Source organism: Schistocerca serialis, chromosome 7 (genome assembly GCF_023864345.2).
Source record: "Schistocerca serialis cubense isolate TAMUIC-IGC-003099 chromosome 7, iqSchSeri2.2, whole genome shotgun sequence".
NCBI lineage: Eukaryota > Metazoa > Arthropoda > Insecta > Orthoptera > Acrididae > Schistocerca > Schistocerca serialis.
In genome coordinates, this window is record NC_064644.1 from 459,978,768 (window position 1) to 460,050,856 (window position 72,089).

Here is a 72,089-nt window from a genome sequence, read left to right on the forward strand (position 1 = left end):
AGAAGTCAAGTGAAAATCATTTAAACAAATCTATACGTCGTTACACTACACCGCTCGGTCCTTCTAGTGCTAAGGCATGCTTCAGATAGGAGATGTGGGCAAGTTCGGCGTCGTTTGGAGACGTGTCATGGACTACATCCAACATTGAGGTTCGCTGACTATTACCTACCCTTCACGGAATTTGAAATAAGTATAGGCCTGACATATACGGCCCGTAAGTGAATTCACTACCACGTACTATTGGTGTTCAAAAGCTAAGTTTCACAACGGATAACGCATACGTCACAATGAAAGGTACGCAAAGTGAGCCACTCATCCCTCTTATTCTACTTACTGCCCTTGCCATGTTGATAATGGCGGCCATTGTGGTACAGAATGGTGGGAGTGGATACAAGGTACGGTCTGCAAATCAAAATGGACCTCCATCTCCTTCGAACACTTTCAACATTTATTGGTAGGCTTATTGCACTTAACTCTGGACCTCCATCTCCTTCGAACACTTTCAACATTTATTGGTATAGGATCCACTTAGCAACTAATAAATACACTAAACCCTTCGTTGCCAAATTTACCTTTATTGTAATTTTGCCTGAGTATAGTCCCATAAGCCTAAAAACAACATTTTCACCTACGCCTTGGTAGCTGGTCGAAGGAGATCAGCACGAGTGTATGGGAGGGAATCCATTCAGTATGTATTTACCAGAAACACCTACAAGTAACCAGAATTTAATGCCAAACTTATGTGGCTTGCTTAAAATATATTGTGTGAATGGGCATCTTGTTTAAGACGGCAAAAGTTGTTCATCGACTGAAAGATAAGGTTCCGCTTTATAGCATGACGCACTGTTTTCTATGAAAGCATTCCAAGTATCTGAGACAAGAGCAAATTTGTCAGCCTTGAGGCGTTCAGATCTAGTGGACTTGGTGTCAAACCTCATATACTTCATTATTTCGATAACTGTTTCGTACCATAGTTTGTTGAAAAACGGAGAACCCCGTACTGTTGACCATAGACTTTTGAGAGGAAAATTCTTTGCCCCATACACTCCTCTTGCATACATTATGGTGACAAAAGCATCCAGTTGTTCAGTGTCTACAGTCCAGGAATCGTCTTGTGTTCGACGACGAGCCTCAGCTTCAGTACAGTGCTTGTTGTGGCGCATTATGGAAGCACTGAAAATTAACCGCCAAGCAGTAAGAAGTTTCCCACTTTGAATTTCCCTGAGCTCTCCCGCAAAATGTTATGATTGTAGAAGACCTGAAAACATATGAAAAAAGAACAGTATTTTTAAAACTTGTAACGTACTGATATTATATGAGTGTATCTGTTCTTGTAATTTTACAAACTAAAACTCTACACAAAGGGCAGAAATATTGCTGACCTGCATTAGAACCCACTGGTACAATTTTACACGCAGTCCCATCTTTTGTTGTTTCTTTTTCTTCAGTTGGTTGCCCAGTACCAGTTTTTGACTGACTTACGGGGGAAGCAAATGTTGTCCGGGTTGTTGATCTTACAGAGCTAGAATTTAGAACATCAGAAGGCATGCTGGATGTAGAAGCTTCATTTTCCCCCTAAATTTAGCGGAAAACTGTCCTGGGCTGTGTTTACATCATCACATTCATTGCACGAATCACATTATTCATCTGCACACACTGGAACTACTGCACTTTCTTCATTATCCTGATCGCTGTCGGAAAACTCAAATTCTTCACCTGAACTTTCATCTTCCATTTTTCTCAGTTCTGCTAGTATTTCAGCGTCTGTTAGCCGCTTCTTGTATTCGTAGCTCATGACTGCAGGAACGACTCTCTGATACCGTCACAACAGACAATAACTGAAATCCTTGCGTCAACTAACCAACGATCAGCGCTGGATTGAATGACATTGTTGTCGCATATTTGAACAACAAAGGGACAACAGTTGATGTGATTTCATACGCAGTACTTCAAAGAAGCAGCATCTAAATACAGAGAAATGTTGGAGGGGCCAAATTGGCCCCGCCGTCCTTCTAGGTGGTAAGCTTCATATGTCACAACCTAATAAAAATAGGACACTCCAAAACGCGGTTGTTAATATTTCATATGACTGATGAAAATTCACAAAATATCAAGTCAGTCGAACTTACGATTAGCTCAGAAAACACGTGAAAAGATCGAAAAGGGGTCAATTTGGCCGCTGTAGTGGGACGCGAAATTGAAGCGTCACCCCTCCACCAGTGTCAGCCCAGTTTGCAGGTGAATATAGGTTTAATTTAGTTTTTGTTTATGTATTTTTTGTAATATTTGTAATGGTTGTGAACTGTCTAAAGTTTGTATATATTTTTTATGTTTCATGTACGGAGAGGGCGGCACAACGAACGGAGACAGCATCTTCGTTGCCGGGACCAGAGAGAAAATTGCTGGCCACTATACGTCGCGGGTCGACAGCTAAAGAGCAACAGAAGATCATGAAACCGAGTTGTTGCGTCGTGCTTCTAAAAATTGAAAAATTATGATTTTTTAATGTTTTGTACAACAATGACGTCACAGAAAGTAAGTGTTCAGTCCTATCTTGTCTAGGCTCAGGTTCACGTCTATATGTATGAAGATAATAAAGTAGTGTATACTACTATACGTGTTCCGAGAATTTATTTATGAAGAATTATGTGAATGAATTAATAATCTATTTGACAAGATCATTAATTTTGACAACGTTCATCGCGAGTTTGAGTCTTGAAAGTTTATGCAATGTGGTTCTAATATTTATTAAATCTGATAACTTGCGTTAATATAACTTCTGAGAAGAAACAAAACGACATCTAAATTTAGAAAAAGTTTGCGCAAACCAATAGGACTGATGACGCAATTCTGGCATACGAATCAAATGGTGATGTTTTAATTACAGTTTCGTTCAAGAACCATTCAGAGACAAATTTTAAAAAGAGTTTAAATAATTTTGAAGTGTGTTGTAACTGACGTAGGTGACGAAGTCTGCACATGGTCAGAAGTCAAGTGAAAATCATTTAAACAAATCTATACGTCGTTACACTACACCGCTCGGTCCTTCTAGTGCTAAGGCATGCTTCAGATAGGAGATGTGGGCAAGTTCGGCGTCGTTTGGAGACGTGTCATGGACTACATCCAACATTGAGGTTCGCTGACTATTACCTACCCTTCACGGAATTTGAAATAAGTATAGGCCTGACATATACGGCCCGTAAGTGAATTCACTACCACGTACTATTGGTGTTCAAAAGCTAAGTTTCACAACGGATAACGCATACGTCACAATGAAAGGTACGCAAAGTGAGCCACTCATCCCTCTTATTCTACTTACTGCCCTTGCCATGTTGATAATGGCGGCCATTGTGGTACAGAATGGTGGGAGTGGATACAAGGTACGGTCTGCAAATCAAAATGGACCTCCATCTCCTTCGAACACTTTCAACATTTATTGGTAGGCTTATTGCACTTAACTCTGGACCTCCATCTCCTTCGAACACTTTCAACATTTATTGGTATAGGATCCACTTAGCAACTAATAAATACACTAAACCCTTCGTTGCCAAATTTACCTTTATTGTAATTTTAATTAACGTGGAAGCCATGAAAGCACCAAACATGGAGGCAAAATGTACGCATCTAAAGGCTACTTAAAAAATAAATAAAATCACTTAAATTTGTTTCCACAAGAGGAGAATACAACGTTCCAATTCGGACCTCGCTAACACTTACATTTTACTGACATAAATTATAACAAGATAAATAATCATACGTGTGGCGAGAACAAATGAATAACACCATCAATCTTTCCAGATGAGAATACCACTATATGCATGAAGGTTCGCGTCCTGACAAGGGAGATACTTAACTTCAACATATAAGGTGATTACAGTACGCGCTAATTCCACTCGACAAACGTAGTAACAATATAAGCGAGACGAATGTATGGAAGAAGAATAGCCCGGTGTGCCGCAGTAAAAAGTACCACTATCGACCCCGTCAGGACGCGACCCCCGTGAACACGTCAGTTTCAGCTGCCTGCAACATACACAGAGTCATTTGTAGCTTCTTAAAAACAATTAACAAGAAAAGGCACAATGCGTAACACACTAATAAAATATAAACGACTACTTCATAGAACTAGCTCCTCTTAAGACAAAGGAAACAGCAGAATATTAATAACATGTAAAACACTTCTAAAACAAACTAAGGTACCACGTAATAGAATATCGTTTTGAGCTCATAGAATACTCAGTTTGACTTGCCTGTTTATAGGTCTTACAACTCAACAGTGTCAGCTTAAGCAAACCCGCGAATACAAAACTCGAAATATGACAGGAATAATGGTTGAAGTCACTGACAAGGGTAGGCTGCCACACAGAGGAGACAGTAGTAATTTACAGCGGCACACAACCAACCTTACATCTCCAATTTAGTATAATCAGAATGAACAATGTTGTGTATAACAATTACTTATAGTTCCATGACCACCTCCTAATAACACTTATTACCCAAGGTAGGTGCTGGTATCGAAAGGCACCTTCAGTTATACAGAGTTCGAGTGTATTCACTTATTGGAAGGGTTTCAACTTTACATCCCTTCCCACATAGCTCTCTGTTTACACACTTCTATAACTTCTGCAACTAATAAAGGGCATATAAATGCACATATAACTGACACAGATTTAAGCAGAATAAAACAGTACCTTAGTATGGCGCAAATGGCTTCGTTTGCTTTACACGTGGGATATCTTCATCATTCAGAAATTCAGAAATATATTCAACAACGTGTGAGAGCAAGACGTCGTCCTGGTATCAGCTATTTATTTCACATAATTTCCTACACAGGCACAAGGCAGAAGAAGCGTTTTCACATGCAACAGCGGCGACCATCACACATTTCCTCCGTCACGCCATAGACGCATCTCAGTTTCAATGGTCAGTAACAAGAACCTATACATGCCCTCGCAGCAGAAAAGCCCCAAAACACAACAGTGCACCACCGCGATACCAAACCCGAGGTCCCATCGAGTCACTGCCGGGATCTCTCGCTGACCCTGCCCATAGCGTACAGGCGTCCCACCACAGGCCTCACGGTAAACGTCAACAAGCCATCTCCGACCCCGTGAATCCACTCCGCTGCCTCTTTTCTCGCTCTCTCAACCACCCGACCACCGGACTGAATCGCGGAAGGCAAAGATGCTGACCCAATAATCGATGGCAGCGATGCCATTCTAAGTTCGAGAACACTGGCGCCAGCCGCGCCACGACTCATGTATTTACTCACAGAGGCCACTTTTCACGGGAAACAAATAATTCTCTCGAAAGTCTCTTCGAGTTTGTTGCCAAATACTAAAATAAAGTCTGATTTTAGTATCAGACAGCAAAACCCAACAGACTTTCAAGACTTATTACGTCAGTAAAGCCTATGGAATGACAGATAACTCTCTCATTTTTCGTCTACTAAAACTACTGGCCTCCTACTTACACTGGTCAGCCAAAGCATTATGACCACCGTTCACCGCGACGTTGGATGTCGCCGGGTGACGCTGTGGCCACGTGACGGTGCCATGAAAAGTATGTAATCGCAGCAGAGACATACAGGATCAACCTAGAGAGGTTATGGGCTGATAATGGGAAAATGCTCTGAGATAAGACTTTATCGAAGAAGAGATTATTATAATGCAAAGCCTGTGAACGAGTACCTCGAAAACGGCTAAGCTGGTCGATTGTTCACACGCTAATTTCGTGAGCACCTGTCTAAAGAGGCAGAAGGACAGTGAAAGCACCACTAGTCGCTAAATGGTTGGACGCCCGCGTCTTTTCATAGAACGTGGGGTTCGGAGGCTTGTCTGCTCTGTAAAGAAGGATAGATGGTAATTTCTGACATCTCTGCCGAAAGAGCACACTGCTGGCGCACGCACAAATGTTTCAAAGCACACCGTTCATCGTACACTGTTGAACATGGAGGGCGGTAGTATAACCCTACGTGTTCACACGTGTTATATCATCATTTACTATAGCAGTAGGTACAGGACCATCGAAATTCGACCGTCGATCAATGGAAACGTGCCAGCTCTTCGGATGAATTATATTTTTGCTACATAAGGTAGCTGGTCACCTCCAGAAATGCCATCAACGAGGTGAACGGCGTTTCGAAACATGCAGCGCACGGCGGATGCAGGCTGGTGGGAGCAGTATTATGCTATGAGAGACATTCTCTTGCGCTTCCATAGAACCTATGGTAGTGATCGAAGACACGCTGACAACTGCGAAACCCCTACACTCCTTCACGCTTGATGTCTTCCCAGAGAGGATGGCATATTTCAGCGGTATAGCTGTCTCTGTCTCGCAGCCAGAACCGCGCTGAAATGGTTTGAGGAGCATCATAGTGAACTCACGTTGATGTCTCGACTATAAAATTCGCCTGATGTAAATCCAATGGAACCCCTCGGGGTCGCTGTCGGGTGCCACCACAGCCTACGCAGATCAGTGGCCCGTTATTTACTCGAATTACATGACCTGTGTAGACATCTAACGCCACATACCTCAACAAACATAGCAACAAACTTTCGGATCCGTGATATTCAGAATCAATTACGTATATCATTCCAAAGAAAGACAAACAAGCTATTAAGCAGGTGGTCATAATGTTTTGGCTACTTAGTGTATATCGTAATCTATTGACAATTGTTTTACCAAATCCCACTCTTGGCGGGAAACAATACATTTATTCACTTTAACCATAAGACAGTATTTTTCTGCACTAGGAAATTGCAAAGGACGTGCCCTCAATTAAACATTCGTCCATACTCAAATACTACCTCGCTAATTTCTTCCACATCCCCGAAGGTCTGAAGAAGAAAGGAATGTGGGCACTGGTATTATTCAAGCACAGTATCTCCAGATTTCGCGGTTTACACAGGCCATTACTCAAACAGCGAAAGTAACACTACTTTCTCATAGTCCCTAACAGGGCATTTCCTTCCTCGTGCACATACCCAGTTCTAGTCTGAATAAAATTAAATAAACTGTTCACCGACATATTTACCCTCCAAAATAAAAATTGATGGGCTAGTTAATGAAGCTATACGCTCAGTAATACGAGTTACGACTACACACGCCAATCTCAAATGAAGTTGGATGAAGCACGCTCTTTCCATAATTACTGTCTGTGCACCCACCAGTGACGAGATCCGTCACAGACAACGAGTATTCAACGTACTCACCACGTATTAGTGCATGCCCAAACAAACGATTTCACACGTGCCTAAACTCAGCTTAATCCTACACTGCACATGCAAATAATATCGAGTTAAGACTAGCACACGCAGAAATCATTAGCAAGCCTGGCTTCAAAGTATGCCCTATGTACACTCCTGGAAATTGAAATAAGAACACCGTGAATTCATTGTCCCAGGAAGGGGAAACTTTATTGACACATTCCTGGGGTCAGATACATCACATGATCACACTGACAGAACCACAGGCACATAGACACAGGCAACAGAGCATGCACAATGTCGGCACTAGTACAGTGTATATCCACCTTTCGCAGCAATGCAGGCTGCTATTCTCCCATGGAGACGATCGTAGAGATGCTGGATGTAGTCCTGTGGAACGGCTTGCCATGCCATTTCCACCTGGCGCCTCAGTTGGACCAGCGTTCGTGCTGGACGTGCAGACCGCGTGAGACGACGCTTCATCCAGTCCCAAACATGCTCAATGGGGGACAGATCCGGAGATCTTGCTGGCCAGGGTAGTTGACTTACACCTTCTAGAGCACGTTGGGTGGCACGGGATACATGCGGACGTGCATTGTCCTGTTGGAACAGCAAGTTCCCTTGCCGGTCTAGGAATGGTAGAACGATGGGTTCGATGACGGTTTGGATGTACCGTGCACTATTCAGTGTCCCCTCGACGATCACCAGTGGTGTACGGCCAGTGTAGGAGATCGCTCCCCACACCATGATGCCGGGTGTTGGCCCTGTGTGCCTCGGTCGTATGCAGTCCTGATTGTGGTGCTCACCTGCACGGCGCCAAACACGCATACGACCATCATTGGCACCAAGGCAGAAGCGACTCTCATCGCTGAAGACGACACGTCTCCATTCGTCCCTCCATTCACGCCTGTCGCGACACCACTGGAGGCGGGCTGCACGATGTTGGGGCGTGAGCGGAAGACGGCCTAACGGTGTGCGGGACCGTAGCCCAGCTTCATGGAGACGGTTACGAATGGTCCTCGCCGATACCCCAGGAGCAACAGTGTCCCTAATTTGCTGGGAAGTGGCGGTGCGGTCCCCTACGGCACTGCGTAGGATCCTACGGTCTTGGCGTGCATCCGTGCGTCGCTGCGGTCCGGTCCCAGGTCGACGGGCACGTGCACCTTCCGCCGACCACTGGCGACAACATCGATGTACTGTGGAGACCTCACGCCCCACGTGTTGAGCAATTCGGCGGTACGTCCACCCGGCCTCCCGCATGCCCACTATACGCCCTCGCTCAAAGTCCGTCAACTGCACATACGGTTCACGTCCACGCTGTCGCGGCATGCTACCAGTGTTAAAGACTGCGATGGAGCTCCGTATGCCACGGCAAACTGGCTGACACTGACGGCGGCGGTGCACAAATGCTGCGCAGCTAGCGCCATTCGACGGCCAACACCGCGGTTCCTGGTGTGTCCGCTGTGCCGTGAGTGTGATCATTGCTTGTACAGCCCTCTCGCAGTGTCCGGAGCAAGTATGGTGGGTCTGACACACCGGTGTCAATGTGTTCTTTTTTCCATTTCCAGGAGTGTATAAGATAAAGGCGCTTGGTTGATTAAGTCGTGGCTACTCCATTCTCCTATGCATGTAAATTTACAAAAAAATCACTATTTACTGGCAATATTTCCTAAAGAGAAATGGAGTAGTATGTAATTCAACCTAAAGATTCCATATACAATATCCTCGTCGTCAGTAAAATTTGCGGAGCAGTTGCTAACATCAACCATCCATCTGCAGCGCCAGCTCCGAGTGCCTAACACGCCAACACCAGTGACTCGACCCGCTTCTGGTAAGTGGTGGGGCGGGGGGGAAGGGGGGGAGGGAGAACTTTCTACCACGCATCGCCTCCACAACTGCAGAACTGTACGCCTTTGACCCCTCATTCCTGCTTTGCTATCCTTGAAAGATAACTCAAGTTGGAAACAGGCAACATCTATGAAAGCTTCCTCTATCACCTGAGTAGACGACACACTCCAAGTCACTCAACGCCCAAACCTACCATCAGAAGTAAACAAAAATGAAAAACATAAATAATATCACTGAGATAATGAGGACACTTGAGGATTAGTGAGGGACGTGCACCAAAAAATATAATAACACGGTTTGCCTGTCCCTTCTCCATGGCATACTGGTACCACTGTACCGAAATACAATGAAATTATGTGTTCAAATCACGAGCTGCTGCTGTATCGAAGGTGGACACCAGTGAAAGGGGAGAAGTGGTATCCACAGTCCATAGCCTCCCACAGCTTTGCGCATCTCATTCTCTGCCTTGTCACCATCCATCTGCTGCTTACTTCTAACTCTCTAACTACCAGATCCTCCCCCCTCTACTCATCCCCACCATCCCTTTCTCCTATCCATCCTCCCTCTCTTCTCAGTCCATCTCCTCTCCTCGTCTCTCTCTGTCTAGCTCCCACTTCCCCTTTCTCTGTCCATCTCCTCTGGCACCTGTATCTGCGCATATTTTCCTCCCCCTCCCTCTATCCATCTGCTTCCTTCCTCCCCCTTCTCCGTCTGTCCATCACCTTATCCCCCTTCTCTCTGGCCACGTTCTACACTCTACTGCTCTGTACATCACCCCATTCTCGCCCCCCACCCCCACCCCAGTGGGAAGTTAGTAGTTTTTACCCCAGCAGCACTTCTTTCCAAATAGTAAGTTTCGTGAGCACCAAGTTTCTTTGAATTCGATCCGGAGGTTTAAGAGGAGTTGCTGATCAAACGCAAATGTGATATATACTGCGCACATGTAAGTCTAATTATCTGGTGTTTCACACTGTTCCACTACATAGTAATGCCTGATGCAGAATATTCATTGCACGAATGCTGAAACGTTAGTAAGTGATAAACTATTTCTGATTCATGATTTTTTGGTAGATGTCAGTGACAAAAAGCTTTGTAAAGCTTTGAAATTATGTGAAGTTCCTGAAAGACGCTACGTGCTCACAATTTCAAATACTGGATGAATATATTCTGGGTATTTGCATTTAGTGCGTTATGCTTCTTTTTCAATCCCCACACTCATCCCTTATGAGGTCTCCTTTCCAGATAGCAGGTGATATGTGTACTAAGTTTGGTTGAACTCGATCTGGTCGTTTAGGAGGAGATGTTGAATATATATATATATATATATATATATATATATATATATATATATATATATATATATATATATATATATATATATATGAGAGAGAGAAGTTTACACACATGTGTAAAGGATACAGAGATTCCGACGAACACCACTTGTAAATAAGGTCACTCCTTACAAACAACTGTTTCCAATCTAACGAACTTCGGTACTTCAGTCCATAACAACATTCTTAATTAGCTTTGACAGGTTGTTTCACTCAACAGGTAGTAATTGTGAATGGAAAATATAATACTGCTGAGGATTATATGCACATTAATACGTCATACGTTTAAAGCATGGGGAGTAATAGATAGATGACTTTGAATACTCGTATTTTGGAATGTTTGTAGACTACAGTAGTGCTAACTCCACAAAACCACGTTTTGTGTACTAAATACTGGCACAAGTGTCTTAGTTCCCATAGCTATTGTAGCCTGATCTGTTGTGGAAATGGGCAAAACTATTCCTTCCAGAGATCAGATCAGAACTGCCCATTCACTGGAACGAATTACAGTAGCTCTTTTTCATGACTCACCACATCCCATGTTGTATTTTTAAAGTTTTGGAATTAATGCATGAGTGACTTTAAATTCTGTGTATTTTGGAATGTTTGAAGAACATAATGGTGCTAACGTTACTCCATAAAACCACATTTTATGTACTAAAAACTAGCATGAAGCTCTTATTTATATGAGATACTGTAGCCTTGTCTAATGTGGATGTGGTGAAAAATTGTCCTCTCCAGAGATCAGATCATAACTGCACATTCACTAGGTATGAATTAGCTCTTATTCATGACTCACGATTCCCTATGTAGTATTTTTCAAACATTGGAAATAGCAGATTGATGGCTTTAAATTCTGTGTATTTCATGAATATAATAGCGCTAACTCTGCTCCATCAGATCACATTTTATATACTAAGAACTGTTGGCACAAGCGGCATATTTACATGAGCTATTGCAGTCTTGTCCGTTGTACACATGGGAAAAACTGTCCTTTAAAGAGACCAAATCACAACTGCTCACTCATTTGAAGAATTAGCTCTTTTTCACGATTTACCACTACCTATATCATATTTTAAGGCACTGGGAGTAATAGATGGATGGCTTTAAATTCTTTGTGTTCTGGAACATTTGAAAAATATAATAGTGCTAACTTTACACCATAAAACCGTATTTTATGTACTAAAAACTTGCACAAATGACTTACTTACTTGAGCTTTTAGAGCCTAGTCTATTGTGCAGATGAACAAAACTGTCCTTTCCAGACATCAGATCAGAACTGCTGCCTCACTGGAATGAATTATCTTATTTCCCTAACTCGCTACTTCCCATGTCATACGTTTAAAGCATTGGTAGTAAATGACGGATGGCTTTTTAAGTTCATTGTATTTTGGAACGTTTGGAAAGTTTAATAGTGCGAAGTCTACCTCATGAAACCACATTTTATGTACTAAAAACTGGCACACCCATATACATACTCTGAACGCTAAAGAAACTGATACACCTGCCTAATATCGTGCAGGGCCACCGCGAGCATTCAGAAGTGCCGCAACACGACGTGGTATGGACTCAAATAATGTCTGAAGCAGTGCTGGGGTGAACAGGCTGCATCGATCCCGCAGGGCTGCCCACAAATCCGTGAGTATGACAAGGTGGAGACCTCTTCTGAACAGACGTTGGAAAGCATTCCTAATATACTCAATAATGTTAATGTCTGGGGAATTTGTTGGCCAGAGGAAGTGTTAGAAGAATGATCCTGGAGCCACTCTGTAGCAATTCTGGATGTGTAGGGCGTCGCATTGTCCTGCTGGAATTGTCCATGTCCGTTGGAATGCAGAATGGACATGAATGGATGTAGGTGACCAGACAGGATGTATACTTACATGTCACCTGTCAGAGTCGTATCTAGACGTATCAGGAACCCCATATCACTCCAACTGCGCACATCCCACGCCATTACAGAGCCTTCACCAGCTTGACTTGCAGGATCCATGGATTGATGAGGTTGTCTCCATTCCCATAGATGTCCATCTGCCTGATACAATTTGACATGAGAGTCGTCCAACCAAGCAACATATTTCCCGTCACCAACAGTCCAATGTCACTGTTGGCGGCCCCAGGCTAGGCGTGAAGCTTTGTGTCACGCAGTCATGTAGGGTACATTAGTGGCCTTTGTGGCCGCAGTGATGTTTAATATTCGGCGCTTAACGGATTCCTGATATTCATGGTACACTCGTGAAATCTTCTTACTGGAAAATCCCTATTTGATCGTTATTGTGGAGATTGTGTGTCCCATCGCTCATGCACCGACTATAACACCACGTTCAATCTCACTTAAATCTTGATAACGTGCCATTGCAGCACCAGTAACCGATCTAACAATTGCGCCAGACACTTGCTTTCTCATATAGGCGTTGCTGCTGACTCCAACACAGTATTCTGCCTGCTTACTGAAAGCGCATGCCTATGCCCCCCCCTTTTTTTTTTTTTTTGGCGCTTTAGTGGATAAGAGCTTCGTCTAGTTTATTGTGGAGATGGGTAAAACAGTGCTTTCCACAGACCAGATCAGAGCTGCTCACGCAGTGCAACGAATTAGCTCTTTTTCATGACTCACCACTCTGTGCACATCATATTTTGTAAAGCATTGGAAGTAATAGATGAATGACTTTAAATTCATTGTATTTTGAAACGTTTGAAGAATATAATAGTGCTACCTCTTCTAGATAAAATCATGTTTTTGTACTAAACGGTGGCACAAGTGTCTTACTTAAATGAGTTATTTTAGTCTGGTCTATTATGGAGATGTGGAGAACTGTCATTCAGAGCCATCCACTCACTGTAATGAATTAGCTCTTTTTCATGACCTACCACTATCTACTCACTCACAAAAATAAAGAAAAGAAGGCACCTTGCCGTTTTAATCTGGGTTACTATACCTGTAGTTTTTTCTCATTTTGTCTGATTTTAAAAATCTAGAAAAAGAAGTAATAAGAATATATTTTGTCCCTAGCAGTTTTGAGACTTAAGAGGTCTATATTACATCTGCTGTAAAATTTCAAAATGCTACAACAAAATCCTAAATATTTTAAATAAATTGCAAAAATTTTTTAAGTAAGAATGTGTTTGTTATCTTTTCAAGCTGTTATTGGAGACAAAACGCAATAAAAAGAATTATGATGTAAGTGTAATAAATTCAAGTATCAACAGTCAACATTTCACTCAGTATGACAATATATGTACCAACGAAGGAAATTTTTCACTCTTATTATTTATCAATAGAATGTGGCCTATTTTACTCTGCTGGAATCAGTTTCTTTTACCACTGCATATTTTTTGAAACATACACCAATAAGGCTAGGATACATAACACATTCAGAAGGAATGGATGTACCATCGGGTACAGGAATTTTTTGGATTCCCATCAGTTTAAGGTATCACTGCTGCTAGGCAAATGTGACTGAGAAAAAATATTGGTCTAGTTCAGCAGCCACCACATGTCCAGCGTCATGACTTCCTAGGATTTGAGGACATACTCTGGGCAACAATTTATATTTTATCCACAACAGCTAAGACATGTTATCTTTTTGCGTCTTTGAAGGAAACAGAAGCCACAGTTTTCAAGGACCTGAAACCAATTCACAGCAAAATGATAGAAAATGATCAGAAAACAGAAAGCGTAAACCCATTCAGCATCTAAAGTAATACTATCTCGTCTGTGACAGAAATAGACATAAAAAATATAAACTTTCAATTACACTAATTGGACAATTTATAGAGCTCTCGAAAGTAAAATAAGAAAATAAAATCTACCAAAGTTCTACAAAACGATTTCAGTACCAGCTATGACAGTTATCAGTGTGTCATGGACTGTAGGTAACAGAAATGAACGAAGGAAACAGTTATTGGAGATAAAATTCCTGATAAAAGTTGCTGGATGGACACTAACTGACAGGAGGCTGAATTCTGACATCTGAGAAGGACTGCGAGTGTAAAGCTTAAAATATCAGATTACGGAAAACAGGAACAATTGAAAGGGGTATGCCACAAGAATCGAAGATGACAGAATATCAGAATGATAAATTATTACCCAGTGGACTGAAAATCTTTGGGAATTTTGAGGTAAATGTGGAACAATCAATAATTTCAAGCAACAGGGCATAACAAGCCAATGCCTAATACATACAGAAAGAAGAAGACAGCTTACATTAAAAGTATTACAATTTTGTAAGTAAATGTGATGTGTTAAGTTGGAAAATCGCCTATAAACTGTTGTCCAATGTAAGAGGTGTCTGGAAGGTGTTGATCTTATCAGATTAAATAAATAGATAAAAGTAGTTACGTAGATACAGTATACACTATTATTACAATAAATAAAGGAATCCAGTACAGCTTAACATGGCTGGAGAAGCACTAACAAGGGGAGGCCGCCAATTGTGAAATTCAGATTCGATTCATACTGCGCATAATAAAAGCTCATGGCCAGAGATGTAATGTGGCAAAGCACCAAGATGCACTTCTCAGCCGTTGTCGAGAAAATCGACAGTTAAAAGAAACCGTTGCGGTGAAATACTGTCTACGATTAACAATTTTCCACAGCGTCGTGGCGCAGCGGTAAGCGCTCGGGTTCGTAATCCGAAGGTCGCCGGCTCGAATCTCGCACCATGCAACATTTTTTTTTTTAGTATTTGTTTTTTGTAATTCAGATATATATATATATATATATATATATATATATATATATATATATCCCGCCAATCAGTTGCAACAATTATGCATATAATAAGTTGTTGAAAGTCGTTTGTCGTGAAAAACTGGCGACTTCGAACATCATTATGTTTTCCGCAAACAAAGTTGTATTTCACAAATGTTATTAATTGTCTTCATCATGTTAACCACGTATAGTTAACGGAAGACGTAGAAACGATATTCCGAAACGAATACGTATAACGTAAGTCAAACGTTCGAATTAAAAATGAGACACCACGAACACAAATTCGCTGTGGCAGGTATGAAATATAAACTCCGTTACTCGCTCGTTACACTTAAACGACAGATGTTGAATGGGCCGAAACGAGCCGCCGCATAACAGCGTAGTTGCCTGCTAACTTCGAAAGAAGGTAGATGCGGTCCCTAGCGCAACTTATAACATCGTCGAAAATCACTGCGGACGGGAGAATTTTGGTACACCCTGTTAAAAAAACGGAAAAATGGAGGCGGTACAATTGGAGAGCGATCCGCCTTCACCAACATGCATAAGCAATTCATTAATAGTTTTATATATATATATATATATATATATATATATATATATATATATATTTGAATTACAAAAAACTAATAATAAAAAAAATTGCATGGCGCGAGATTCGATCCGGCGACCTTCAGATTACGAACCCGAGCGCTTACCGCTGCGCCACGGCGCTGTAGAAAACTACTAATCGTAGAGAGTATTTCACGGCAACGGTTTCTTTTAACTGTCGATTTTCTCGACAACGGCTGAGAAGTGCATCTTGGTGCTTTGCCACATTACACCTCTGGCCTTGAGCTTTTATTATGCGCAGTATGAATCGAACCTGAATTTCACAATTGGCGGCCTCCCCTTGTAAGTCAAGAAAGCGAACTGTGAGCTAAATGAGCGAGTGACCCAAGAGCTCAGAGAGCAGAATGACTCCTGAGTCGTCTTTAGGTCTGTTATGTGTGTCATGGGGAACAGAGAGACCCCTGAGTCACTTTGTGGTCTGTTCCATATGAGCTGTGGGGAACAATGAGCCAGTACGCTGATGAGCCATGTATCTGGAGAACTGGTGGGACTGACAGCTGGGGAGAGCCACTTAACTGGTCAGCTTGTGAGCTGTTGGGAGAAGAATGGTTTCTGAATCACTTGTGGTCATGAATGAAACATTCACTCATTTTATGGAAATGTAAGTAAGTTGCCTGATAACACAGGCCAACTATGGAAAAACTTTTTTGCTGAAAATAACTTATTCTTATGTTTTTATCGTAGGAAATCCAAGTATGATACTTAAAAAACTGAATCACTCACTATTTCTTCACATTTTACAGTTAAATTTATTAAACTAAGCGATTTTTTAAAGAATTTAACAGCTTTTATATAGTTAAAATAATTTAAAAAGGAGGTGTAATGAATGTAGATGACGTTGGTAGCACTGCTGAAAAACATTTGCTGGCAAAAAAAGGTAGATTCTATTTTTGTGTTAACAGATGGTGGTTTGTTTACTGTCAACTTTACCTCACTTTCCCGCTTCCTGTACATGTGCTCAGTATAATGTCTAATCGTGGTTGTAAAAACTCTGCTGACAGTTTTTGTTATACTTGTGGTGAATATTTGATTAAAAAACACGAAAGACACATTACAGACTTTGTGAAAAGGTTTGTTTATCATACTTTGGATCTAATCTTGGTGATCAAGATAAATCTTGCGCGCCACATAAGGTATGTAATGAGTGTGTGTCGAAGATCTGAGAAAAAGGTTCAAAAAGGAGAAAAAATCCTTAGATTTGCTGTTCCTATGATATCGAGGGAGCCAAGAAATCATTCTCATGATTGCTACTTTTGCAGTGTTGATTTGCAGTGTTGACATTACTGGTCGTAATTCGAAAAACAAAAAGGTAATAAGCTACCCTAAACATCCGTCCACCATCCGACAAGTAGGGCATGGTGTAGATTTGCCGGTTCCTGAACCACCAGATGATTCAAATTATATTCCAACAGAAGTATTTTCTGATGTTCACCCTGATGTAGATGAACCAGATGATGATAAATTCCGTTGTAATACAGAAAGTCTAGAGATCTAATTGTTTACTCAGACCGAGCTTACCGATTTGGTTAGGGATCTGGGCTTAATATAAAAAGGTGAATTTTTTTATTGTTCCTTTCTAACTTCTTTTTAAGGTATTATCCATCCTGCTCAGCTGATATTTAGAGTTATTGCCATCTATGGCATAATTACAATGGTGTGGGCAAATCTCAAAGCCTTTATTTCTTCTCTGTGAACTTTAATTCCCTTCCAAGATTTCTCCTTCATTTCTTTTACCACTTGGTAAATATACAGCTTGAATAACATCGATGATAGGCAACAACACTGTATCATTGGTTTCTCAATTCTGTTTCATATCTGACTCTTACAACTGGAGTCTGGTTTAGGTACGAGCCGTGAATACCCTTTCGCTTCCTGTATTTTACCTGTGTTACCATCAGAATTCCATGCATTCCAATCAAAATTATCAAAAGCTTTCTCTAAATGTACAAAAGCTATAAACACAAGATTCTCGTAAGGCTAGTCATAAGGTCAGTTTTGTTTCACATTTTCCAAAATTTCTCTATCTAGGTTTGACTTTTAAAAGTTTTCCAATTCTTTTGTGACTAATTCGTGCGAGTATTTTGCAAACATAGCTTATTAAACTGACAGTTGGGTAATATTCACACCTATCATCAACTGCCTATTTTGGATTTGGAATTTTAAGTACCTTGTACAACAAGTGGAATAGTTTGATCTCTATTGCCACCACCCTCCCCCGAAGGGTACCAACAGTTCTGAGGGAATGTCGTCTACTCTCGGAGTTTTCTTCGATGTAAGCAATTCAGTGGTTTGTTAAACTCTTCTCGCAGTATCATGTCTTCCATCTTTATTTTCGATATTTTCCCTTTCAACACTGTCTCCATTTCCTTTCTGTTTATTGTAACCGTACACCCGATTCGACCTGTGACCGATTCGCCTTTGTATTTTAAATGTCCGAATTGCTGTAATCGAACCGTTTCTTAACGTTACGCAGCAGGGAAAGGTATACTTTTTAACTACGAACGTGACAATATTTAGGTGTATTACCCGCTAATATTGCTTAAAACGTAATTAATGATGCGCAGGATAATTTTCGTATCTCTCCAGAAACGAATATATGATGTTGGCCGCGCTACCGAAAGTGCTCCCGGTTGGCGGTTGAATTTTCTAGCTGCCGGGACTGCCTGACAAAAAAGAACTTTAGCCCCTCCCGTGCCAACTACGTGCCGCTTCTCAGAAAAATACAGTATTTAGCCCAATAGAGCATTTTCATCAAAACTGCGACGTATCACACTGTTTGTACTAACATTAACAACAATTTCTAACAAAAATGTTTACACCTGTTACCTGACACAATACTTTTATTAGCGAGGCACCTATTTATGACTTAAACGTCGCTCCAGTGTGATGTGTAGACAATGGGACTCGATTTTCAGGATTGGTGCCCCACACAAGTTATTACAAACACAGCACTTTATAGGCCTACTTTGTTTCGTTCTTATCTACACCACCGCAGCAAACAACTTACTGAAGTGTAGCCGCACGTTATTACAAATCCGCTGAAATAAAAACTATATCTAAGAATATTGTTTTGGTAACCAGTCTGAACGAGTCATTTAAATACTTTCTTTCTGTTTATGTTTCTTGAATATGCCGGAAGTAAATTTACGTTATTGACTTTTGTGGCAACAATTTTACTTGGGTATAATATGGAGACAGAATGAGATAATCATATGAAGCTTAATGGCTGCCCTCTTTACTTTGAACAATTACGTAAAGCTACTAATCTGCTAAAATAAATTTAAAGGTAAGAAATCTAATAAAATTGAATTTTTACAGTGACATATCAAAGCGACCACACTAATTACCTCTTCACGTATACAGATGTTAAAGTTTCTTTACATGATTGCTGTTATCATCCTCGTAAGAGGTGCCTATTACCAGCTCATCCTTCTCTCTTTCCACAGGAAGGTCACAGCAGTCATGTAAAGAAACTGAAATATTTGTATATACTTACGTTAAATGCTTTGGTAATGCCACTATAGCGTGATGATGAGGTACCACCTCGAAACAAGTGGCTAAATAAATAATTTGGTAGTCAACAAATTTTGTGACTGGTAGCGGTATTTGAAAACATTTTCATATTATAGTTGTCTTTTAATCATTTCTTTTTAGACATGCATCCTAATTAATGCACGTAAAAGTATTCTTAGCACTGAAATACGTGAGGCATCATATTTCATCACGCAGCGCGCCTTGCCTGAAAGAATTCTTTGAAGTGGGATTATTGTGACATTTAAAGGACGACTTGCCACAATGGCCATCTCCTTGACCAGATTTGGATATCATTGACACCCTTCCATTAAAAAATTCTCGATGTTCTGGTTGCAAAACTTTTCTAGTCCAACGCAAGGATTGTAGCAGTAATAGACGAATATAATGAGAATTTTCTAGAATGTCTTTTCACGTACCGAGAAAAACCATAACCAAGATGCGTTCAGTTGAACGGGGAGGCTGCAGAAAAATGAACTAGAGACCACAACCTTTAACTGTCCGACAGGGTAATTCTTGCATTACCTTCGTATACTTTTCGTGTAGTGGGCACGTTGCCGGCACCGTGAAAACGGATGCAGTAGATGTTCAGATATTTGTCTGAAAAGCTTCTTATAGTATTGCCTGTAAGAGTCTCAAAAAGAAATTCAGTGGAACACATATTCTTTCTGTACGTTAAACATTTTGCATCAGACGTGTTACGGTAGCCAGTTTTGTAGTGTGCCATTACGCTTCCTTAAAGATTTCAGCATAAAGCCTTTCGTCCCGTTTTTATTTGCTAATAAAAATTTTCGCTCCTTCGAAACTCGTTACAGCATCCATTAAAAGATTTGCGAGACCGTGGCAAAGTATTGGTAAACATCTCCTCGTTTACGGCAGAGCGCTTCTAAAAACTTAAGAAGAGAATCTTTGCCGTACACGCCGTAGTTGAGCCTCACTGCTGTCCTAAGAAGAAACTCCCTTCGCCCGTTTCAACAATTCATTGCGTTACCTATTAGAGATGACGATCCGAGATGTTGCTACGAAGACTGCGCATTTTTCGACATCTGGTAGCAAACTAGACGTTGTTATCCGTTAAAATGTGCGTCGTGAAGAATCACATATTTATTCTTTTTCACTAACTACAAAGAAAAGACAACCAGTGAAAAGAAAATAAGTTGTAAAAAATTCTGAAACTGATTGCTTCTTAAAATCATGTTTCTGCAGTGAGTTAAGCGCAAAACAAAACCATTTGCTAGTGTCACATTAACTCTATCCACGGTCTTAGAAAAGGGGCCAGATAGCTGCATGCACCTAGAAAAATCAAAGAAAAAACTGAAAACAGCATATTCTTTCGGTGTTCAACTATGCAACAAATTATTGTAGGAAATGAAGGAGGGAAGAAAATCTAAGATGATAAAAATTGGCAACAAAAGCATACCTCTTACGTAAAGGCTGCTTAACACAAAGTAGAAGATGGAGGAAAATATTATCGCTGCTAAAAATTTTAAAAAGCGAATAGCATTTCTGACCATAATATACTATCAAAGTATAATGAATGACACGGGAAAACTGTATGCCCAAGAATTTCTCCCCATATGGAGGTTGCAGCTCTACAAGTAACGGTGACGATGGCCTTTCAGCTATCCTAGAAAAGTGGTACCACATTCAAATAACTTACGGGTTTGCTGCCGTGTGACGTCGTCGAACACCGCCGATATTTCGACAGGAGCACACCATACCATTCTCAAGGCACAAATGCGAGGAAGAAGGAATGTGCAAACAAATTTAATACCTCGGTTTACAGAGGAGAAACAAGGAAGACACCACACACAGAACAAGTGTCAACACAAACAAAGATAACCAACATCAGAAATATCGATAGTTATTATTAATCAACAGGTGAGGTAGCACTAATTCTGTCCCTCTGTTTTTTTATGAGAGACAGAGCCGGATTCCAAGCAACATTTAAACAAAATCCACCATCTCTGTTAATAAGGTTGCTTGATAGTCTGATTTCAACAGCTTCCTTAATAACACTATCCCAATAGCTGGACGTGCAAGCTAGAATCTCCGTGTTGTTGTATTCCATAGGATGGCCGGTGTCAAGGCAACGTTCTGCAATAGCGGATTCGCTCGACTGTCGTAAGAGTGTGTGACGCTTATGTTCAATACACCGGGCTTCCACAGTCCTGATTGTTGTTGTTGTTGTGGTCTTCAGTCCTGAAACTGGTTTGATGCAGCTCTCCATGCTACTCTATCCTGTGCAAGCTTTTTCATCTCCCAGTACCTACTGCAACCTACATCCTTCTGAATCTGTTTAGTGTATTCATCTCTTGGTCTCCCTCCACGCTGCCCTCGAATACTAAATTGGTGATTCCTTGATGCCTCAGAACATGTCCTACCAACCGATCCCTTCTTCTGGTCAAGTTGTGCCACAAACTTCTCTTCTCCCCAATCCTATTCAATACTTCCTCATTCGTTATGTGATCTACCCATCTAATCTTCAGCATTCTTCTGTAGCACCACATTTCGAAAGCTTCTGTTCTCTTCTTGTCCAAACTATTTATCGTCCATGTTTCACTTCCATACATGGCAACACTCCATACAAATACTTTCAGAAATGACTTCCTGACACTTAAATCTATACTCGATGTTAACAAATTTCTCTTCTTCAGAAACGCTTTCCTTGCCATTGCCAGTCTACATTTTATATCCTCTCTACTTCGACCATCATCAGTTATTTTGCTCCCCAAATAGCAAAACTCCTTTACTACTTTAAGTGTCTCATTTCCTAATCTAATTCCCTCAGCATCACCCGACTTAATTAGACTACATTCCATTATCCTTGTTTTGCTTTTGTTGATGTTCATCTTATATCCTCAGTCCTGATTGTCTGACTAATATATGACATGCCACAACTGCAAGGAATACGATAGACCCCAGCCTTACGCAAACCAAGGTCATCTTTTACGGACCGCAACAGGGCCTTAATCTTAGAAGGTGGTCGAAAAACACATTTCACATCATATTTCCGCAAAATACGGCCAATCCTGTTAGAAATGCTTCCTGCATAAGGCAAAAAAGGCCGTAGACTTAGGTGCCACTTCGTTACTATCGTCACTCACCCGTTGCATAGAAGGCTGATGGCGCAACGCACGTTTGATCTGCCTTTCACTATAACCATTCTGACGAAAGGTGACTCCGAGATGTGATAGCTCAGCTGCCGAACTTTCAGGGTCTGAGATAACGTGGGCCCTGTGAACCAAAGTGCGAAGTACTCCTTCACGCTGAGCTGGATGGTGACAACTATCAGCTCGCAGATACAAGTTAGTGTGGGTAGGCTTCCTATAAACAGAATGTCCCAACGTACCATCAGTCTTCCTTTTGACCAACACATCAAGGAAGGGAAGGCATCCATTCATTTCCACCTCCATAGTGAACTGAATATTCGGGTGGATTGAATTCAGATGTTCCAAAAGCCGGTTTAAATTCTCACTACCATGAGGCCAAACAACAATCCTATCGTCTGCATATCTGAAAAAACACGCAGGTTTCAAGGTCGCTGACTCCAAAGCACGTGCTTCAAAGTCCTCCATAAACAAATTGGCCACAATAGGTGACAACGGGCTTCCCATTGCAACTCCATCAGTCTGTTCATAGTACTGACCATTGAATAAAAAGAAACTGGAAGTCAGCACATGTCGAAACAAATTTGTTATCTCGACACCAAACTTAACCTCAATTAGCTGCAACGAATCAGAGAGAGGAACGCGAGTGGAAAGAGAAACCACATCAAAACTGACTATCACAGTCATTCAAACGCAATCCCTGCAATCGACGTAAGGATCTGCAGAGCTCTTAATGTGGTGTTCACACCTACCTACTAGGGCCGGCCGAAGTGGCCGTGCGGTTAAAGGCGCTGCAGTCTGGAACCGCAAGACCGCTACGGTCGCAGGTTCGAATCCTGCCTCGGGCATGGATGTTTGTGATGTCCTTAGGTTAGTTAGGTTTAACTAGTTCTAAGTTCTAGGGGACTAATGACCTCAGAAGTTGAGTCCTATAGTGCTCAGAGCCATTTGAACCTACTAGTGGGCTCAACAAACTAGCAAGATGTTAAGCTACACGATATGTCGGAGCACCAATATTAGAAACAATAGGCCTCAACGGGACCAAGGTATTAAATTTGCTTGTACATTCCTTCTTCCTTGCATTTGTGGCTTGAGAATGGCAGGGTGTGCTCCTGTCGAAATATCGGCGGTGTTCGACGACGTCACCCGGCAGCAAACCCGTAAGTTACTTGAACAGTCAATTCGCCGGGAAAAGTTAAGGTCTCACATGGTACCACATTGATTGACGGGCCTAAAAATTATGGCCACCTCCTTAATAGAATATTGGTCCACGTTTGTAACGTAATACAGCACCGCTTCTATGTGGGTTTTATTCAACAACTCTATAGTAGCTTTCGGGAGGTACGAGAAGACTTAAGAAAGTAAGTTACACACTTTGACTCTTGCTAAGAACATTTCGCAACAAGAATGAGGCATTGGCAGAAGATACTACATGTTTTGGGTTTCCTGCAGAATTCTGCTCCGGTAAGGTTAACAGGTGCAGCACAGTATGGGAGTGAAATGACGCAGCACCTGGAAAATTACTGCAAATTCGAAATACACGGGACAGTATGATTCTGCACACAGATTCACCTGTAATTCTTGCTTCATGTTGACTATTGCACTGTCGCGCCAAGCGTGAAATGATGCCAACACTTTGATCAATGCCTCACAGACGTGAGAGTCGTTGCCGGGTGGAAAGGCCATAGACGTCGACCACAAACAACAACGTCCAGCCGGTCGAGGAGCTAATTAAAAGCAGTCCCAGATTTCCCAACACTGAAGACTTCTTCTCTGCTGTTCTCGAACGGCACCGTTTCTGTCGTCGAGGAACTGAAAGATTGCTAGAACCTTTCGACCGTTTTGTAAGGAGGCTTGGTCACTAGGTTTTAATACACACTGAGGCGACAAAGGTCATGGGATACCGCCAAATGTCGTGTCAGACTTCCTTTAGCCCGACATAGTGCAGAAACTCGACGTGGCATAGACTCAGCAAGTCGTTGGCAGTTCCTTGCCGAAATATTGAACTGAGCTGCGTTTATAGCCGTCCATAATTACTTAAGCGTTGCCGCTGGACACGAACTGACAACTCGATTATGTCCCTTAAATATTTGATGGTATTCACGTCGGTTCAAAATGGCTCTGATCACTATGGGACTTAACATCTGAGGCCATCAGTCCCCTAGAACTTAGAACTACTCAAACCTAACTAACCTAAGGACATCACACACATGCATGCCCGAGGCAGGATTCCAACCTGCGACCGTAGCGGTCACACGGTACCAGACAGAAGTGCCTAGAACCGCACGGCCACACCGGCTGGCATTCATGTCGGGCGATCTGGCCAAATCATTAGCTCGAACTGTCCATAACGCTCTTGAATCCAGTTGCGAACAGGTGTGCCTAGTGCATTGTCATCCATAAGAATTCCAACGTTGTTTGGGAACATGAAGTCCATGAATGACTGAAAATGGTTTCCAAGTAGCCGAAAATAGCGCACTGTCCTACAGGATACGTTTGTCGTACGTCCCACTTTGAAGTCTGCAGTTATTTCACGCGGTGTTGCTTGTCTGTTAGTACTGACAAATGTACGCAAACGCCGCTACTGTCAGTCGTTAAGTGATGGTCTTGGTTACTACATTGTCAGTGGCGAGAGGTAATGTCCGAAATTTGTATTTTAGGCACAATCTTAGCACTGTGGATCTCGGAATATTGAATTCCCTTACGATTTCCGAAACGTAATGACCGACGCATCTCTAACTACAATTCCAGGTTCAAAGTCTGTTAATTCCAGTTCTGCCGCCACAATGACGACGGAAGCTTTGCCAGTGTATCTTCCTTTTACACTTTGTGTACGCGATACCGTCGCCAACTGTACACTTGCATAGCACCAATCCCATGACTTTCGTCACCCAGCGTAGTGTTATGTACCTTTATCACTCTGAAGAACAGCCATAATAATCTTTAAGTTACTTTTTGAAGTTTCCTCGTATACGGCACCAGATGTCTACGTACAGGTCACATAATTACCTAAACCACTGGCCGGTTGTTTGTTGGTGCGCCTAGTAGTGAGCCAAACGTGTTCTTACGGATACGGATTAGGTGAATTTGGTGACCGAGACATCAATATGAGTTCACTATCACGCTCCTCAAACCACTGTAAAACGATTCTGGCCTTGGGTCACAGACAGGTAACCCGGTGGGAGATGGCATCGCCAGCATGGAAGACAACAGCATGAAAGAATGCTGGTGGTCCACAATAACCTTTCCATACTCCACAGCTGTCATAGTGTCCTCAATTACTGCCAGAGATCTCGTGGAAAACCAAGTGTATGGATCCATACCAGAATACGGATACCGTCGACCTGCATTCGCGACATGGGGCGTGTTTGAGGCAGCCATTTGCCTGGAAGACGTCACATCCAGACTCGTTCATCGACCTGATGTAACTAGAAACTTGACTGATTCATGGTCCAGACTTTATTGGTGATTGACTATGTCATTGGGCTAACGGGGGAGCGTCTATTGGGTCATCTGCTGCTGAGACCTGTGCTCAAGATTATGCAATAAATGGTGTGCCCTGAAACGAACTGCACCACCGTTGTACTCGGTCGTCAGACCTCGCACAAATACACTCCTGGAAATGGAAAAAAGAACACATTGACACCGGTGTGTCAGACTCACCATACTTGCTCCGGACACTGCGAGAGGGCTGTACAAGCAATGATCACACGCACGGCACAGCGGACACACCAGGAACCGCGGTGTTGGCCGCCGAATGGCGCTAGCTGCGCAGCATTTGTGCACCGCCGCCGTCAGTGTCAGCCAGTTTGCCGTGGCATACGGAGCTCCATCGCAGTCTTTAACACTGGTAGCATGCCGCGACAGCGTGGACGTGAACCGTATGTGCAGTTGACGGACTTTGAGCGAGGGCGTATAGTGGGCATGCGGGAGGCCGGGTGGACGTACCGCCGAATTGCTCAAAACGTGGGGCGTGAGGTCTCCAAAGTGCATCGATGTTGTCGCCAGTGGTCGGCGGAAGGTGCACGTGCCCGTCGACCTGGGACCGGACCGCAGCGACGCACGGATGCACGCCAAGACCGTAGGATCCTACGCAGTGCCATAGGGGACCGCACCGCCACTTCCCAGCAAATTAGGGACACTGTTGCTCCTGGGGTATCGGCGAGGACCATTCGCAACCCTCTCCATGAAGCTGGGCTACGGTCCCGCACACCGTTAGGCCGTCTTCCGCTCACGCCCCAACATCGTGCAGCCCGCCTCCAGTGGTGTCGCGACAGGCGTGAATGGAGGGACGAATGGAGACGTGTCGTCTTCAGCGATGAGAGTCGCTTCTGCCTTGGTGCCAATGATGGTCGTATGCGTGTTTGGCGCCGTGCAGGTGAGCGCCACAATCAGGACTGCATACGACCGAGGCACACAGGGCCAACACCCGGCGTCATGGTGTGGGGAGCGATCTCCTACACTGGCCGTACACCACCGGTGATCGTCGAGGGGACACTGAATAGTGCACGGTACATCCAAACCGTCATCGAACCCATCGTTCTACCATTCCTAGACCGGCAAGGGAACTTGCTGTTCCAACAGGACAATGCACGTCCGCATGTATCCCGTGCCACCCAACGTGCTCTAGAAGATGTAAGTCAACTACCCTGGCCAGCAAGATCTCCGGATCTGTCCCCCATTGAGCATGTTTGGGACTGGATGAAGCGTCGTCTCACGCGGTCTGCACGTCCATCACCAACGCTGGTCCAACTGAGGCGCCAGGTGGAAATGGCATGGCAAGCCGTTCCACAGGACTACATCCAGCATCTCTACGATCGTCTCCATGGGAGAATAGCAGCCTGCATTGCTGCGAAAGGTGGATATACACTGTACTAGTGCCGACATTGTGCATGCTCTGTTGCCTGTGTCTATGTGCCTGCGGTTCTGTCAGTGTGATCATGTGATGTATCTGACCCCAGGAATGTGTCAATAAAGTTTCCCCTTCCTGGGACAATGAATTCACGGTGTTCTTATTTCAATTTCCAGGAGTGTAATTTTGTAGAGGTCGCAGACCTCCGACCTCCACGCTCTGTGGTGAGGCGTGGATCAACCACTTTCCACAGTTGCTCACGACAGTAGCACACGATTAGCCGACCACCTTTGCCATTTCAGAGATACCCATTCCCACGTTCGTAACAATCTGCCCTTCGTCAAAGTCGCTTATGTCAATAATTTACCGAGTTGCGTCCGGTAATGTGTCTACAATAAATCATCTTTCACCTCTGTCACGCTTTACGCCCGCAACAACAGCTGACTGCATGCAGTCATGCGGTGGACAGTGGCTGTAATGTTTTGTGTCATCAGTGCATTTGACCAATAAATATAAATTGTGTGAATTTCTCCACTTATCGGAGTGACGGCCTTTATATGTATCTATAATGATACATGAACACGCCACACATTTTCTCTTTCATTGAGCATATGAACAAAACAAAGTTCTCAAAGCCACAGAGCAACAAACATAAATTCAGGCTGCAACTCTGTCTACTCCAGTTAGACTTGAACCAGGCAGCAACCTAATGAGAAAGCCTTAAACGGAATGGTTTAGTCCCAGCCGTAACATGCTGCAGTCCTGAAATTGGACGATCTGTATCTCGACAGAGGCTTGTATTTGCTCCTCAACTACAGACGCGTGCTGTAAAGCATTGTAGTCCGCAAGGGACGGTAAGAATGAGTACTTCCTCCCCAACCCCTTGCCATCTGATGTACGGGCTTTTTATTCATTACAGAATTCACGAACCCCATGGATAACCACCAATTATTGGAGATTTTTGAAATTTTGTATGCCACCTTTAAAATTTAACTCTTGTCGCTTGACACGTCTCAAAACTGACCAGCCCATTTGTACTAAAGATTACCAATTTTGGAGTTTTGTCCCTCCCCCCAAATAATAAATTTCTGCATATGCCCATGGATGGATCCCTGATGTTGGATACCATTTTAAGGTATCCCAACACGGCTCCATCCATAAATGACGTCAGCTGCACTGTCGTTTTGCTGATGCAGAAAATACGCGCATCCTGATCTCCCAAGTCATCGTTGCTGCCGTACTTTCCCTTGTCGCTATGAGTGCATCAAACAGCTCAAAAATGAGCCTACTGCGGCACTTTTCGTTCCGCTGGTCGGCGCTTAGGACACAAAGTGTGCACAGTGCAACAGAATTAAAGGATCAGTTCTTCGAAACAATGTAACTGTCTCCCATTCCAACACATAACTTTCGAATTTGGTTCAGTGGTGCCTACGACCTTCTTCTGTAATGGTGCAAAAGCGTGTCACTCTGCGACGTCCCACACTGACTGAACGACGCTTCAAACTGTGGTGTCGATAGTTACGATGCCACAACGTAGGTGCACGCTCTTGTAAGTTGGCACTACGAGAGAAGACTGACTACGCCGACCACAGCACCCTCTGACCGACTCTGTGGAGCTCACGGAGTGCCGTCTTGATTTCTGCCCCATTTCATCAAGAGCAGACGGTCTGCAGATACCGCTTCCTATTGAGACTTTGTGTTAGTTACGTTCAGTTAATGTTTGGACAGCAATGAGTATTTGTTAGTTTTCAAAATGGTTCAAATGGCTCTGAGCACTATGGGACTTAACTTCTGTGGTTATCAGTCCCGTAGAACTTAGAACTACTTAAACCTAACTAACCTAAAGACATCACACACATCCATGCCCGAGGCAGGATTCGAACCTGCGACTGTAGCGGTCACGGGGTTCCAGACTGAAGCGCCTAGAACCGCACTGCCACACCGGCCGGCTTGTTAGTTTTCAGATTATAAAGAACAGTCGTTGTAACTTCGCAGGCTTAGATATGGACCAAGGCTTCACACCTACGTGCTCATCCTAGCCAAAGTTATGTGTACGTTTGATATTTACTTGTGTTTTTGACTCTATTAAAAGTGTTAAAGTCGCATGCAGTACCGAAGTGCTTCAACTCTCCTGTTCCTACTCGCTTCCTTCACTCTCGGCCTATATTACAGAAACAGTTCACAGGAGCAGACCCACGCACCGCCTATCCTGGCGGGATAAAAAACAAACAGCAAGCTGTCGACACATGCGAAAAAAAGGCCTTCGTTGGAGATCAGAACCGTGACAATCAGCGTTGAAATCTTGCGATTTTCTCATGAGTGGCCGAGGAAAACATTTCCGAAACACGGCCACTACAAAGGAAAAGAAAAGTCCTCAGAGTGCGGCATAAAGGGGCTTCAGTGAAACAGGACCTTTCCTTGGAATGGTGATCCCCACATATTTCTGGAGAAAACAACAGTTCGCAGTGGGATGAGCAACAGGACGACGGTCTTGACTACATTCGACGGTGCCGACACCTCCCCCCCCCCCCCCCCCACACTCCCCTTCCCGGATGATTCTACCGTCCTCTAAGGACATCCAGCGAGTGATGAGGAATCGGTGATTCTCGGTAGCCATGCTCTAATTGGGAAGCTGGCACGAGTAGCGTTTGTATAGGGAACCGGAGATGAAAGAGAACTATGAGAGCAAAAGGAGAGGAATAACTAATAGCACAAGCAGTAGACGTACCATTAACGGGAGATGCATTCATTGCCTCTTGCAAAGAAAATTTCGCTGAATCCATTCGTCAGAGAAATTACTGTTTTAGGTGTAAGAGAGAAAGCCATCATGCTGGGAACTGGACTACGGAGAAAAACGTCAGGAAAATAGACGCGATGCAGCGGAGTTATTGAACCGTGATTTATTTTCCAAGAATATTCCTAAGAATTTATATTATTTACTAGCGATCCGTCAAGAACATTATCACGATTAATCACACTATGTATGCATGGAAGTAGTTGCCAGGGAGTAACTGATGTAAACATATCCAAATTCCTTTTAACAAATGGGAATTTTATTCACTTTAATAGTGCCTAAAAGCATTTTTTAAAAGAAACAGATTTAAAATTATAATCAGAAAGCACACTCTAAATACCAAAGTTACAATTTATTCAGAGGCAGAAAGAAACAAGTTTTTACTGTATGAGCTTTCGGGCAGAGAACCTTGCCGCTCCCTTTTGACCCAGCCGCAGTTACGACCGCTCACAACAGCCTCTGAGAGACTACACTGGTGCAAATCTGCAACACACCAGATAACTTTAAACTAAGACTTTTAACAATTTACACAAGCACACAAACTATGCAGCCCCCGTAGGAGGGATGGAAATGGTACAAAACACTAACAATTAAAATATTAACCTTGCCACCGAAGGTGCAACTTAATTTTAACATTTAAGAAAAGTCTTACGGTGAAAGGGTGGCAACTTTATATACTAAAATGATCATTTAAATAAAAACCCATGAAATGCAATCTTATATAAAATTCTACAAGGTTGGCCAAACAATATTTAATATGCTCTACAGTACATAGATACCGCCTCTCACGATCATAGGCAATAATATCAAAGTTTCCAAAGATCAAAACGTATTTCAGGTATTAGGCCGTTACAGTCTAAGCAATAAATTCGTGAACACACCAAATCCGACAAACATGACAGAGGCAGCTACTAACGGACGGTAGATTGATAGGGAGATTAGCGAACAACCCGAACCGCAGGTTGCTCTAACCCGCCCCTACTCCACAAGGGAAAAACGGACCAACCAATTTATAAACAACCACCTTCCCGCGGGTGGGCAAACGGATAAGAATGGTGAGACGATCCCAAAGCAAAACGATTGGTGACCTCACCAAGAAAATAAGTAGAATTTAACAAGACTAAATCAAACACCTTATCACCAATCACTTAACTTCTAATAAACTGCGATTTCTCGAGAAGACCTGGCCCAGCACCCCCAAATCGCTCTACCGAACCGTCCGCTGCCAGCCGCAGCCAGCCGCTTCAACGGACGCAGGAAGGCGCGCCGATCTCCCGTCTCACGGCGTCGCAACTCGCACCGGCCAGACAGATGTGGGTTGACTCCTGTTGCTCTCGTGTCGACCGCGAAGTCACTACCCCTCGCTATACGCCGCGGCCCACTGGACTCACGTGGCGACCTCACACGCGCCGAAGCTCAAGACGGACAAGTCATCTTGTGTCTCTGTGCGCTACCGACCAACAGATCGATCCAATCACCAATGACCATTGCTTGAGCAAACTCGAGCAGACCGGCGGTCTAACGCGCAGCCTCAGATGCAGGAACTAAGCCCCGACCGGGCGACCACTCACTGAGTTCTCTTACTGGCGGAGTTGAAAGACTTTCATTTTGCCGGCTTTATAGGCTGATCCGAACGACAGACATACTAGCACTCCAAACGACAGACAGACACTAACTGCCTAACAAATGCGGACGAGAGAGAGACTAGCAAGTTGGATACGAGAGACTGACCCAGACTGCTCGACTGGCGAGCTCATAGCGCCCCTTAAATGCACGTGGAACAGGCAACCTTTCCAATCCACCAAAGCTGCGATTGCCACAGCGGCGCCACCGCCAGAAACAGAGGGCAACTCCTTCACACTACGCGCTACGGCGCGCTCTTCAAGACAGCAATTTTTTACCACGGCTCAGTTATAGTGGAGCAGAGAAGCTGGCACTCATTCCTTCAGCAGCATTCTGAACAGTGTGGAAGAAGATATAGTGGAATGTCCCAAAGCGAAGATAGGGACAGTACCCAGTATGGGAGAAGGTGAGTGAACCGTGAATTTACTTTCAAAATCTTTTCTTAAAGAATTTACTTTTTTTACTAGCGATTCATCAAGAACATTAACACATTTAATCACACTAGGTGAACGTGGAAGTAGTTGCCAGTGAGTAACTGATGAAAATGAATTTACCTTTAACAAATGGGAATTTTATTCATAAAAGCCTTTTCAAAAACAGATTTAAAATTTATAAGAAGAAAAGCACCCTCGAAATATCAAGTTACAATTTTATTTAGATGCAGAAAGAACAATATTGACAGTATGAGCCTTCGGGCTGAGAAGCTTGCAGCTCCCTTTCAACACGGCCGTAGTCACGACCGATCAGAACAACCGCTGAAAGACTACACTGGTGCAAATCTGCAACACACCAGATTGCTTTAAACTGGAAATGGTACAAACACTCACACTAAGAAATTATTTGCCACCGAAAGTGCAATTTGCTTTTAAAAGGACTCTTACGGTGGAAGGGTGGCAACTTTATAAAAATGACTATTTAAATAAAACCCATGAAATTCAGACTTACATAAAATGTACAACATGCTCTACATTTCACATATACCGCCTCGCAAGATGATAGGCAAGATAAAACCATATTTCAGGAATTCGGCCTTTACACCTTAATTCTATAAATTCGTTAACACCGAATCCGACAAACATGACAGAGGCAGCTATTCATGTACGGCAGATCCACAGACAGACAGACACTAACTGCCTAACAAATGCGGACGAGAGGCAGACGAGCAAGCTGGTGACGAGAGACTGACCAAGAAAACAAGTAAAATTTAACAAGTAAATGAAATGACATATCACGAATCACTTAATTTCTAAAAAAAAGAAAAAACTGTGATGTCTGGCGAAGACCTGGTGCAGCACCCCCAAAACGCTCCCTCGAACCATCCGTTGCCAGCCGCTTCAATGGAAGCAGGGAGGCGCTCCAATCTCCCATCTCCCAGCGTTGCAGCTAGCACCGGCCAGCCCGATGTCGTACGTTGACTCCTGTTGCTGTCGTGCCGTCCGCGAAGCCACTACCCCTCGCTGTACGGCGCGGCCCACTGGACTGACGTGGCGACCTCACATGCGCCGACGCTCGAGGCGGAGAAGTCATCTGCTGTCTCAGTGCGCGAGTGACCAACCGATCGATTCAACCGCCAAAGCCCATTGCCTGAACAAACTCGAGCAGACTGGCGGCCTAACCCATACTAGCACTCTGACAGACACACACTGACTGCTCCGCACTGAGCCAGCTGACCAACTGACCAGATTCGCCGAGAATGACCAACAGATTTTTTCCCCCTTTATTTTGATTTCATTCCCCTGCCCTATATGGGCAGACAAAAAGAGAATAGAAGCTTTCGAAATGTGGTGCTACAGAAGAATGTTGAAGATTAGATGGGTAGATCACATAACTAATGATGAGGTATTGAATAGAATTGGGAAGAGGAGGAGTTTGTGGCACAACTTGGCAAAAAGAAGGGATCGGTTGGTAGGACATGTTCTGAGGCATCAAGGGACCACAAATTTAGCATTGGAGGGAAGCGTGGAGGGTAAAAATCGTAGAGGGAGACCAAGAGATGAACACACTAAACAGATTCAGAAGGATATAGTTTGCAGTAAGTACTGGGATATGAAGAAGCTTGCACAGGATAGAGTAGCATGGAGAGCTGCATCAGACCAGTCTCAGGAATGAAGACCACCACAACAGCAACAACAACAACACTGTTGGGAATAACAGACAGTGGAGATGGGTCAACACAGTACTAACCAGACTTCAGTGACACAGGATGTTTGTACATTTGGATGATATCATGTCTGGAACTACGTTAAAAGAGCACAAACCTTAGTAAGATAATATGTTTGTATATTTAGATGATGTGGTCATTTCTGGAGCTACGTTAAAAGAGCAAGGGCTTGGAGAATCATTTAAAATTGCAGATTGATATGAGTGCCTATGGAAAGAAGTAACTTACTCTGGGCTCGTAATTGCAACACAAGAATTAAAACTCGACTCACAGATGGTGAGCAGGATAAAGGAGTATCCAAGGCCTAGTACCCGAAGTAGTTTAAGAGTTTTCGAGGGATTGTGCCATTTTACTGTCCTTTTATCAAGGACTTCAGTCGGATAGCTGAAGTTTTACATGAATAACTGAAGGAAGGAGCAAACTGTGAGTGATCGACTCAGGAGAAAACAGTTTTCCAGGAATTGAAAGGGAAAATAGTTAGTCCCCGTCTTAGAGTACCCCGATTTTGTGATTCAGTTAATAATTACAGGGGATACCAGTAAGCAGTCTATCGGTGCCTGTTGTATCAAAGAGAACTAAGGTAGGATTTGCCAGTAGCCTTTGCATCCAGAATGCTGAACCACGCTGAGAGCAGATATAGTACCACCAAGGGAGAGCTCTAGCCCGGGCCGTGGAGCACTGCTGACATTACTGTGCAGAAGAAAATTCATTGTATGTGCTCATCACAAACCCTTGAAATGGTTGGCGCATATAAGTGATCCATTGCCAGTATTAATGAAATTCAGGATGAAACTGGCAGAATATGACTTTCGGATAATACACAAAAAGGTATCGCATAACAAAATGTGACATGGATTGTTATGGATACCAGAAGGCACAGTTGCACTCATTGGGAAAAGGGAAGAGATAGACGAGGAAGAACAAGTCGATCAGCAATCAGCGATTACTAAAGAGGAGAAGGGAACTGTTCTGAAACAATTTCACGACTCACCAATAGGTGGGCATCAAGGAGTCAGCTGCACATACGACCGTATTGAAAGGTATAGATCATAGAGAGTTACGAATAAAGAAGTAGAACAATATATCAGAATCTGCAAGAGTTGTCAGGAGAACAAGACGCGCAGAACAAGATGAAGATGCCCTTAATTGCGACTGAAATACCGAAACATGTATTTACTCGTTGTGATATCGACATAGTCGGATCACTTGAGATAACAGAGTAATGGTACAGATACATCCTAATGTTTCAGGATATCCACTCAAAAGTCGTTGTAGCAGACACTATAGCACACAGGGTGCTGACACAACAGCGCAAGTTTTGATATAGGGAACAGTTTGCAGTTGCGAAATAACGTCATTATTTTTGCGTGACCAAGGAAAAAACTTCCTAAGTGACATGTTAAAGAAGGATTGTCGTTTACTAAACACAGAGAAGATTCAGTCCTGTGCGTACCACCCACGGAAGAACGGAGCACTCGAAAGAACGCTTCGAAAGTAGACAGAATATCTGCACTACTCTGTAGGAACAATGCAGGAAAATTGGGATGAATGGATACATTTTGATCTCTTAAATATAACACAGCACTACATAATTCTATAGTAGGAACCAGCGGAAGTACATTACAACTACGATAATTCCATAACGGAACTAAAGAAAGGGATGCGCCAGATGCATCAGATGGCAAGGAGTTTTAATTACGAATCTGAGGAGAAGAATAAGGAGTATTATGATCGTACTCAAAGCCGCAAGGAGTTCATGGCTGGAGATTAGATATCGTTACATGATAGAAGTTTGAGAAGAGGATGATCAAAGAAGTTAACAAGCTAATGGAGAAGGTCATTTCGAGCTAAGGACTCGTGGACCAAACATAGTACTCCATTTAATGAATAACAAGTTCCTAACACTACACACGAACAGATTAAAGCAGTTCATTCAACTTTAGGCCTGTGTGGTTGTGAGAAATTCGAGGTCATTTGTCCTGAAATATAAATGAGAAAGGATAGGCTAAATTCTAGTTTAAAGTTGATTAAAGAGGGCTGTACGTTTAAGAATGATAATGGTGTAGGTAAGGGAGACATTAAGATCGGTTCTCAGAGACAGGCTGACCCCAAGTCACTTTGCCTATGTTAGCCTAACCCTGGCGGCAGCAGAAGGCGGGAGAAACAGAATAGCGTATACAGGAAATAGAAAATAACTTAGAACTACACGACAGATAGAAGAGACTAAGAGATCCAATTAGAAAACCCGCAGTCCCTTGTTGGTAATAACCGCAACTGTAGTAACCATAGAAATGACAGTTAGGTATCTCAGACTCAGCATTCAGGGCGGAAAGTGGAAAGAACATAAGTGTTAACACCAATTCTGTGTCAACTGTGTTGCAGGTCATGGCAAGATCTCACAATAAGTGGACCCCCTGCTGAAATTTCTACTGACCTCAGCGTTTCGTCACTGGATACAGAGGATCGAAGTTCAAGAATGGAGAAGAGATGTTTACTTATTGTACGTGTTTATGTCACAAAAAGCATTAATTGTAATCTATTTATGTTTGGTGATAAGTAAAAAAATAAAAGAGAAACCCATGTATATATGTATGTATATGCACACAAAATGTAACTTGTATGTGAAACAGGTGTAAAATTAGTGTCTAACGTTTAAAGACAAACCTCCACACAATAAGGGAGATGTAATGATCAAATTATGAAACTCTGCCAGAAGAAAAAGAAAAATCATCTTCATATGAATATTAGCTGTAGTCTTGACTTAGATAGAGATATACAGTGCAACCTGCTTTCATCAGTCGATTAATAAGTCATGCGCACCCCGGAACCGCTGATTTCACGCTCAGTGATTGCGAATCGGAAGTAAAAAGCGACGCAGTCACTTCCCGTCTGTAAGCAAACAGCCCCAAATGTCATTCTAGAGGCTCTCAAGCGCAAAGTGAAGTCGGCAGGGTTTGAGAGTTCCAGCGAAAGCAGGAGATTCAACGACAGCAGACTCAGATGAACGAACCTACAGCAAATAATATGTAAGTGAGCATCGCACTCAGTTAACTCTGCGCCCTAAGAGGCGCTTGTAGAAGCTTGCCTGTACGTACCTCTGGACTAGGGTTACTGGTTTCCATTGTACATTTGTCTGCATATACGAAAGTCTGTATGTTGCTTGCATTGCGACGAGAACTTGAGCCTCACGGTCCGATTAGAACAAATTGGGTCTGTCAGTTCCATGGTGCATGACCAGTAGTACCATGCTACTGTGCCTTAAAAAAGGTATAGACAAGGCCGGCCATTTGTTCTAGTAAGCCATATCTTCGTTTCTATAAACCACTGTCGTCTGTGCTTGTCATTGGTTCTAGATGAAGAAACAATGAAGAGCAGACCAGTAACACAACCCAGAGACTCATTTTTTTATCATCACCATCCTTAGTCTAATAACCAAGTTTTTCTGTACTGTGTACAACGTGATAAACCTGACATTGACCCTGTGACGCTTTCACTCTGTACAGCCACTCTTGGACCAAGAAACGGATGATCAAAAATCCCATGTCACCTGTAATCTGAGATTGAGCTTCTAAAGAAAGTATCTCGTGACACACGTCGCGTTACGAGAAACTTTATCTCAACATAATGTAACAATTAATTTAACACTACTCAAACACTAGATCTAACAAGGGGAGGCCGCCAATTGTGAAATTCAGATTCGATTCATACTGCGCATAATAAAAGCTCATGGCCAGAGGTGTAATGTGGCAAAGCACCAAGATGCATTTCTCAGCCATTGTCGAGAAAATCGACAGTTGAAAGAAACCGTTGCGGTGAAATACTCTCTACGATTAACAATTTTCTACAGCGTCGTGGTGCAGCGGTAAGCGCTCGGGTTTGTAATCCGAAGGTCGCCGGATAGAATCTCGCGCCATGCAATTTTTTTATTATTAGTTTTTTGTAATTCAAATGTATATATATATATATATATATATATAGTTATTAGTTTTTTGTAATTCACATATATATAGTTATTAATTTTTTGTAATTCAATATATATATATATATATATATATATATATATATATATATATACATTATAATTTTTTGTAATTCAAATATATATATATATATATATATATATATATGTTTGAATTACAAAAAACTAATAATAAAAAAAAATTACATGGCGCGAGATTCGATCCGGCGGCCTTCGAAATATATATATATATATATATATATATATATATATATATATATATATATATATCAACTATTAATGAATCGCCGTTTTTACAAATATCTGCATAGATCCATATGTCCAAATTAAAATATAGCCCTAAAAATAGGGTTTGTCATGTAAATATAAACTAGTACATGGGTGTTGCAGAGCTCGCAAGCGATCTATGCAGACATTTGTAAAAACGGCGATGATACATCAGTCCATACTAATGTAAAATTGCCACCTTCTGAAGAAGACAAATTTAAATTTGTTGAAACCTAGGTAAAGATTTCTTTACCCATTGCAACTAGTCGGCTGTTTATAATTTTATTAATGAATTGCTTATGCATGTTGGTGAAGGCGCATCGCTCTCCAATTGTACCGCCTCCACGTTTCCGTTTGTTTAACAGGGTGTACCAAAGCTCTCCAGTCCGCACTGATTTTCGACGATGTTATAAGTTGCGCTAGGGACCGCATCCACCTTCTTTCGAAGTTAGCAGGCAACTACGCTGTTTGTTATGCGGCGGCTCGTTTCGACCCATTCGACGTCTGTTCAGCAAATTTGTGTTCGTGGGGTCTCTATTCTAATTCGAACGTTTGACTTACGCTATACGTATTCGTTTCGGAATATCGTTTCTACGTCTTCCGTTAACTATACGTGGTTAACATTATGAAGACAATTAATAACATTTGTGAAATACAACTTTGTTTGCGGAAAACATAATGATGTTCAAAGTCGCCAGTTTTTCCACGACAAACGACTTTCAACAACTTATTATATGCATAATTGTTGCAACTGATTGCCGGGAATTATATATATATATATATATATATATATATATATATATATATATATATATATATATAATTCCCGGCAATTCGAGATTCGATCCGGCGACCTTCGGATTGCGAACCCGAGCGCTTACCGCTGCGCCACGACCCCCAGAAAATTATTAATCGTAGAGAATATTTCACCGCAACGGTTTCTTTTAACTGTCGATTTTCTCGACAACGGCTGAGAAGTGCATCTTGGTGCTTTGCCACATTACACCTCTGGCCATGATCTTTTACTATGCGCAGTATGAATCGAATCTGAATTTCACAATTGGCGGCCTCCCCTTGTAAGTGCAAATCGTGCACAGCCGTTGCATTTGTAAGTAGGCTGTTTAGGTTTTTATGTTGGTAACGCCACGTAGCGCTCTGTATGAAAATCACTGACTGTGCTGTGTGCAGTCTGTGGCTGGTTTGCATTGTTGGTATCTGCTATTGTAATGCTGGGCAGTTGGCTGTTAACAGCGCGTAGCGTTGCGCAGTTGGAGGTGGATGTGGATGTGGGGAGAGAGATGGCGGAGTTCTGAGAGCGGGTGATCTGGCCGTGTGTCCATCAGAGACAGTAAATTGACTCTCTGCATAGCAGTAGTTCGAGTAACGAAGATTTTTGTGAGGTAAGTGATTCATGAAAGGTATAGGTTATTGTTAGTCAGGGCCATTCTTTTGTAGGGATTTTTGAAAGTCAGATTGCGTTGCGCTAAAAATATTGTGTGTCAGTTTAGTGTTGATCAGAATAAGTAAAGAGTGAAATGTCTGAGTACGTTCAGTTCTGCTCAGCTGTTTGAAAATCAAATAACGTAAGGGGTTTACCAGCACAGTAATTTCATATGTCGACCCTTAGCCGAGGATACCTCACCAGAATCTTATGATCTTTTTCTTGTAGTTTCTTTAATTAGTGTAGCTATTGTTTATTCCTAGCTCGTAATTATAGAGAGAATTTCCTGTGTAGTTGTAGTTTTTTATTGTGGTACAGTAAAACAGTTGTGGCATGCATGTAGATTTGCACCAAGTATTTCGCAGCTGCGCTTGCAATTAACTAGATATTATTTTCAGTGCTATGTTAATGTGTTTTCTTATTTTGCTCCTCAAATTGTGCTATTCCGTGTTATCGTATGAAATATTGTAACAATAATGGCGTGTGAAAAACGTAATACTAGTCTCCAAAGTACACTGAGAAATGAGAGGGACGACGAGCGTAGCTTATCAGCACCACTGTGTAATGAATTAGCAGACATTCAAAGTAGTAATTTGGGAACTGTGGATAGGGAAATGGAGCGGGCTGCTAATAATGGCGTAGACAGTGAAACAAATAGTGAACAGGGAAGCATTATCGATCAATCGATCGGCAACATCTCGCCTCAGGATTCCGAAATGACAGGACACAATCTTGCAAATACTGTACATTCAGGTTTTGCGTCCTCACCGTTTACTCAAATAAGTCAAGACACATTTTCTGCTTTTCAAAATGCGAGTATTGCCGGTTCAAATGCACTGCCAATTAGCACTGAGAAACATGTTTCAGAAACCAGTCCATTGTTATTACAATTAATGCAACAAATGGGACAAAAGCTTCAAAAGTTAGAGACAATGGAACAAAATCTTCAAAAGTTAGACACAATGAAACAAAATTAGAGACAAACACAACAACAGTTAGACACAATGGAACAAAATCTTCAAAAGTTAGACGCAATTGAACAAAATCAAAAACAGTCACAGCAACAGCTTCAAAAGTTAGACACCACGCTTGAACAAACACGTGAAGGTTTAACTGCTGAGTTACTTAAAATCGAGTCGAAATATCAAAAAGTCTGTAATGTCGTAAAAACACAAATTTGTGAGCATTTTCAACCTATTTTTTCGCGTCATGAAAATGCATTACAGAATCACGAAGCAGCCATAAAACAACTGCAAACTATTGGTCATGAAAACCACGACACCTTGCAAGCTAAAATTGACTCAGTTGCATCTACTGATTCGGTTACGCAACTTGCAAATACTCAGGAAATCTTAAAGGACACAGTAGATACGATTTCAACACAAATGGACACTCTGAAACTTCGTTCAGAAAAACATACTGAGGAAATCAGTTCACTAACTTATCTACAAAGGTAGATGATGACTGAATGACACAAGACCCATAGCCTTCAATGACACAGGGGAATACGAACAAATCAGGAAATTGAAACAAAATCAAAAGCAAATTAATACGCAACACAAAAGAGAAATCCGGGAAGTACAAGATCAATTGGCACAAATAATACAAGAATTACATATTTCAGAGGAGACTCGCACTCCAACACGGGAAGAGGGACATAGAAATACGGAACAGCGACAAAATGATAACACAGGGCACTTCGGAAATTATGAAAGAAATTGGGAAGGTACACCGAATTTTGAGATGGAACCGCCGAAACCAAGTAACAATGAACGATATGCGACTCACCGACATGATGATTTTGACTATAAGCTGTTCATTACTACACGTAAATTCAAAACATTTAAGAATTCTGGAAACGACATTCACCCACAAGAATGGCTGAATCAATTCTCTCATTGTTTTCCTCCCAACTGGTCATTGGAGCACAGGTTAGAATTTATGTGTGGCTACTTAGAGAATGAACCAGCTGTAAGAATGCGATCGGTCATTCACGATTGTCACAGTGAAGGAGAATTTTATCATGCCTTCCTGTCGGCATATTGGTCTCAAGCTACACAAGACCGAGTAAAACATAGCATCATAATGATGAAACATTTCGAACAATCTGAATTTTCCAGTCAAATATTTCGAAGACATGTTGCATAAGAATCAGTATCTTTGAAACCCATACAGCCCCTCAGAAATCATCCGCATTTGCTTAATCAAATTGCCTGAACATTTACGACATATTATTTTGGCGGGACGTTGCTAAGACGACATTGAAGCTTTTCAGGGACTGTTACAAGAATTGGAAATTGACACTGACAATCGCGGAACTCGAATACAGGAGCACAACAATTACATGTCACATCCGTCACAATTCCGCAATGACAGAAATCAAATTGGACACGACAAGGCTATTCTTACAATGTAAATCGTGACCAAAACAGACACCACCCGTATGAGAACCATTGGCAGAGTAGTAATAATTACAGGGAATGATCACCTCTCTGCAGTAATGACTATCACAAAGACAATCAGAGAAACAGCCAATATGGGAACCCAAATAATTATTATCAAGGGAGACAGAATAACTTCAGACGCAACGGTCCACCGTGCAGTTACAATTCCGGGAGAAATTCTCCACCACATGACCGACAAAAAAGAAACTATGTAAACCATCGGCAAAACGACAGACCTGAATTTCATCAGAACTGGCGGGATTCAAACAGGACAGGGCCCTCTCGACAAGGTGGATTTGTAGAAGTTAGATCTCCAAATCCCAATAACGACGCGCGCCAACAAAGAGACAATAGGCAATGTCTCACACCGCTGGCAGCCATAAAACGTACTTACGAAGCTGGCGACGTAGCTTCCGTGGCTAGTAATTACGTAAAAATGGAAGACATTAGTGACATCTTACTCCAGGAACACGATGTAAAACATAACAACATTGCATATCCTGTAATTCACATTACAGTAAGTGACGTAAAATTTACGGCAGTACTTGATTCTGGCAGTCCCATTTCAGTAATTAGTGAAACAGCATTTAGCAAATGCAACAAATCGAACGATTGCCCCACAGTTCCGTTACGTAAGATTAAATTACAAGATGCAGTCATTGGAAAAAGTGTAGATGTACGCCAATAAACCAATTTAGAATTCCTTTGTCAATGCCACAGCTTCTCTATGAACTTTCTTATTGTTCCATTATTGTCGACGGAAATTATATTGGGGGTAGACTTTTTGAATGAATACAAAGCAATCTTAAACTTTCACGATGCTGAAATAAGTTTAGAGAAAGAAGGTAAGTCAATAGCTTTGAAATTTGAAGATTGGCTCTCAAACCATGACGAGGAAATTAATCGACTTTACCTCCTGTTAAACAACAGTTCGGAATTTTCGACGGAACTTGACACTAACAATCACTCTGCAAGTACTGACAGGGATTATATCGACGGCGTATTTGATGCTAATGAATTAATTCAGAATAAAATGCAAACAATTGAGAATTGTAATGACACTGATAGGCAGGACCTTTTTGAGATTTTACAAGCACATTCCTGAGTTTTTACTCACAAAACAGGAACAATCAAGGGATTGCAATGTCAGTTTCGTGTTCGTGAGCATACTAGGTTTTGTATTAGACCATACGTAATTCCGGCACATTATAGGGACCGTGTTAGAACAGAAATACAATCTATGCTTGACGAGGGCTTTATTGAGCCTGCAGTAAGCTCATACAACAATCCATTACATGTTGTTGAGAAAAAAAAATATGGATCGATCAGGCTTGTCTTAGATTCGAGACAAATCAATACTAATCATCATTCCTGAAACAGACAGGCCGCAAATGTTGGAAGAACTTCTTCAAAATTTTAATGGTGTAAAAGTGTTGTCTTCTATTGATCTCAGACCCAGCTTTAATCAGATCGAACTTCATCCAGAATGTAGAAAATACACAGCCTTTGTTTCAGCGTTTGTTATCAGTTTCGGAAACTTCCTTTTGGTTTGAACATTTCTTCGGCAGCATTCATTTATGTAGACGATATTCTGATAGCAGAAGCCTCATGGGAACAACACAATCGCATCCTCAACAGTGTGTTACGTATTTTTGCAGAATCTGGAATTACAGTTAACTTGGAAAAGTCTGAATTCGGTAGGACAAAGGTGAAGTTTTTGGGACATATTATTTCTTCTGAAGGCATTCAGCCGGATCCTGAAAAGTTAGAAGCAATCAGAGCCATTCCAGTTCCATCCACAAAAAAAAAACTATTCCGCAGTTTTCTAGGTCTCATAACTTCTTACCGTCGTTTTCTGAATATGCAAATTCTAGTTACACCAAAACTTTGTTCTCTCACTGGAAAAAATATTATTTGGAACTGGGACGAACAGAGACAGCTGGAATTCAATTCTCTGAAAGAAGCGCTACTTAACGCGCCAATCTAGCTCATCCAGATCTGTCACAAGAATTCTGCCTTAGCACAGGTTCTTCTAAAATTGTCTTGGTGCCCATTTATTTCAAGAAGCCATAGAAAATGACACTACTGTTCAGAAAACCATTGCTTTTGCTAGCCAAGTGCTAACAAAATCTGAAAAAAAATATTCCGTTTCTGAATTAGAAGCTTTAGCTATCGTTTGGGCATTTAACAAATTCCGTTTCTTTCTTTCTCTCTGGTAAGCACGTAAAAGTATACAGTGATCATCGTGCATTACACTTTCTTATGTCTTCAAAATTAAATCATGACAGGTTAAAACGTTGGGCATTGTTTCTGCAAGAATTCCACTTCACAATAGTCTACATTCCCGGCAAGGAGATCATTGTTGCGGACGCACTGTTACGCGCACCGGCTGGGCTTGAGAAAAGTTACACAGAAGGCAACCTCGAGAAATATTTCAGTATTCTTTACATTCAGAAAGTCACCTTCGAAAACTTCATCACCACATCTTTAAAGGACGTTGCTCATGAACAAGATAAAGATCCAATAAGACATCAAAAGTAAATGTCATGAAAAGACACACACAAAGATTCGGCGTTATTATCTGATTAGAAAAAACATACTCTTCAAACGCTGCACTGTTGATGACAAGCTATGGGTGCTTTGCATTCCTGACGATTTTGTTAATAAGCTTATTTGGTACATTTATTTCGGCTACGCACATTTTGGTCCAAGAAAATGTTATCATATTCTTCGGACGACTTGTTATTTTAACAATATGGAAAAGAGAATTCGAAGAGTCTTGTCTATTTGTAAACTTTGTCAAAAAGCTAAACCATCTACCATCTCACATCGTGCTCCGTTGTTTCCTATCATTCCTTCTAAATTAAAAGAATTTGCTGCTGTTGATCTCTTGTGACCCATTGTCAGAACATAGAATGGATTTTCGTACGTTCTAGTCGCTGTTGAACTTACTTCAAAATTTGTTTCTTTCACACCGTTACGTAAAACCACTGGACGGTCTGTATCCAACGCCTTTGTTAAAAATTTCTTATGTGAAGTTGGACGCGTTAGTAAAGTCATTTCAGATAACGGGCCACAATTCAGGTCTGCTGTTTGGTCACGCATGCTTCGGAATCATAAAATCAAACCTGTTTTTATTTCATTGTACTCACCACATTGTAGCCCATCTGAACGGATTATGAAAGAAATCAATAAGCTTTGCAGACTTTATTGTAACAGAAAGCATCAGTATTGGGACAGATATTTACACTTATTTCAAAACGTGCTGAATGAAATGCTTCATGACTCCACTGCTTTACCACCTATTCTGGTACTGAAGAATGAAGAACCACCGAACAGAATCAGAGAGATTGTACCTTTTCCGAATACAAGTACACTTCGACACAAAGACATAATTGATTTGGCTATTAAAAATATAAAATCTGCAGCAGACAAAAGGAGAAAACTACACGGTAAAGCAAATTCAAAGAAATTATATATTGGTCAGAAAGTTCTCATTAAAGCTCATTCATTGTCACATACGAAGAAACACTTGATCCACAAATTCTTTCTGATTTACAATGGACCTTACAGAATCCGACGTATACCACATGATAATTGCGTTGAAGTTGAAACTCTGCATACTAGGAAGAGTAAAGGATTGCACCACATTTCACATGTAAAACCTTTTATTCAGCGATAATCTGTGTTTTAATTTAGTGTTTGCTATAAAATTTTTCACTTCACGTTACTAGTACTCTTTGTCACACTTAGGAACTGTTAACTTGCAACTATGTTCTAAAGTTAACTATCCAGTCAAGAACCTAGGGAACTTCTTTAGACAAGTAATTACAAATTCATTGTTATAGCGAACAGGGGACACAGCGTTACTGTGTGTGTACATTCTTGCTTGTTAGTTGCACGATTATGTAACGACTATAAGGCTTACATACTTAGAACATATACTGCTAATGAGATTTTAATGCAACATTTTGGTTTATTTGAAGTACTTTCTGTGATATTAAAGGTGACTTAGTATTTGGTTTCTTTGACAGTTACACGATTGTATCACGACGCTACTAATGTGTGACACAATTTACATTGTTGCTTTTGTGCTGTATCTGTTTTATATCTGCACAGGTTTTCTGAATTCTTCTGGAAAGTAAAACATGTTTTAATAGTAACTTTGGCAGTATAGCTACAATGAGACAGCCTTTTCAGCCTTTTTCGTAGCACAACAATACGTTACAGTATAGTACTTTCTTGATCATGGTAATGTACGTAGTAACTACGATATCTATACGCATAGATTTCACTTTTGTTTATGATGAGGTAAGCACTTGACTTCTGCAGAACTTAGCTTTCGGAGGATGATAACTAAGACACTTCCACAGAATCGTCTTACAGCAAGACGCACATTTAGCGCTAAAGGACATGTATTTGAGTGATTAATTTTGTACTTGAAACATTTATTTTTAAAGATTTTTGAATTACAATGATACAAAGGTTTTCCGTGATACATTTCATTCCATTGCTGTAATCTGTAACACCAGAGGGTATAATTACATTAATCCTCAGGGGGGTACACGCTTACTTTGTGTACCATGTGTTTGGCAAGCACAAGGAGCGCTAGCTAATATGGTATTTGCTTATACAACTTTACACATCAGTACCATATTTCTCTAACACAGAAATACACAGCTATCTGATTATTTAGGAGAGAAAAAAACCTTTTTTTTACTACATCAGTGACACATGTTTACGCAATTACACATTGTGTTAACTTCATACTTAGGAAATTGTATTTCGTCTGTACTTTGTGAACTGTTCATATTTTTTTGAAACCATTATGATACTATGAGAGCTTTGAATGATGTATTTGGTATGGAATCATGATTGTTAAAGTACGTTTGAGGTAGATGACACTATTTAAATGAGCAGAGAATTTTTTTAGGTTTTGAAATTATTGGAGGAAGTTACATCGATTTTGAGATTTGGCTGAGGTGTTATGATGTTATTATTACGATGACAATGTGTATTATGCTGGTGAGGTATGTTTCTGATCAATATGAGGAATTTGATTATGTTACATATTTATAATGATGAAATATTGAAGAAGTGTCGACGAATATGTATATGTGTAATAAAGTAAGGAATAATGAGTAGTGGTTAGGGACTCTGGTTTGTGAAAAAGGACGTTGGAAACCAAGAATCATACTTTAAGAGTTATGAAATGTGTGTATATGCGTGAATGTATCACAATGCCATCGAAAATTTTTTGGACACTGTTATATTTATCGGATTTTGTTTATACACATTTCTACTGTAATTTCTCGACTTCTGAAATTTTATTTGTATCAGACTGTCACTGTAGTGGAAACTTCTGTTGTAAATTTCGGTAAGAAAGGTAAGTGACCTTGACATAATGCATTGTGGGTGCCCAGATGAGCGATAGTCGCCTGAAAAAATAAAGCCATTAGATGGAGAAAAAAAAGAGGCCATTATCCTCACTATTGACATTTCTTTGAAGAAAGCATCGCAAGTACGACACGCTCAAACTTGAAAACATATGATTACACTGTGGAGCTCTTAATTTATGATATTTACTGAAATGCCTAATGAAATGATGAGAAATATTTTATGTCTATACACCTGATTATTACTATTGTCTTTCTAGTTGAGAGATTTTTTACTGCCTTATGAAATGCCATATGGCTAGTGAATGATGTTTCATGCCATCCTTTGTATGTTTATTTGCCTATTTTTTTAAAATCTGGTTTCTTGCTGCACTGCAACATTGGTTAATATAAAATTTAATACATGTAGTAATGTAAATATTTTCTGTCTACAGATCCATTAAACAATAATTTTATGATCTTCTTTCTTAAAAAAAAAAAGGGAACACAGACATTTCCCTTCACAGGAATCGCATAAATAATTTTTTTACGGTTTGGTAACTTGTCTGCTAGAGTAAGTTATCATGATGCACCACTCTAGTGTTAAGATGTGACATAGGTATTAAACATAGCTATTTTTACTGTAATATTTTTTCTGCTTGAGCTTTGTCATGTTTAGGTAAAAGTTATTGCATTTGCTACTGCTGTTTGCCAGGCATAGTGCTACTGAATTTCACTTTGTATTACTCAGTTAAGCCAGTTTTACTACTGATTTAATTTCCTTGTTTGCTGCACAGTGCCTTATATTAGTTATAATATTGCAGTTGCTCTGCTAATTTAGATTTACTGCTGCTTGCTTTGCTAATTTGCATTTTTTGTCGTTGCTCTTTGTATTAATTGTTTTGTGCTGCTGCATTGCCTTGTCCCTTAGTTTATGCATCTGAGCTCAGTAGATTTAAGTTAGCTTAAGATGGGGTAGGCTATATAAGAGAAAGAGTTGTGATGAATTGGAAGAAATGCATTGCTAAGTTATATGAAAAAGATTTGGGCCAAAATGAGTATTGTACAATGAGAAAAAATTATTTGGAAACAGGATATGAACAAAACAGTACGGTTTAGGGACGTGAGGTTTAGGTAGGATTTTCTTGGAAATAAATGATGAGGTAAGGTAATGGAAAATAAATAATGAGGTAAGAAAAAAGTGAACATAGAAATACAGAAAGCATGCTTGGATAGGATTTTTTTGGTTGAAACAAGTGTTGAAATAAGAGGAAACATCTATGGAATGAAGTTTTGGGTTGGACTGCAGTACCAAATGTTACACTGAAAATGAACCCTGTCCTTTCCTTTTGTGTTATTCCACTATGTGTTTGTGTACCCTTGAGTATTTGTGTTCTTCTTGTCTTTATGTGTCTATCTGATAAGAGTTATGTTGTAGAATTTTTCTAATAATGTGTTATTTACTTTGTAAAGATGTTTAGACATTATTTATTCTGTTTTGTTTTAATGCTCATGTGTGAAGTTGATGTTTCAAAAGTTATTCTGATCTTTTATGTATGTACTTATGTCATAATTCCTGTAACACTGATGTATATGTTATTTCAATTATTTTGTAAAGCCCATATTGCTACAAATGTTGTCTGTATTGTTATGTTCTTTAATGATGTATTTTGTACCTTTGTCATTGTATTCTCATGTCATAAAAATGTAATTGACACCAGTTCATCAAATTAAGTAACTTGTAAGCATTCATTTCACTGCACACATTTCTGTTCGTCATAGTATATGCACAATATGTGAAAAAAAAGAGGACTGTTTGGACGTGTGTTAATAATTCAGCAAGGGACTGATTAACAGGATTACTGGTTCTAAGGACAATTCCAAAAACTTTGTGAGTACACAAGTGGTGGTTTATGGACTTGCTATATTGTCTGCAAGACTTCTAAGGACATACCAAAAAAATTGTGAGTGCACATGTGGTGGTTTATGGACTTGCTATATAGTACAAACTCATCGATGGTGATTGTGCACCTGCACAGTCGCAACAGATGGCTGCTGGCCATCTCTACAAGGACTGAAGTGGGTCTGCACCTTTGATGACCCCCCAATACCATTATTTCCACAAGGACTGCAGTGGGTCTGCACCTCTGGTGGCCCACCAATACCATAATCTCTACCAGGACTACAGTGGGTCTGCTCTGTGATGACCTACCTACCAATATTCTTCAAAACTTCGACTGACTCTGCTGTGGGTTTGCTCTGTTGTGGACCATTTCCAGTCTGCATGTCAAGAGTCAGCATTATCTTTCTGTTGGAAGGCCAACACTACATCTTCAAGACTGCATAGAAATCCACTTCTTTGGTGTGCATTTTTACTTCTCAGACATAGTGCATAAAATTGTAATTAATGCTGTGATGAATGATCAGGACTGTCTTTATGGACTGTGAGAAAATTTTAGCTTTTGACCAAAACATTTTATCAATAAGTGTGTGCATTTGATTTCTTTGTTATTGTAATTATGAAAAATTTCTTCAAATCTGTATTAGCCACTGCCCAAAACAATTTGTAAATTTTTTTGTGCGTAGCATGGGGGGCTATGTAAGTAGGCTGTTTACGTTTTTATGTTGGTAACGCCACGTAGCGCTCTGTATGAAAATCACTGACTGTGTTGTGTGCAGTCTGTGGCTGGTTTGCATTGTTGGAATCTGCTATGGTAATGTTGGGCAGTTAGCTGTTAACAGTGCGTAGCGTTGCGCAGTTGGAGGTGAGCCGCCAGCAGTGGTGGATGTAGGGAGAGAGATGGCGGAGTTTTGAGAGCGGATGATCTGGACGTGTGTCCATCAGAGACAGTAAATTTGTAAGACTGGATGTCATGAACTCATATATATATTATGACTTTTGAACACTATTAAGGTAAATACATTGTTTGTTCTTTATCAAAATCTTTCATTTGCTAACTATGCCTATCAGTAGTTAGTCCCTTCAGTAGTTAGAATCTTTCATTTAGCTGGCAGTATTGGCGCTCTCTGTATAGCAGTAGTTCGAGTAACGAAGATTTTTGTGAGGTAAGTGATTCATGAAAGGTATAGGTTATTGTTAGTCAGGGCCATTCTTTTGTAGGGATTTTTGAAAGTCAGATTGCGTTGCGCTAAAAACATTGTGTGTCAGTTCAGTGTTGATCAGAATAAGTAAAGAGTGAAATGTCTGAGTACGTTCACTTCTGCTCAGCTGTTTGAAAATCAAATAACGTAAGGGGTTTACCAGCACAGTAATTCAATAATTTTTCTAAGGGGACGTTTCACATTCTCTAGCATATCGGCTAAATCTGCTACTCTTAAAGCAAGTTGTGGGTGACGACTGGGCACAGTATATTACAGCTTCAGAAAATTACATTACTTATATCTGAATGGGTGCGTGGTGGCATATGTCGCTTTTTCGTGTTTAATCTTGCTCACATCTATACGTGCGTCGATTTTCACAAATCACTTTTTGGACCCCATTCACCTGTCTAACTGACAAGGCATCCTGACACAGTTGAACAACATACAGCCAAATCAGTCTGTTTACACTCACCACCCTGTCATAACAATACCGTACTCTGACCCACGATACTGCTCTATGTGACTCTTCTGACACCGGTTTTTTATGGGCTGGCAGCCTTCTAGGTTACCGAATGGTTCAGTAATATCTACATAATAAAACTTCAGTACGACAGCTCGTGATGGAGAGCAGGGCGATGGGAGTGAGGGAGTGAAACATCAGTTCCCCGGCGGCTGTGGAATTAGAAATGCCGTGATATAAACGTCTCGATATGCGTCGACGTTGGGCAGCAGAGCCCGGTCAGCGTAACAAAAGGCGATATGTTAGCACTGTACAGACATCAACAGGCAGCAGGGCGGCCCTAGCAGAGTCGCTGCATCGCCAGCCCTGTGAACATGTTACTACACCAGGCGTTCCATGAACAGCCTGACGAGGAAGAGTCAGACAAGCAGCAGCCCGCAGCAACAGGTCAGATGTGGGATGGTCCTCGGTGTGGACTGCAAACCCAGGCCCCTGTAGATGTCCTGGAGCCAGTAGTCAGCTGGGAGGAGACCGTATATGGGTGGCGATTATTTAGTCACCAGAACCATCACGCCTAGGAGCTGCCCACAAAGCAACAGCTGACACAGGCAACGGCTAGTTGCAAGCGAGGGTGACCTACTAGGTGGTTATACACACATCAAAAAAATGTTTGCATCACCCCCAGTTCACAGAACTCCTGAGGACAGACATTGACTATGGATAGTGTATCACAGACCAGTCCCTTCGACTGTTCAGAGACGTCACCACACCCGCCCAAAGATGTAAAGAACCGCCTATTAGACGGAGGGGGTCCGACAGCCCATCAGTTCCAGTTATTTTACCAGGAAGGACGTACACGGTTCGTGTTGTCTGTAGTTCAACCACGGCTAGACGGTCAATACCGCGGTTTTATCGCGCCCACATTGATACTTTGTGCCAGGAAGGGTTCTCAGCAAGGGAAGTGTCCAGACGTCTCAGAGTGATTCAAAGCGATGTTCTTCAGTTATGGAGGAGATACACAAAGACAGCAACTGTCGCTGACATGCGTTGCTCAGGCCGCCCAAGGGCTACTATTGCAGTGGATCACCGCTCCCTACGGATTATGGCTCGGAGGAACCCTGACAGCAACGCTGCCATGTTGAATAATGTTTTTCTTGCAGCCACAGGACGTCGTGTTACGACTCAAACTGTGCGCAATAGGCGGCATGATCCGCAAATTTACTCCTGACGTCCATCGCGGGGTCCATCTTTGCAACTACGACACCATGCTGCGCGGTACAGATGGGCCCAACAACGTGCCGAATGGACCGCTCAGGATTGGCGTCACGTTCTCGTCACCGATGAGTGTCGCATATGCCTTCAACCAGACAATCGTCGGAGACGTGTTTGGAGGAAATTCGGTCAGGCTGAACGCCTTAGAGACACTGTCAAGTGAGTGCAGCCATGTGGAGGTCCCCCTGCTGTTTAGGGGTGGCATTATGTGGGGTCGACGTACGCCGCTCGTGGGCATGGAAGGCGCCGTGACGGCTGTACGATACGTGAATGCCATCCTCCGAACGATAGTGCAACCATATCGGCAGCATAATGACAAGGCTTCGTCTTCATGAACGACTATTCGCGCCCCATCATGCCCATCTTGTGAATGACTTTGAACGAAGATTATTGTAAATGAAGTAAAAGATCCACGCAGTGGACACCAAGTGGAAAAGGTACTCCTTATGTTTCATATCTAGACTGCCATAAAAAATGCGATGGGATTGTTAATCAGAACTCAGGGAGAAGTTGTACTGTAATTCACAATTGATTTATTCATCTTAAACATGACAAGACAACAAAATTATTACAGAAACATCATACAAAACAAATTTTATTTTTACAAACGTCTTACTAACATGGGATCTATGGTGGACAAAGTGATCTGCTGGGGATCGACGCACGACACTATCCAGAACACGACTCGCTCTATCTCACTTCATACACGTGAATCCAGGTTATGGCATCAAACTACACCACCACCAAGCATCTGTATTCTACCATATATAAAAAAAGAAAAATATGGTTCGAAAATACAGGGTGCTGAGAAATATATATTATAGCTCTACGTCGCAGCAGTGAATACTTTACCAACCTGCTGATCAAGGCGGCACACCACAATGCTTTCGGCGACTGAAGTCATGGACGGCGGCAGTCTGTTATTAAATGCGCGTTCCCGAAAAATGCAAGTACTCGGTCTCGCGTTCGGTTAATTCAGAACGCAGGTACTTCCCTATGAGCCTCTGAAACCCCGATGGATTCCAGTGTGCAGGTGGACCCATTCTCTGGTCTGCCAAACCAATTTGACTCCGTGCCACGACTGCGCGTGGTGCAACTAAAACATCCATATTTATTTACGTACTACACGAATATGTAATAAAACTGGGGGTTCCTATTTTTAAAAAAGCAGTTGATATCCGTTTCACCTATGGCAACGCCATCTAGCGGGCCAACCATAGCGTCATCTGGTTTCCCCCTTCAAGCTAGACAAGTTTCGTTCTTCGTAGTTTTTTCGTTTGATGCTTATTTCGTGAAATATTTGGCCCGGTGACGATCAATGGACCACCCTACCCAAAACACTATAGCCTGCTTACTTCGAGGTGCGGTACCAGCCAGAAAAGCGAGAAGATGCTATTTTGGTTACCAACAATCTTATTGAGGATTATAATAGAGGAAGAGTTGCCTTAAGACAGCAGAATAACTCACACCATCACAAAAAAAGAAAAGAACAAAAAACGAGATAGACGAAGATGCACAATATCTGGAGAAGGCCTCTATTCTGGTCAAACGGAAAAATTGTCTACGTGGAAGTCACTCACCCAATTCCGTTCTAGGGTCTCAAGGAGCTAAGCTTATCTCCAGCGACGGGGACTCGGTGTCGGGTCAGTGAATGTGGCACTGAGCAACCCAATTCTTGCAGTGTTGCCTGTGACAAATCTCGTGCACTACGCATAACTTGGAAGAAGCTTTGTTTAGTGAACTCGAAATTTCCGGAGTCTAGTCTTAAGCTGGATAATATTTGTAACATTTATGTTTTGTCTGTCCACGGAAAGATTGCTTCAGATACGTTGTTATTATTGCAATCTTTCGATCGAAGACTGGCGTTGGTGCAGCTCTCCAGTAGGATAGTCTGTCTTGTACAAACGTCTTTATATCTGCGTTAAGTACTGCAGTCTGCCTCCATTTGATTCTGCTCACTACAGACAAGCCTTGGACTCCTACAATCTCCACTTCCCCCTTCCCCCCCCCCCCCCCCGCCCACCTCCTCCATGCACACTTCCCTCCATTACCATATTAACTATTCATCGATGTCTCAGGGTATGTCTTGTTAATCAATACTTTCTTTTAGTCACATTGTGCCTCAAATTTCTTTTCACAGCAGTTAGGTTCAGTGTTCCTTCAGCAATAATTCAATGTACCCATCTAATCTTCACCGTTCTTCTGTAGCAACTCATTCCTGTAGCTTCTATACTCATCTTGTGTGTACTGTTTATCATTTCCGCACAGTGCTACACTCCAGACAAATACTTTCACTAAAGACTTCCTACGTTTATTTGGACATCCATCTTTCGAGGTAGCTGTTATATATCGATTTCTTCCTGTCATAAGCGAAGTGTGTAAGTATTACACCAGACATGTTTGCTTTTATTTACAAATATTCATCATCGTTCCTTTTAACATATTTTGAAGTCAACAAGTATTTCCATTGTTGTTAGTGGAGGTTGTTGTCTATTAAACTTGTCTTCTCTTTCAACCATTGCGATTACACCGAAATTAAGAAATCGCTTTTTATTTTGCTTCATTTGCCTTGTTCGTACATCAGATCACTTTTTTAGCACGGCTGATCGAAAAACTGCTCAAACCACAGTTCTATTGCTATTAAGTCAACTTCAGTGTGATGTCTTACAAATGTGAACTGCAAAGAACGCAAATGCGGCAGAAGAAAGAACAGTTCCCTAAAATCCAAAATGTAGCGAAGGGTTTCGTCAATTACAATTTCTGATAACCACAACAGAAATACCAGTCGACTTAAAAGCAAGTAAAAAGACAGATAAGCGGCTGGTGTGGCCGAGCGGTTCTAGGCGCTACAGTCTGGAACCGCGCGACCGCTACGGTCGCAGGTTCGAATCCTGCCTCGGGAATGGATGTGTGTGATGTTCTTAGGTTAGTTAGGTTTAAGTAGTTCTAAGTTCTAGGGGACTGATGACCTCAGAAGTTAAGTCCCATAGTGCTCAGAGCCATTTGAACCAAAAAGACAGATAAACACCATCACCCACTGTTGACGTTTCATAAATAAAAGCGAATCGCGTGTGGTGTAAACTGTCCTAAGTTCAATACGTTTGAGATGGAAAGAAAACGAATAACAGGAAACTGTCTTAGACTCAGTACCGTACGTTTAAGAGGGAAGAAACGGATAATGACTGTTACACATCGTAACACTTATATTATATTCGATCTTAACAAATATCTCTTTTGCAGAAACGCTTTTCTTGTTTTTGCTGTCCTCCATTTTGTAACTACCCTACTTCGGCCATCGTCAGCTTTTGATATCTGAAACAGCAAAAATAAGCCAATTTTGGTGCGTCATATTGTAACCTAATTTCTTCAACATAGCTTGTTTTAATTCTATTACACTTCGTTACCATTATTCTATGTTTGTCGATGTGCTACATGTGTTCTTCTTCGCAATTACTGTACGCAGCTGAACTCACTGCCTGTATTCTTTCAGAACTAAGGAAGAATATTTACTAAATGCACGCCACAGAACTGAATTATCTCTCTTTATTACTGCTACGGTTTTCCGTAAAATACCATCTTCTCGGAATAACGAAAGACTAATATTACTCATATGTCATTATGACTGACACATAAATAACTTCAGTCTTCTTTTATATCTAGAAGATGGTATAGTATCGAAACAGGTAATAACAATAAAGAAAGATTAATACAGGTCTGTGTCATGCAGTTTCTATAGTAATTATTGGCGTTAGTGGTGGCCTGAAATGAAATGTAAGGGAGACTCGACGTTCAAACGTAAATAATTATTTGCAAAACCATGTCAATAAATTCTTCTGATGCATTCTCTGTAACAGGATACACTATGAAGCTTGTGTCGTCTGCAAGAAGCACAGACTCTAGTATCCGTCTGAAAAATTGAAAGTTAGTTTTGGGAGTACATATGACTCGGAAGGGTAGCCATAAATTTTTAATTATGACCTCGAAAAGTAACATTATTTTCTCCTTCTTTAGTCTTGTCGCAGATACGTGTCTACAGTCCTCGTCCGTCTTTACTCTTATATCCTCTTGTCACAGTACCTTTGAAGACGGATAGAGTAACCGAAGCAAAATGGCGCAACTCATGGATTCAGTGGAGGTACACCTGGTACTCTAGCGGTGTACGGAGGTAGTGAGTCGCAAGAATTTAAATGTGCACTACCGCTACACACATGTACTTTCGAGCAAACAAAAAATATAAATATGAACTTTACGTTTATCAAAATGACCATTAAAGCCTTATGACTATCTCCCATAAGGTTTACATTTTAAATCTGCCGCCAGATACTTTGGTAATTTTAGTAAATATAGTGGCACGTGGCATGATGTGGAGCCACCATTGTCTCTAATAGTAACTGCGCGTATAAATCCCCGAGAAAACGTCAGTCAGAGAGTGCTATTCTATCCCAGTGCTATGAAGTTATACGAAACTGAGATGAATGACAGGCAGTGTTTCTTTATATGAAGTTAGTCAGTTACAGTACAGGGTATTATGATTCATTTATTTCACCTGGAGTTCCAATTATTCGTAAACTGTGAATTCATGTCGGGAACCGCAGCCTGGCTGTTCGTCTGTCGACGCTTACACTCTCTGTGCTCAAGTTGGAAGCGTGAAGCCGGCCAAACCATTCCAGCGCATTCGGACGTAAAGCGAATATGCGAGTCCAGAAAGATTAGAGTAACCATTCTGGTCCGAAGTAAAGCGCGCTTCCGCAGTTTACTGCAAGGAAATTCCAAAGCCGGAAGACAGATGCACACACCTGACTCCTCTTGAGAGAGCAGGTTGCGCTCAAAACGTAGAACTTTTCCACCTGTAGCCACGTGAAAGGGAAAACACAATCAAGGATTTTTTCGTCTTGAAACGAAAGCTTCCCATTAATTAACAACAACAAATTGTCGAGTAGAGAACGATGGAGACTGTCAGAGGGAGACGGAAAATATTTGTAACCGGAAGGGATGGTGTCAGGGGACAAAGTAAATGAGAGAATTTGAAACAAACCCCGCCACTGGCTGAGGACAGCAAAGTAGGAGTCAAGAGGTCATTTTCACCACCTGAAAAGCTAGTAGCTAATCACAGTAAATTAAGGTACATCTACATCTACATCTACATTGATACTCCGCAAGCCACCCAACGGTGTGTGGCGGAGGGCACTTTACGTGCCACTGTCATTACCTCCCTTTCCTGTTCCAGTCGCGTATGGTTCGCGGGAAGAACGACTGTCTGAAAGCCTCCGTGCGCGCTCTAATCTCTCTAATTTTACATTCGTGATCTCCTCGGGAGGTATAAGTAGGGGGAAGCAATATATTCGATACCTCATCCAGAAACGCACCCTCTCGAAACCTGGCGAGCAAGCTACACCGCGATGCAGAGCGCCTCTCTTGCAGATTCTGCCACTTGAGCTTATTAAACATCTCCGTAACGCTATCACGGTTACCAAATAACCCGGTGACAAAACGCGCCGCTCTTCTTTGGATCTTCTCTATCTCCTCCGTCAACCCGACCTGGTACGGATCCCACACTGACGAGCAATACTCAAGTATAGGTCGAACGAGTGTTTTGTAAGCCACCTCCTTTGTTGATGGACTACATTTTCTAAGCACTCTCCCAATGAATCTCAACCTGGTACCCGCCTTACCAACAATTAATTTTATATGATCATTCCACTTCAAATCGTTCCGTACGCACACTCCCAGATATTTTACAGAAGTAACTGCTACCAATGTTTGTCCCGCTATCATATAATCATACAATAAAGGATCCTTCTTTCTATGTATTCGCAATACATTACATTTGTCTATGTTAAGGGTCAGTTGCCACTCCCTGCACCAAGTGCCTATCCGCTGCAGATCTTCCTGTATTTCGCTACAATTTTCTAATGCAGCAACTTCTCTGTATACTACAGCATCATCCGCGAAAAGCCGCATGGAACTTCCGACACTATCTACTAGGTCATTTATATATATTGTGAAAAGCAATGGTCCCATAACACTCCCCTGTGGCACGCCAGAGGTTACTTTAACGTCTGTAGACGTCTCTCCATTGATAACAACATGCTGTGTTCTGTTTGCTAAAAACTCTTCAATCCAGCCACACAGCTGGTCTGATATTCCGTAGGCTCTTACTTTGTTTATCAGGCGACAGTGCGGAACTGTATCGAACGCCTTCCGGAAGTCAAGAAAAATAGCATCTACCTGGGAGCCTGTATCTAATATTTTCTGGGTCTCATGAACAAATAAGGCGAGTTGGGTCTCACACGATCGCTGTTTCCGGAATCCATGTTGATTCCTACATAGTAGATTCTGGGTTTCCAGAAATGACATGATACGCGAGCAAAAAACATGTTCTAAAATTCTACAAGAGATCGACGTAAGAGATATAGGTCTATAGTTTTGCGCATCTGCTCGACGACCCTTCTTGAAGACTGGGACTATCTGTGCTCTTTTCCAATCATTTGGAACCCTCCGTTCCTCTAGAGACTTGCGGTACACGGCTGTTAGAAGGGGGGCAAGGTATATGAAGGATGTAATGGCACTTGAATTACGTAACCATTATGGTACCTCACCTGAACCTCTCGATACCAGTAATATTCTACTGTATTTCTGTTAACTACTTAACATATTTCTGAGACAACTTTAATATTTGATTTCACTTTTGATACATCAATATGTTTACATTGCAATGATATTATTCCTATGTGTATTCTTTCTTTTGTCGCTATGATCTTTGACGTACTTGTATCTCTGATTTTTGGGCGCGTAAGCGACAGTTAGTTAGTTGTTAAGTTGTTAGAGAGTCGGACCTTGAGAAGGTGAAGTCTTGGACGTCATGTTGGAAAGACGCGTATTGTAGTCCACTTATAAAATGTGAACTTTAACAGTGACTGTGAGAAAGATGTTTTCAAGTATGTTTCGTATCGTGAAGTGATGTTTTATGTTTACGTGATATTGCAATTAAAAGGAAGTCTAACTTAAATTCGGAGTGCTGATTATTTTTTTACATCACCATTGTGCTAACTTTGAAGGGTTTAATCTTGAAAAATGTTTTGTGAAGCGCATCTACAAAACTTTGGAATATAGCAGGATAAAACCTAGGCCTCTTTGCATCCGAGCTTGGAATCATAACCACCTAGATTTTCAACGATTGAGCCATGATTTTATGACGAGACCAGTGAGGGAAACACAAAAAGATGAGTGCCTAGTTTTTTGGTTATTACATGAAATAACTTTATTAACTGTGCTCTAATGACACCTGCCACATAATAACTTAGTTGTTGCCAGAAAATGCAGTATTTAGCAACGTGAGCAACACCACAGCCATTAAATTCTGACCTTTGTTGTGGTAGGATTGTTAGAAGGAGAAGTTTATAAAAGTAACAGCAATTCTGATTCGCTGAATTGCACACTTCCTAACTTGATAGGCAGCTCTCCGCCATAAAACAAAAAGAGAAAGTTAATCTCATAACCTAACAAAGAACACTCTTCTTGCTGCCGCCGAATAATGGTGTTGATTCTGACCTCATCCGGGAAGTGCAACTTCGCGACACGTGCCGTAGATGTTTGCCGTCGTGATCCTCTGCAGCCTTCGCGAGATTATAAGTTCACAACAGGCGGCGCAGTACTTTACGACTTGCTGCCCTCTCACTCTTCGGCATCTCAAAAGGACAAGCAGCAATTAAAACGTAGGGAATTTTACTGTATGAGCAGTGATCAATAAGCTGCACTTATTCAAGTTTATATTCGAGATTCAGACTAGCATTTGCTAATGACGTGATTTAAACTCCAGTTTTTTCGATGCATTTTCATCAGATTCATCTCTGAGTTGAGCATTAAATACAATTAGTTGCTTCCTACTGTTTCCACATTCAATCAGAGGCGCCCATTTAACTTTATTTGTTTTATTTATTTATTTATGCATTTATTTTACCTGGCAAGATTAGGGCCTTCGGGCCCTCTCTTACACCTAACCAGGTATACTCAGATTGAACGAATTTTAGTTTGTACAAAACATTATGGACATACCACGTGTTACACAGGGTGTCCGAAAAGTATTTCCCTGAATACATAAATTGATAACTCAGGCTAGAAGTAACATACAAATATGAAACTGGTGTCTAAATGTTTACAAACTATCAAAGTTTTTTTCACACATCAGTAAACTTCCACATGAGCACCCTTGATAGCACGTAGCACATCTAGGCGATATTCAATTTCCGTCCACACATTAGCCAACATCACTGGAGGGATCGATTCAACGACTGTGGTTATCCGTTGCTGCAGGGTTTCAAGATCTGGTACACGTGTTCGGTAGACATCGTCCTTGACATAACCTCATAAGAAGAAGTTTAATGGGGTTATGTCAGGAGAAAGTGGAGGCCAAACCGTTGGCCCATCACAACCAACCCATCGCCCAGGAAAGGTCATATCGAAATAGGCACGGACGTCCAAACCCCAATGAGGGTGCGCATGTAGAAGTTTACTGATGTGTGAAAAAAACTTTGATAGTTTGTAAACAATTAGACACCAGTTTCATATTTGTATCTTACTTCTAGCCTCAGTTATCAATTTACGTAATCAGGGAAAGACTTTTCGGACACCCTATACAGTATTAATGTTAAAGAAAAAATAGAGATGATAACAGTAGTTCAAGGATAATTATAACAATCAAAAAATAATTATAACACTCAAGAATAATAATAATAATAGTAATGACTAAGTATATGAAAGTAAACATATTTTTCTTGTATGAATGTCAGTCCTATTGCTAGTTCGGAATTTTCTCGTTATGTTCTTGTAGCTTGTGAGTTATTCACATCGAGCAGAGACAAAAGACGATAGAATGGGGTGAAAGAGATATATAAGAGGTAGCTAGGTTAGAGGAAGAGAAATAGAATGGTAAAATTCGAAGCTATGATGGAGAGGAGAAAGAAAGAGCTGAGAGGGGCACAACAATGGTGGCTATACCGTCCCTAATATGTAAGTTTTGAGTTCCCTATTGAATGTTGAGTGGTTCTGGATAAGACGCAGATCACAGGGGAGCGCGTTCCATAGTCGTATGGCTGAGATGGAGAATGAACGGAGAAAGATTTTGTGTTATGTGAAGGTACAGCCAAGATGATAGACGTATCCGATCTGGTATTGCGGTTGTGGAATGATGATAGGTGTTTAATGTGAGAAGATAAGTATTGGGGGCAGCAGTGACTAAAATATCGATGAAGTACGCACATCGTGTGGAGATCGCGTAGCTTATTTGGGCGTATCCAACCTAGCTGGGAGTATGAAGGACTGATATGACCATACAATCTTATATCAGCATCTAACGCAAGTATTCATCACAAGCTCGAGGTATCTCGAATTTTCACTATTTGTGCCGTGTTGAACTACACCACAGTAGTAATTATTAGCCAAGACTAGTGTTTGGACTAATTTTTGTTTAACATGGGTTGGAAATATTTTTCTAAACTTTTGGATTGCATGTAGGGAGGAGAGCGATTTCCGGCAAGCTGTGACTGTTCTTCTCAGTTTAGGTGTTCATCCAAGATTATTCCAAGGGTCTTTTACTGTTTTTTGGTATGGTAGTTGGGTACCATTGAGGAGTATTTGAGGGACTGTTTCGTGAAAGTACCGGCTGATCAACTTTGGATGAGATATAAGAATGACCTGGGATTTTTGAGGTTTAGTTTCAGACCTAGGTTCTGTGCCCATTGAGAAACAGAGCAAAGATCTGCGTTCATACTCGCTACTGCGTCAGCAATGTTCTTGGGACTTGCACTTATGTACAGTTGGATGTCGTCGGGATATAGATGGAAGTTGCAGGAGTGAATCACTGAAGAAATGTCATTAACGTACAGTGAGAAGAGTAATGGATCAAGGACGGAGCCTTGGGGAACTCCAGAACGCATTTTTTACCATGATGACTTCTCCGACCCACAAATGACTTGTTGACTTCTGTTTTTGAGGTAGCTGTCGAACCAGTGTATTGCGCTGTTTGAGAAATTCAGCTGTTTCTTTTTAATTAGTAATATATCAAAGTCAACTGTATCAAAAGCCTTGCTAAAGTCAAGCAGTGATAGGATGGTAGCTTCACGTCTGTCCATAGCTTGTTTAATGTCATCAGTTACTTCGATTAATGCAGTTGCTGTACTATGGTGCTTTCGGATACCTGACTGATATTTATCATCGGCGTTATGAGTTTTGAGGTAATCCGTCAACTGTTCATGGACGATGTATTCTAGGGCCTTAGATATTTCAGGTAGTATGCTGATCGGCCTGTAGTCACCTGGCGACTTTGGGTTGTCAGTCTTGGGTATAGGTTGAATTAAGCTTTGCTTCCACTCAGTAGGATATGTACTACTGACAAGAGACAGGTTGAAGATGTCTGTGATAACTGGAATAATAGTTTCTACAACGTTGTTAATCATGCCAATGCTCACTCCATCATTTCCTACTGCCTCGGAAGAGATTCTCATAATTGCCTTGTGTGCTGTGCCTGTAGTTACATGTCTTAGGAAAAACTTATCTCTCCAGAGACTGATATCTTGGGGTTGGTAATTTGTCGCTGCGTGACAGTTTACAGCTGTTGAGAAGAAGCCTTCTGCAGACTCTTCATAAACAGCGTCAGATCTTCGCATCTCTATACCGAAACTGCGCAGCTTTTTCCACAGTGCAGCAGGTTTCAATATGCCGCATACGACAGAGCGGGCATGTCTGATTTTGACATTCCTCACGTTTTGTTTGGTTCTATTTCGGAGTTTCCTGTAAGCCTCAAACGCCTCGGGAGTTGGGTTACGCTTAAAGGCCCTATGTGCAGCATCACGGTTTTTCATTAACTGGCGTAATTCAGTGGTGAGCCACGGAGCGGGAGCAGTCAGACAGCGTTTTTGACTGTTTGATTTAGTTTGAAGTCAGACTGTACTTCGAGAATCTTTAACCTTTCAATGTTAGATTGCGTATCAGGAGCCATTGATTCTAAATTAAGCTCAGATTGCGATTATGTGTCCCGACACTTATTCCAAGCACACCTGAATAATTTGATTGTAAGATTTTATGCAGTTATGTTCTTGAATGCAAATGGAAACTACTAGAACTTTTGGTATCTTGAGACCCTTAAATGATATGCAAGTTAGGAGACAGAATCTCGAAGTTACGCAAATCACACTCAAGTGGGTTTATATTGACTCTACACAAGGCGTGTAACGCAGTCTTATTATTTCCATGATGTAAATCCTACGTGAAGTGGCTAGCCTCCCATTTAACTTACTCGTTAAATTAATTGATCAAAGCTCCCCTGCAAAAATGATGGTGGAAATAGATTCTAGTGAGTGTGATTGTTTAGCACATAAATGTCGTCCTAAAAAATTACAATTACACTTATTTTCTTCAAATGGAACAAAAAATTGATCATGAATTTGTACAAGGAACAGTTACGTATATTAACGTAAACCAAACATGTAAATAGTCCTCGCCTGATAGAGATGTTATAAAAAAATCTAACACAATAGACACTGCGTGGAATCTAGAGTGCTTTTCTCCTAAGAGAAGGGGGAGGAAAGAGAACACATGAAATTTATAATATCGATAAACAAGTGGACAATCGAATGCAGTATCACAATATCACCTAAGGAGGCAAAGTGGTTCTACAGGTGCCACCACTGAGAAACATCAGTTAGAATGTTGGGCAACTGAAAAATCAGCCGAGACTCTACAGGTCGGAGCTTCGTATATTTCCAATAATCCAGGGCAAGGTGGGTGCTGATGATGGATGCTACTCGTGGTCGACTCCACTGCGTGGAAGTGGGCTCCGACTTGGAGACCGATCGAAGCGTGAGAGCGAAAAAACTTTTTGTCCGTGTGGCCGGACAAATGAAACTGCGAATGAACTTACTCGGCAGCCAACGGCGCCAAAGTATATGACCAATTGCTGCGGCGGCCATAACCGACGACCTCAAATTCTCTTGCACCCCAAGCCCAGAGGGCGGCAGCTTGGCTGTGCTACAATTTGGTCAGTCGTCGCCAATAAACAAATCTTTCGCCAGTTATGGCCTTACAGCTAATTCTTTTAGATTCCCACCGCCGCACTCTATCCAACTAGGAGCCAGTACCATTCCTTTATGCCAATTCCAAATGCTGAGTGGTCAGCGCGACATAAGGTCAGTCCTAAGGGCCCGGGTTCGATTCCCGGCTGGGTCGCAGATTTTCTCCGCTCAGGGACTGGGTGTTGTGTTGTCGTAATCATCATTTCATCGCCATCGACGCGCAAGTCGTCCAAGTGGCGTCAGATCGAAAGACATGCACCCGGCGAACGGTCTACCCGACGGGAGGCCCTAGTCAACGACACTTTTTTTTACTAGGTGGCTGCATATATGTGTGGACATAACAGTCGAGCAGCCTATGGCATCTTCCACGACCACTTTGTGCATGAAGCCTTCTGGCGACGGGCGGCAACGAATATGATAAGTGGGGTGCTATGTGTGGCGCCATTCCTGTCAGCTGCCCCGTTGAGTCCGGCGACCATTTCTCCGAAACGTCCCGAACAATAGCATCAGCTGGCGCGTTGCTGCCCAAAACATGAGGTTTTCGCGAGAAAACTGCCGCCAGCCATTGTAAAAATAGCGAGCGTCCACTGCCATGACCGCTGAGACCTGATATCAAAAGAGAAAGCTGTCAGCCACAGGTCGGGACTCCGTCAGTAATTCCCAGTCACCGGATGTTCCAACCATCTTCTGACCTTTCGCTGCTGTTGTGAGCGGTTGGCCTTCTCACAGGACACAAGTTCCCGCTTGAATCTCACGTGAAATGAACAGAATTACTGTACGCATACATCGTGCTCTGAGCATGTACATGCCGGTATATAGCGTCCGATTATATATTTTGCATGTCAGTGTATCCGTTAGCGAAATTAATTTGTGTGTATACAAATTCAGCTTTTAGAAATGCAAAATACGCCGGTTTGATGACCTTTAATAAGAATATGAAAAAGCCAGAGGGCCTGCCGTCTTACACAAGTAATGAATAAATTATATGATCGTGACTGGGCAAAATATCTCATGAAATAAGCGTCAAACTAAAAACTACATAGAACGAAACTTGTCTAGCTATGGTTGGACCGCTAGATGGCGGTGCCATAGGTCAAATGAATATCAACTGCGTTTTTTAAACAGGAACCCCCATTTTTTATTACATATTCGTGTAGTGCGTATAGAAATATGAGTGTTTTATTTGGACCACTTTTTTCGCTTTGTGGTGGATGGCGCTGTAATAGTCACAAACATATGGCTCACAATTTTAGACAAACAGTTGGTAACAGGTAGGTTTTTTTTAAATTAAAATACAAAACGTAAGTACGTTTGAACATCTTATTTCGGTTGTTCCAATGTGATACATAAACCTTTGTCAACTTATCATTTCTGAGAACGCATGCTGTTACAGCGTGACTACCTGTAAACACCACATTAATGCAATAAATGCTCAAAATGATGTCCGTCAACCTCAATGCATTTGGCAATACGTGTAACGACATTCCTCTCAATAGCGAGTAGTTCGCCTTCCGTAATGTTCGCACATGCATTAACAATACGCTGACGCATGTTGTCAGGCGTTGTCGGTGGATCACGATAGCAAATATCCTTCAACTTTCCCAACAGAAAGAAATCCGGGGACGTCAGATCCGGTGAACGTGCGGGCCATGGTATGGTGCTTCGACGACCAATCCACCTGGTATGAAATATGCTATTCAATATCGTTTCAACCGCACGCGAGCTATGCCGGACATCCATCATGTTGGAAGTACTTCGCCATTCTGCCATGTAGTGAAACAAATTGTAGTAACATAGGTAGAACATTACGTAGGAAATCAGCATACATTGAACCACTCAGACTGCCATCGATACAATGGGGGCCCATTATCCTTCCTCCCATAATGCTGCACCATACATTAACCCAGCAAGATCGCTGATGTTCCACTTGTCGCAGCCATCGTGGATTTTCCGTTGCCCAATAGTGCATAATATGCCGGTTTACGTTACCGCTGTTGATGAATGAGGCTTCGTCGCAAAATAGAACGCGTGCAAAAAATCTGTCATCGTCCCGTAATTTCTCTTGTGCCCAGTGGCAGAACTGTACACGACGTTCAAAGTCGTCGCCATGCAAATCCTGGTGCATAGAAATATGGTACGATTCCAATCGATGTTGATGTAGCATTCTCAACACCGACGTTTTTGAGATTCCCAATTCTCGCGCAATTTCTGCTACTGATGTGCGGATTAGCCGCGACTGCAGCTAAAACACCTACTTGGGCATCATCATTTGTTGCATGTCGTGGTTGACGTTTCACATGTGACTGAACACTTCCTGTTTCCTTAAATAACGTAACTATCCGGCGAACGGTCCGGACACTTGGATGATGTCGTCCAGGATACCGGGCAGAATACACAGCACACGCCCGTAGGGTGTTTTGATCACAATAGCCATACATCAACACAACATCGACCTTTTCAGCAATTGGTAGACGGTCCATTTTAACACGGGTAATGTATCACGAAGCAAATACCGTCCACACTGGTGGAATGTTACGTGATACCACGTACTTGTGCGTTAGTGACTACTACAGCGACATCTATCACAAAGCGAAAAAAGTGGTCCAACTAAAAGATTCATATTTCTTTACGTACTACATGAATATGTAACACAAAATGGGGGTTCCTATTTGAAAAAAACGCAATTGATATCCGTTTGACCTTTGGCAGCGCCATCTTGCGGGCAACCATAGCGCAATCTAGTTTCCCCCTTCAAACTAGACGAGTTTCGTTCCTTGTAGTTTTTTCGTTTGATGGGGTACGAAGTGTAGACAACCTCCTAGATGGTGTACCCTGGGTTACGCTGTAACATGGCACAGCGGCGAAAAGTCTACACATCCACGGCGGCCGGACGCGACAATGCCTCCCGGCCCACACAGAGGCAAATAGAGCCGAGTCTTAGCATGAAGAAGCTGAACGTATGCCAGTTCAGCATAGAAGGCTACACGAGGACCAGGGGAGAAATCCTCGAAAAGATCTTAACGAGAGAACGAGTAAGTGTCGTACTCCTACAAGAGACCCACCTCACAGATGAAACCATCAATCGACTCAAAATACCAGGATTTACAGCTGTGGACACGACAAACATGGCATAGCCACCCCAGTGAAGAACGAACTCCTAAGGAATTTGGACACCAAAGTGGTACCAGCAGAGCATGCGATAGGCATAAAACTGGGAGAGATGACACTGTACAATGTCTACAAACCTCCATCACAGAAATGGCCCACAGGTATCCTACCCGAGGCTAACCACCCAGCAGTTTACGCTGGCGATTTTAACTCTCAGCACACCAGATGGGGATACCCGAGATCCACAGCTGAAGGGACTGGACTAAGTGACTGGGCAGACAACCGGGACCTACACCTCCTTTTCGACTCCAAGGACACAGAGACCTTCAAATCAAAGGCGTGGGGCACAACATCAACACCTGACCTGACCTTCGTCACACGTGGAGCAACAGGTACACCCGTGCGAGCTATAAGAAGGGTCCTCGAGGCGTTCCCCCGAAGCCAGCGCAATCCAGTGATAGTGGAGATCGGACTATCAATCCCAGTCATAAAAAGCCCCCCAATCCCCCGGTGGAAGCTGAGGAAAGCTGACTGGAATAAATACCGATCCTATGTTGATAAAACGGTAAATCGGATACCACCAAAACCTGGGAACTACAAAAGATTCGTAAACTTAGTACAAAAAGCGGCCCTAAACGCAATTCCACGAGGATCGAGAAAGGAATACACCCCCTGCTGGACGAAAGAGTGTGAAACACTACTGGAGGAATATGAGAAGACTGGGGACGAGGAGACTGCAGACCAACTGATCAGCGCCATGAATGAGGTACGTAGGAGTAGATGGAAGGAGGCGATGGAGAATCTAGATTTTACCCACTCCAGCAGGAAGAGCTGAGGCCTGCTGAGGAAATTAGGCTGTGCCACAGCGCTTAACAGGCCGACTCTTGGAACCAGCGCATCTGAGATTGCAGCTGTCCTGAAACAGAACTCCAAAATCCAGCTAAAAACAGCCGAAAAGAGAGAAATTTCCCAAGAGCTAAGCAGTTTATTGCCTAATAACCCAACCAACATGGGCATTGTAAAAGAAATGGAGACAGAAGAGATATCCCAGGCCTTGAAGCTAATGAAGACAGGAAAAGCAGCCGGACCTGACAACATCCTACCAGAATTCTTAAAGGAATTGGGAACTTTAGGAAGAAGGTGGCTGGCCAAACTTTGTACGGAATGCATAACCACGGGGGTTGTGCCTAAGGAATGGAAAGAAGCAAAAGTCATCGCAGTGCTGACACCCGGAAAGACTGGAGATAACCCTAGGAATTACAGACCAATATCCCTGCTATGTACCTCCAATAAATTATTCGAGAGAATATTGCTGACTAGATTAACTCCATGCATCGAAGCCAACCTCCCAACTTACCAAGCGGGTTTCCGAGCAGGTAGAAACTGCTGCGATCAAGTGCTGTCCCTCACAACCTATACTGAGAAAGGCTTCCAGAACAAGGTGAAAACTGGCCTGGTCCTCATAGACCTCACATCAGCTTACGACACAGTATGGATTGAAGGGCTACTGCTTAAGCTAACTAGAATCATAAATTGCAAGCAGACTTACAAACTACTCAAGAACATACTAACGAACAGGAAAATCAAGTTCTCACTCCATGGCACGAACAGTAAGAGCATGGTTCTGAATAATGGTCTGCCACAGGGTTCGGCACTAGCACCCACTCTCTTCAATCTATATATAGCTGACTTGCCAGAAACTAAATCACGCAAATTTGCATATGCAGATGACCTGGCCATCGCATATCAGAGTAAAAACTACAACGATCTCGACGAAACACTGAATGCAGACCTTAAAGTCCTGAACACCTATTACTCCAAGTGGCACCTACTTCCCAACCCCAACAAAACAACCAGCACTATAATGCACCTCAACAACAGAGAGACACACAGAAAATTACAGATATTTTCGAATGGCCAAAGCATAAGACATGAGGATAAGCCTAAATATTTGGGAGTGAAACTAGACCGGACCCTAACGTACAGCTCACACCTCGAAGACACAAAGCAAAAACTAAAATCCCGCAATGCTATCCTTTCAAAACTGGCTGGAACAACATGGGGATGTGGAGCGAGCACTTTGAGAACTTCAGCACTAGCCCTTGTCTACAGTGTAGCTGAATACTGTTCACCAGTCTGGAGGAGAAGTGCTCACGTATCTAAAGTGGATGTCCAGCTGAGGAAGACAATGCGAATAATCTCGGGAACACTTAGGGCCACCCCCTGTGCATGGCTTCCTGTACTAGCGAACATAGAGCCTCCAGAACTCAGGCGATCACAGCTAGCGCTAAAAACCTACAGGAAAATTATAGACAACCCGGACCTTCCTATCCACCAAGATCTGACACCGACAAACAGCCTTAAATCCAGATCACCCTTTTGAAAAATCGGTGAAGAACTACAAGCCTTTGAGCCGAGAACGGCCTGGAACGAAGTATGGTCGGCAAGTGAATTTAAGAACAAAAATTTAGTACACGATCCGAACAAGAATATTGATGGCTTCAACCTACCAAGAAGAATGTGGACAGCTCTAAACCGGGTCAGAACGAGTGTTGGGAGATGTAAACACCTGATGAACAAGTGGGGCCTGGCAGACAGCGCTGTATGTGAGTGCGGTGAAATACAGACAATGGACCATCTACTCGTGTGCAAAGTGTAAGGCTATGGTGGTGAACTCATGGACATACATAGACTCAGTGACTCAGCCATAGAGTGGCTCAAAAAAATATCTAATATAGTGTAGAATTATATTGTTTTCTTTTTTAGTATATAGTGATAAGAATATTGTAAATTATGCCTCTGTGATGCCGAACGAGTAAATAATAAATTTCGTTTGATGCTTATTTCGTGAGATATTTGGACCAGTCACTATCAATGGACCACCCTGTGCAAATTTGAAACTATGATCCACATTCTTTTACATACAAATCCCCAATGGTCATCAGTCGCTACAGGCCTTTACTTACCGTCCTCTGTCATCCACAACCTTGCCTGTAACAGGTGTGGAATTGGACAGGTCGTCGAGAAGGGGGAAGACGAGACCTGCGGGAACCGCAGTACTTGCTCCTCCCGCCTTATCGACGCCGCGTCCCACGCCAGGGGGCGTCTCCGTTGTAGCGGCGCTGTTTTAATATCTCACTGGCAAGGCACGGGCTGTCATTTTTTGCGAGCAGCCACCGTCGTCCCGTCGCTATGGAGACGACGCAAGAAATGACGTATAATACGGGGTGTAATTATCTGTGCCGGTCGGCCGTCTTCATTGCTGGGTCGCCGCGGCGTCGCCGGCGCCCGCGCCGCTGCAGGGAATTGTGTTTCCGAATTACAGCCGGGACGCGGGCTCCGCCGAGTGGGCCCTAATTGAACTGAAATGAAAAACGTCCCACGCCCCTTACCGACGGGCGATGCGCTATCTGAAAACACCGATATTACCAGACGAGATATTGCATTTCGCCGTCGCTGTCGTATAAAGCCGTACTGTTCTTTTCAAAGTGATATTGATATCGAAGACAGATGGTAATTTGTAGCTTACGTTCGCGACTCTGTATTTTTTCTCAAGCTCATAAGGCCGTTTGCAGTTTCGTACGGCTTGGAGCATCAGCAGTTAATGCTGGTTATGTGAGCGACAAAAAACACACACACCAACTGACAATGGAATTGTAACAGTCAACTCGGATTAGCTCTGCTGACAAAGACTTTTACGGAAGAAAAAGTGCCATAAGGTTGGAGATTTTTGCCAAAGAAAAATCACCAAACAGCAGTATCTTTTCAGAAGTTGTAATTTTATTTACGCCACCAGTTTCGGTATTTTATTAACGCCATCTTCAGGTCACTATCCATTCTGTATTCGCATACACAACTAGAGCCATCAATACCTGGATTCCGTAAATTAGGCTTCACAACGACTCTAACGTAATAACAGTTTCCGAAAACGTACGTCTGTTTCGTGATTTTTCTTTGGTAAACAGCTGACCAGGCGCTCTTCCGTATCCACACTGAGTCAACAGAGATCGAGTTAGAGTTTTACATACTTTTCTTGTGAACAATTGTGATTCATTACTTCATTTCTTCACCTTTCTTTATTACTAAAATTTAGAGTTTAAATAATAAACCAAATAGTGTCACTCAAAATCCACCATCATCAGGGTTCGCCTACTGTGTATTTTGGTAGTATTTTCATATGTTTTCACTGCTTACATTTCTTGTGTGATAGTTATTTCCAGACCTGATCGTAAAACCGGGTGCTGGATGTAGTCATCACACGACATTTTCCGCCATTATTTCTGATTTTGTCTTTAATTCTTAGCTTAAACTGCGATAAGGAGTATTCTGACTGAAGGGATAATGCACCAGAAACATTGATAATCTGAGTCGAATTTTGTTCGTTCAGCCTTAATTAACCCACTTATGTAAATCTGCAAGAGCTGCGTCTTATCTGTATAATAATCTAATATTCAGGGGTTCACATTAATTATTTTAAACTCTAGATATTGATGAAGCTATGAATTCTCTTCACGTGTTTCTGGAATCAAAACCCTACAATCCTAGCTAACAAGAGTACTCTGTTAAGAGTGGGCTGGTCAAGACTTCAGCTCGCGGGCAATGCACAACTCTTGAGTGCCAATGCGCTCAGCCCACTTCACGTTCTCCCCACCACCACCTCGCTCTGTCTGAGCGCGATGACTGGGGGCAAGGCGAGGGGAAGAGGGCAAAACAGCGGACACGCCGAATTTTAATGGCAGTACAGTCATACTGCATACAAGTTGGTTTTACATTTCACGTTTTTCCACAACACAGG